The 72,089-nt window shown below is 34.2% G+C and overlaps 3 protein-coding genes and 2 non-coding genes across 7 annotated transcripts; 4 read left to right on the top strand and 1 right to left on the bottom strand.

Annotated features, from left to right (window-relative positions):
• Positions 1 to 17,929: 17,929 nt before the first annotated feature.
• Positions 17,930 to 20,099, top strand: LOC131659343 (uncharacterized). The gene is made up of 3 exons (XM_058928552.1): positions 17,930 to 18,037; positions 18,533 to 18,606; positions 19,568 to 20,099. Exons 1-3 carry the CDS (start codon positions 17,930 to 17,932, stop codon positions 20,097 to 20,099), a joined length of 714 nt encoding a protein of 237 aa, XP_058784535.1.
• A 2,121-nt stretch (positions 20,100 to 22,220) lies between these two features.
• LOC131659335 (secreted RxLR effector protein 161-like) lies at positions 22,221 to 39,966 on the top strand. The gene is made up of 2 exons (XM_058928546.1): positions 22,221 to 22,652; positions 39,919 to 39,966. Exons 1-2 carry the CDS (start codon positions 22,221 to 22,223, stop codon positions 39,964 to 39,966), a joined length of 480 nt encoding a protein of 159 aa, XP_058784529.1.
• Positions 39,967 to 52,685: 12,719 nt separating this feature from the next.
• LOC131645445 (small nucleolar RNA R71) lies at positions 52,686 to 52,790 on the bottom strand. The gene has a single exon (XR_009297066.1). It is a non-coding gene; the product is annotated as a small nucleolar RNA R71 (small nucleolar RNA).
• Positions 52,791 to 55,729: 2,939 nt separating this feature from the next.
• On the top strand, positions 55,730 to 61,517 carry LOC131644641 (phosphatidylinositol 4-phosphate 5-kinase 9-like). Of its 3 annotated transcripts, none has more exons than XM_058915197.1 (9): positions 55,730 to 56,055; positions 56,842 to 58,211; positions 58,495 to 58,662; positions 59,287 to 59,452; positions 59,745 to 59,855; positions 60,090 to 60,277; positions 60,538 to 60,695; positions 60,822 to 60,987; positions 61,119 to 61,517. In XM_058915197.1, the coding sequence occupies exons 2-9, from the start codon at positions 56,968 to 56,970 to the stop codon at positions 61,390 to 61,392; spliced, it is 2,475 nt and encodes an 824-aa protein (XP_058771180.1). In that variant the 5' UTR covers positions 55,730 to 56,055; positions 56,842 to 56,967; the 3' UTR covers positions 61,393 to 61,517. The 3 variants fall into 3 exon arrangements, with proteins under 3 accessions (XP_058771180.1, XP_058771179.1, XP_058771181.1); XM_058915196.1 differs by having other exon boundaries at positions 56,838 to 58,211; XM_058915198.1 differs by lacking the exon at positions 55,730 to 56,055 and adding an exon at positions 56,575 to 56,677 and having other exon boundaries at positions 56,838 to 58,211.
• Positions 61,518 to 64,371: 2,854 nt separating this feature from the next.
• On the top strand, positions 64,372 to 64,457 carry LOC131645474 (small nucleolar RNA Z161/Z228). Its single transcript, XR_009297093.1, has one exon. It is a non-coding gene; the product is annotated as a small nucleolar RNA Z161/Z228 (small nucleolar RNA).
• Positions 64,458 to 72,089: the final 7,632 nt, after the last annotated feature.

The following is a 72,089-nucleotide window of genomic DNA, read 5'->3' as shown; positions in this document are numbered from 1 at the left end:
CCGCCCCTTGGAGCCCCGTTTCTATTATTCGTATTCAATTGCACGTTTGGCTCTACGAGCGTGCACTCCGCACTACCCTAACTCGTTTCAAGCTTAACGCATAATTGCATCGGCCTACAATAAATCACATTACTACCAAAATACATTGATGATACTAAAATCACCAACAAACTCCCCCCATTTTAGTATAATCCTTGATTTACTTACAGGTATAACGATCAAACAAATGCATAGAAGAAAATGTCTTGCGATTGAATTTTCATCTTAGTACAAATACACATTCCAAATACTCGAAAATCGGGGTGTCACAATGATTGAACCCGTCAATCCAATTGAATATTTGAAGATATAGTACACATATGTTTCTTACAATACTCTACTATTCATACTTGACACTTTACAAGCCATGTGTCCTTATCCATTAATAAGAATATCGGAAGCCAAGTCCAAGCTTCTTGAAGCGGCAAAACTTCATGCTCACATAGGTGATCCTTTTAATCTTGCACCTGCATTTGCAATTTTTCAAAAGAACCATTAAGAAGATATACTTCAACCTAGCCATCACTTGCAGGTCTGAGCACATACCTTGGGAAGATAAACACAATTGCTCCAATCTTTAACTATGATCTTTCCACATTGAATTCTGCTTCTAACGTTGTATTAGAAGGGAATTGGGTATACCATAACTAATAGATTTAAATGGACTTTAATCCCATCCCAATTACCGACTTCTTCACTAAGTCTCTTGCTAACCCCTTCGTCAAGTGGTCAGCTAAGTTTTGTTGCGACCAAACAAACTCAATAGATATCACCCCATTCATGATTAATTCCCTAATCATACTATGTCTAATACCCAAATGTCTAGACTTTTCATTGTATATTTGACTATATGCTTTAGCCAGTGTGGCACTACTATCACAACGGATAGAAATTGGTGATATCGCTTTAGGCCATATCGGAATCTCATATGCCTTAGCCATTCTGCTTCTTTACCAGCAGCAGCTAATGCTACAAACTCAGATTCCATTGTGGAACTAGTTATACATGTTTGCTTCTTGGAAGCCCATGAGATGGCACCTCCCCCAAGCAAGAACACCCATCCACTTGTAGAGGATGAATCTTCAACATTATTTATCCAACTAGCATCCGAATAACCCTCTAACACCGAAGGAAATCCCATATATGACAATCCATAATTCATAGTACCCTTCAAGTACTTGAATACCCTAGTTATCGCATGCCAATGATGTCTACTAGGATTACTAGTAAATCTGTTCAACTTTCTAACCGCATAAGCAATATCCGGTCTAGTGCTAATCATAGCATACATCAAAGAGCCTATAGCTCTTGAGTATTCGAGTTGATCCACAGGTTTACCTGTATTTGGCATAAGCTTTTCTCCCGGATCCATGGGAGTACTTACTGGAGAACAATTTTCATAATTGAACTTCTTGAGTATTTTCTCAATGTAATGAGATTGCGTAATTACAATCCCCTTATTCTCCCGTTTAATCTTAATACCAAGAATAACGTCTTCTTCTCCCATATCCTTCATGGTGAACTTTGATGACAAGAAATTCTTTGTTTTATCAACTTGATTTTGGTCTGTGCCAAAGATCAACATGTCATCAACATATAGACAAATGAAAACTCCTTTACCGGATGCATCAAATTTGCTATATACACATTTGTCAGCTTGGTTTAGAATGAAACCATTAGACAAAATAACCTCGTCAAACTTTTGATGCCACTGCTTCGGTGCTTGTTTCAGCCCATACAACGACTTAACTAGCTTACACACTTTGTGCTCATTACCAGGCATTACAAATCCTTCAGGTTGCTTCATATACACTTCTTCTTCCAAATCACCATTCAGAAATGCTGTTTTGACATCCATTTGATGAATCACTAGATTATGAATAGCCGCCAAGGCAATCAACAATCTAATAGTAGTGATACGGGCAACTGGAGCATATGTATCGAAATAATCAATCCCTTCTTTTTGTCTGAAGCCTTGGATAACTAATCTAGCTTTAAACTTGTCAATTGTACCATCGACTTTCATCTTCTTTTTGAAGATCCATTTGCAACCCAATGGTTTGCAGCCTGGTGGTAAATCAGATAATACCCAAGTATTATTTTCCATGATAGAACCAATCTCTTCATCAATTGCTTCTTTCCAAAAGACAGAATCTCGAGATTTCACAGCTTCATCATACGTTCTTGGATCCTCCTCTATACTATAGCAATAATAGTATTGAGTCTCAATCTGATCCTTTGATCCCTCAACTAAATATAGTTGAAAATCAGATCCATAAGATCTAGATTTTCTAGATCTTTTGCTTCTACGGGGTTCAAGTGTCTCACTTGGTACATCATTTGAATGATCATCCCTTAGAGATTCATCTGAATTAGGTATAGATATCTTTGGTCTAGGTATAGAAGAGAAACAATTCTCATCAAATATGGCATCTCTTGATTCCATAATCGTGTTAATAGAGATCGAGTCATTAGGTTCTATAACATAAAACCTATAAGCCTTGGAGTGTTCAGCATATCCAACAAAGATGCAACCTACACCCTTTTCGCCCAAAGTTTTCCTTTTTGGGTCCGGGAGTCTAACTACGGCCCTACAACCCCAAACACGTAGAAATGTTAAGTTGGGTCTTTTCTTATACCAAAGTTCATATGGGGTAGTCTTGTTCCTTTTATTAGGAACCCTATTTAACAAATAACAAGCCGTTAACATAGCTTCTCCCCAAAACCCTTCACTCAAACCAGAGTAAGATAACATGGCATTTACCATTTCTTTAAGAACTCTATTTTTCCTTTCAGCCACACCATTTTGTTGAGGTGTATAAGGTGTCGTAGTCTCATGAATGATTCCTACGGATTGGAAAAATACAGGATCATAATATTTACCACCTCTATCGGTACGTAATGTTTTAATCAGCACATTCCGTTGCACTTCAACTTCAATTTTATAAATTTTGAATTTATCTAAGGCTTCGTCCTTAGCGTGCAACAAATAAACATAGCAGAATCTAGATGCATCATCTATGAAAGTGACAAAATATTTTTTATTCCCTAATGATGGAGTAGCATGCAAATCACATAAATCACTATGTATTAATTCAAGAATGACAGATTTCCTTGTTATACTTTTAAAAGGATGCCTAGTGATCTTTGTTAACATGCAAGTTTTACACTTTTCGTTATTTTCATCAAAAGCAGGAATTAAATCGTTTTTAGACATTTCATGCATTCTTTTATAATGTACATGTCCTAGACGAGCATGCCATAACGAAAAATTGATAACATTCGAGGAAGACATAAATATAGAACCAGAATCTTTAGGAACTCCATTCAAATTCATCATAAACATTCCATTATTATAATATCCAAATCCTACAAACACACCAGACTCGATAAAACATATTTATCGGATTCATACACTTGCTTGTATCCAAGCTTATTCAATACAGGACTAGAAATTAAATTCTTACGTAACTTAGGAACATACAATACATTAAACAAAGTAATAGTCTTTCCAGAGGTGAATTCTAGCACCACGTTTCCTTTGCCTTCGACGGGAGCGAAGTGATCATCTCCCATGTATAGAACAGAACCATCTTCTACTGGAACAAAAGTCTTGAACCAGAAACGATCCTTGCAAACATGTGTTGTGGCGCCAGAATCAATCCACCACGTGATAGCATCATCCTGCACATAAAATGCCTCAGAAGTTAGTGAAACCGAATGTTTAATCAAACTATTCAAATCACAAATTGATTTCTGACCTTGGTTTTCGGATTGGTCCTTAGACCCCTTTCTTGAACCACTTGCATTCGCGTTGTCGTGCTTTTTGCCGAAACGGCAATCCTTCTTGGAGTGGCCTGTTCTGCCACACTTCCAGCATTCTAGTTTCGGTTTCTTGTTAACACCGAAATTGCCCTTTTTGTTATTGAAAGCACGTTTCTTTCCTTTGTTTTTGTTGTTATCGTTCTTACCACCCTCTTCGATCATATTAACCGAGGGTCCAGCAATTTCTTTGCCTTTTGCTTTGTTATCCTCATGCGCTCGTAGAGATTCCTCTATGCGCAAGTGACTTTCAAGTTGGATCAAAGACAGTTCATCTTTTCCATGTTTCAGATTGTGTTTGAAATCCTTCCATGAAGGAGACAACTTGTCTATGATGCTTGAGATAGATATTGTTTCATCCATCTTCAATCCATGTTGTGTGAACTGTCCAAGGATTCGGAGGAGTTCATTGAATTGTTCCATGACAGACCTCGATTCAACCATTTTGTAATTGTTGAAATCGGTCACCAGGAACTTTTTACTGGATGAGTCCTCTGCCATGTACTTGGCTTCGAGACAATCCCACAATTCCTTTGCAGATTCCACGTTTTGGTGAATATCAAATAAGGGATCAGACATACCGTTAAGAATGTGCCCTTTGCATATGTAGTCGTCGTTCTCCCACTTTGATCGGCGTCTCAGATTTTCAACCGTGTCATCTTCCTCAAGTTCTGGAATTGGTGTAGACAGGACGTGCACCACCTTCAACGTTGTCAACATGAAATGCATCTTCTTCTGCCAACGCCTGAAGTCTTGTCCTTGAAACTTGTCCAATTTTCCGAAACTTTTAGTCATCTCCTTGACGGTGCTTCCTCCTCCAGCCATGATTATCAGAAAAAATTACTTTGTTCGTTTGTTAGAAATATGGTATGATAATCCTGGATATCTTCAAGAATCGTGTTCGTTCACTTTCCGAACAAAGTATTTCGACCCTATTCTTGTCTGGGTTCACGAAATCTTTGCGGGAATAATTCTCGAAGAACAATCTGTTTCTGACAATAGAGAACAGATCAGAATGTAGAGAGGAAGTATGTTTTTCGTATATGAAACCGAGGCCAAATGACTCCTTATATAGGAGATCAACAATAGAAACCGAAATGACACACCTGTTCGGTAAAAACAGTTATGTCGGTTGGGAAATGACACACCTGTTCGGTAAAACGGTTATGTCGGTTGGGAAATGGTGCAACTATTCAAACGAATTTTTCGAACGTGGCTCTACCCCGCACCCCGCCAGGGGCTCCGCCCCTTGGAACCCCGTTTCTATAATTCGTATTCAATTGCACGTTTGGCTCTACGAGCATGCACTCCGCACTACCCTAACTCGTTTCAAGCTTAACGCATAATTGCATTGGCCTATAGTAAATCACATTACTACCAAAATACATTGATGATACTAAAATCACCAACACTAAATGTGTAAGAAGCTGACTTACTTGTTTGGACTCGCAAATTTTTGTTTTGGATTTAGTTTGCTTTTTTAAACTTGAGATTATTTTGGAGCTTCACCAAGATTCTCATCTTTTGACATATCGCTCTCTCCCATTCATCATCATTAGTTGGAATATTTCCCTCATCTCTAAGTTGTTGATCATCAACATAATCATATGGCTCACCATTCTAATCATCATTATCAATAACATTTAGATTATGACTAGGTAACCAAACTGGATCAACATTAGACAATACAAACTGATATCTTTCTTGGTGTAGTCTTCTGTACCTTATCAATGTCTTCAATATTTTGATCTTCCATGAACACCACATCATAACTTCGAATAAGCTTCTTCCCTACATGATCATACAACCTGTAACCAAACTCCTCTTGCCCATAGCCAATGAATATACATTGTTTTGACTCCAATGCGAGGCACATATCTCTTAGCTCAGACATTGTTTTCAAATTCTGAATGGTTAAAAGTTAGATACACGAGTTGGAAAATGCCCTCATAATTTTAGCTCCGACGGTGAACGAATCAGGGATCGTCAATTATGTGAGAGTGGTGTGGAAAAGCGAGAATAGATTTCTCTCCTCTTTTCTCTCTTTTGAATCCTTATTTTCTCTCTATCTCTCTTAACCCTAAATTGACACTCTCCACTTAAATATGTAAGACAAATGAGTTATTCATATTTGGACATTTCTCCACATAGAATGAAGCCCAAATTGAAGACTCCTAACAATACTTCATTGAAATTTTAAACTTCTAAAATCTAAAATGAATAATTGAAGTGTTGGGAGTTCGAAGTTAATATCTTGTAATTGAATGACCTTTAACAACTATTAACTAAAATGTATTAACAGAATAATTATTTATATAAATTTTAATAAAATATTATATATTTTTCGTAATTTTATTTACTGTAAATTTACAATTAACCAAAATTATAAAGATCCACCATTAAATTATTTTTTAAAATTTCATATAAAACAAATTCTCATTCTCTACTATAATATAATTTTTTTAAAGTCTCTTAAAAACAAATTCTCCTTCTCCCTAAACTTTAAATAAGAAATAAAAAATATCTATACCGACAATTCTAGTCATTGACTTTATTTTTCCAACTCAAACCTGTCAATGACATAGTAATGTGCTATCATAATTTAAGGTGAAAGTGTGACTGAGCTTTCCAAGAAGCAGGGGCCCTAATTAATATACATGAATTCTATGATGGCATGTGTTAAATTGGCCACTTCCATTCCATATTTAACAAAACCACTGCATTAACAAAATTCAACGACCAACAAAACCACAGCATTAACAATTGTTCAATGTCCCATTAATTAACATATTACAATGTTCCATGTGCTTCAAAACACATTGGCTCCACAACAAACAGTTGAAAACAAAACCAGAGGAGAAAACGAAAGAAGCAAAAAAGAAGGGGTAAAGTGAAATTCATTGCGGGGTAAAGATGGGCCTACAATCATCATCTGCGAGACAAGGTTGTCATTTTTGCAAATCTTCAACATCAAAATGTGATCATTCATGTTTCATGATCCACCAACTACTCATAATATTTTCATGATTTAAATATATTGTATATTCTAAATATTAACAATTTATCTATTTGTTTGTGTTGTATCTTTATGCCGCTCCTAAGTGAAACAAATATCTTTAGAGAGACACGGTCTAAAAGCAATGTAATACATGAGACCAGAAACATTGTAGATAGTTGAGACTTCACTTATCAAAGTTGTAGATAGCTGAAAAGCTGCAAAAAGATCGATAAAGAATTGTGGAATCGCTCAGCGGTGGCAGACACGGCAGAGCCATTGCCGATGGTCCGTGGTGCGACGGGTGGTCCTCAAACATTAGGTTTGATTTAAGTAGTTTGCGGCTATCGAGTTTTATTGTTTTGGTTCGTAGATTTGTTCATTGATGAGTCATGTATTAGGTAGGCTCATTGTGGACTTGTTGAGTTTCTACAATTATAAATAAAAATATGTTTTTTGTTCATTCTTTTTAACACAATCGAAAATATTACGGAATAGAAAATCCTAAGTATAGAATGAAAGCACATGTTTGCAAGCGACAAACCTGTTAGATAAAACTCTAGAATCCACCGGATAGAGAAAAGTATTGAATATTATTATGATAAAAGATGATTTTGACGATTACACCCAAAGGTGTTAAAATACATAAAAAGAAACTCTAAGGAACTCTTAATACAAAACAGGAAAAAATAGAAAGAAAAAATATAAAAGATATATATTCATCAATTTTATTACTCAAATAATTTCCCGATTTGGTTTGTAATTTCTTGTTGTCCATGATTGTCGGAAACAAGAGAGTAGAAAGGAGAGGATTGTTTTCTTGTTCTACTTGTTTGGTTGTACCTTGCTGTCCAGGATTGTTGGATGCAAGAAAGTCATTAAGGGAGGATTGTTCTCTTAGTGTACTTAGTGAAAATCCAATAGGATTGTTCTTGGTGGTTTGGTTGTTAGAAGATTGTAGGAGGAGTCTTGGTATAGGCTTGTACAAAGATCTAACAATAGTGAAATCTCTTTCATGTTGAAAGGGGACTGGAGTACTCTCGGACTGTGAGGGGAACCAGGATACATCCTTGTGTTCTTTACTTTTCCATATTTCCCGCTTTCATCGCATGTCATAAACCAGAAAAGGAAACACATTTATAAACTCATGAACCAAACCATAAAAATAAGAACAAGTATTCTAAAACCAAATAAATTTTTAAAGTCCTAATTCACCCCTCTTAGGCGCACTCTTAAACTTACAATTGGCATTAGAGCAGGTTATAGGTAACTTGTTCCTAAAAGATCTCGATGGTTTCCGCAAATCAAAATCCAGTTTTTAGAGACGGTGGTAGCAACAAAAAACCTCCATTATTTTGTGGAGAATACTTCGACTTTTGGAAAATTCGGATGAAGGCTCACTTAGAAGCACAAGGAGAAGAAGTATGGGAGGTTGTTCAAGATGGTCCCTTTGCCCCTACAACCATCGTCGATGGTGTTGAATCGGCAAAACCTAAAATTTCATGGGATGACAATGATAAGAAAAAAAAATTGTTGACAAAAAGGCAATCAATCTTCTTCAAGGTGCACTTAGCATGGATGAATTTTTTTCGTGTTTCGACATGTACAACGGCAAAAGAAATATGGGATACATTAGTAGAAACTCATGAAGGAACCGTTGAAGTTAAGGGATCTCGATTAAATACATTGATTCAATAATACGATTTATTTAGAATGCAACACAGAGAATTCATTCTCAACTTAAAAAAATATTTGTTTACTTAATAAATCATTTAAGTGCACTTGGAAAGAAAGTCACTACCGAGGAACAAAATCTAAAAGTTCTTAGATCCTAAACCAGAGAATGGCAACCGAAAGTAACGGCGATATTCGAGAAGAAGAATCTATCTAAAATGACCTCCGCAACATTATTTTGAAAACTCCAGGAATTCGAGACGGAACTTGGAAGACTTGAAAACCACGACAGTTAAGAAAAGAAATCCAAACGCATCACTTCAAATGTAGATTCTAAAAATGATAATCCGCTGGAGGAAGATGAAAGTTTCATGGACCTCGTAAAAATAATTGGTAAGTTTTTTTGGTAACAAAGATAAATCTGCTTCTTATTCAAAAAGAAAGAAACATTTCAGGAAAAGGGAGGCTTCCACTTCAAATCAAGATGTCGCATGTTATGAATATGGTAAGCAAGGTCATATAAAACCGGATTGTCCTAAATGAAAGACCTATTGTAAATCGTAGTTTTGATCTCTATTCTAAGTAACTAAGCTGGTACTCTAACTGATAACATGAAATCGTATCACATTTTAGGCTTAATTTACATGAATTATTCCTCCGTTTTTATCGAATATATTGCTCCACATTGGTATTTTATTGTGTTTTCAGGTATTTATAATTATTCAATCCAAAATGAAGCTACATGATGAAATAAAGAGCAAACAACCAAAACAACACACTTATGCTATAAAGCAGAAGTGTCTGCTAAAGAAGCTGTGACAGACGGTGTTACGAGCGGCACAGAGGGTGTCACGTCCGGCATAGAAGAGAAAGGTGTGCCCCTCGGCACACCATTTTTACACATGGCACAAGCCTAAATGAGAATTAAACCAGAAAAGCCCATGTACCAGAAGCAAGCCCAGTTCTTCCTAGATTCTCTGGTGACCAAGTCTCAACCCAGTATGTTTTGCTTCCTACATTCTAGGGAGATTAGGTCGTGGCAAGTGACTATAAAAATCATTCAGATACCAAATTTGAAGCTCTCTCCCTTCCTTCATTTTTATTGTTTTCAGTTTTCTATGCAAGTTGAAGTTTAAAGTTATTTTTCAATTCTTCTGAACCTTTAATTTCCAACCCCTTTTAGTACTATCCATAAGCAATAGTTTATCACATTGAGAGACTATTGCACCATAGATTCAGGAGTTTTTAGTTTTGGATTTCAAGTGTAATCGAAGAAGAATTTCTTTCGTGTATTGAAGAATATTTTGATACTTGAAGATAATTCCAGTTTTTGCATTTAATCCCAGGTTTCTAATTTATATGCTTTCACTATTATATTGTTAAATTGCCATGCCTAAATTTATGTCTCTTTATTGTTTCTGTATGTTTGTATTCAAAAGCATGTCTAGCTAATTCCCCCGCACTGGTATGTAAGGCCACTGAATTGACAGATTCGATAATGATTTGACTTAAAAACTAATTAAACATATTTCTGGTTTTGATTTCTAGAATTAGTACTAAATTATTTTGTTACGAAAGTAAATTACAAACTAAGGTTTAAAATCAACACAACGAGAGTTTCAGGTCTTTTACTGGATAGTAGATATCAAGCATCAACTCTAAATACAGCGTGAGCGCTTTAGAGTTGATTATATTTTATTTGATTTTCAAAAAGTAATTCCAGTTATTAAATGATTTAGCGAGAGCAAACTTTAGGGCTGATTTTATAATCTAAATCAATAAACACGAGAGTGTGAGAAGAGGGTTTTTAATTCAAATAACATATTATGAAAAGTGTTTCTATACTTAATTTATGCCGATGATTTATTGAACCTGGACGTCCGACTATTACATACCTCCACTCTTAACATCTTATTATTAAATTCATATTTAGTCTCCGTTCCCAACAACCAAGAAATCAATTGCTTTAGCTAACATAGTAACATAAGATCGTACTATATTGATGCTCAGTCTCTGTGGGTTCGATATCTTTTAAAACAATAACGACTAGACTGTATTCTTGCAGTTAGTATCCCAATAGACTTATAAAGTCCCGATCACTAACCTTAAATGATTTTAAGAATTTATCTACGAAAATAGACACAATATCAGATATTAGTTGATATACTAAAAGATTAAGGATGATATTCGATAAGTAAATGATAGATGGTTAAGCCAACGCATGAAAATAATTTTAGTTTAATTGAGAAATTTCTATTTTTAGAAACAATTTTTCATAACCGATCTTGTCCTTGAATCAACCATGAAAATAGGTGATATGTGTAATGCCCCGGATGTCGGTCCAAGATATCACTTAAAAACTATATTTACCTTTAAAAAATGCTCCAATTTATATAAATTTATAATTACAATTTTGGAAAGATATGTAACTTAACATAAAACAAATGAGATTGATAAAAACCCAATTTTCTCCATGCGATCATGTGAAACATCACACCATTTTCACTTCACATCTTCCATCGTCCATATCAAATCAAACAAAACATACATCACGCTATTATAAAACATATCATACAAAACATAACAACTAAAGAGAAATCAGATCCACAAAAATCATTATCTTACAAATATCTTTACGTGTGAATATGCATGCTCCTAAATCTAAATGATCCAGTTATAAATTGCCACACAGGCAACCCTCCACAAAGGCAATTTGCCACAAAGGCAATCTGCCACAAAGGCAATTTGCCACAAATACTACCCACCACAAAGGCAATCCGCCACAAAGGCAAAAGATGCATATGATATGAAAGGCATATACTTTCCACAACTCTCATTAAATCACATCATTCAAAGTTTATTTCACATAATCATCCATCTTCAAATGTAATCAATTTTAATCTTTTTAATAGACTTTTAACTAGCTCAATTTATTTGATTCACATTGCAATACACATAATAATAACAAATCACAAACACAAAATTTCATCCACATCACATCAGCATAATTCACCTTATTCACATCGTGACCACACATAATAATAACAATCACAAACAAAACAAAATTTCGTCCACATCGCATAATCATACGCAAAAACTCAATATATCAAACTATTATTCATAATTTAAGAAAGGAGTAAAAATCGAGGGAATATGTTATTTTTATTTTTATAAAAAAATTAAACATGACGCGGCTTGGTATAATACCTCGGTTTTCTAGTCGAGATGAAAGCTTCGTCATAAAAAGTGTTATTTAAAGTAGTGATCACTCTATGAAGCATGAGAGCTATTAAAAATTGATAAGGATATTCCCTTATCATGGGGTTTATAAATGGTTAATTGTTCATATCTTCTATAACGATCTTCTATACACCATATGTATTATAGTTGACGCAACATCAAAAGGAACACTTATGAATAAAGATATAGAGGAAGCATGCTCAAATTGAGGACATGAAGAAAAATCTCAATCAATGAGGAAGTGGTAGAAACTCCACTAAACATCCAACTACCTCAAAAGAAGGCAAGTATGAAATTGATGTTGTAGATCACCTTGCTGCGGAAATTGATGCTCTGTTTCAAAATTTTCATAAAATGAATGCAAACATTGTCATTCTTGTTTCTCCCCCTTGTGAAATTGTGGAGTCATTGGTCATACTAGTAATGTGTAACATGATTTTCAATTGACATCCTATCTTACAAAATTACATTAACAACTCCCAAAGAGGAAATCCTTATTCTAACATATATAAGCTTGGAAAGAGAGACTACCCAAAATTTTCCTATAAAAAAACTATCCCCAACAAGGAATTGGACCTCCGTGCTTCCAAGAAAAAAAGGGTGTTAATGCTCCCATTACCTCCAATCTTGAAATCATGGTGGAAAATTTTGTGATCTCCCAAACTAAACAAAATGACGAATTCAAAATTTAGAACATACACACAAACAAAATTCTTAAGCAACTAGCAATTAAAGTAGATTCGATAGCCATCCACAAAAAAAAAAAATTGGATACTCAAATCTCCCAAGTGGCATAACAACAAGATTAGTCCTCAAAACCACCTGGAATATTTCCAGTGAAGCTTGAAAAAATCTATAAGGACAAATAAAAAATATAAAGAATTGGTAACCCAGATCGCTGCAACATCACATTCGTTTGGAGGATTGTAGTCTAAAGGAAAGGAAATTCACTAATTATACATATTCAATAGTATACTGCGGTTTCATCTGAATTCTCCTAGTTTAGTGCCATTTTCATAATACTTATGTGAATTTCAACTCAGAATCCCCTTAAACCTGAGATCCTTTCACTTTCACTCAAACACTCTCCCAAGTGTTTTGAAGAACCAATTATTTATGGTGTGACAAAAATCACAGTTATAGACCAAAAAATGGTATCTCTATTTTGAGTATGAAAGTCTAACAAGGATAGTTTTACACAAAATACAAACTACAAAAAAACTCAACTCAACAAAACTCTCAAACTAAGTAAATATTTTCTCTAAAAGTGTGTCTTCAGAGAAGGATAAAAAAACTCTTCATATAGAGATTAAGACCCAGGAAAAGCCCATTAGGATACAATCAAAATCCAGTTGAATCAAATATTCAGCAAATCAAATATTGCATTTAAAGCAAATCCAATTGAATATCTTCATGAAAGATTTGTTCAATTAAATATTTTCCTATCAAAAACTTTGCCAACCAACTTCAGGAGAATCGTTTACTAAACAAATATGAGATAAATCTTTCTTTCAAAGCATATCGAATTTAATATTTATTTTAAAGCATGCCCAATTAAATCTTTTAATCAATACAAATCCTATTAAACTTTTTCAATCTGATTTTGATAATTAATAATTTTCCAACCAAAATCTTTTCAAAAGAAATTTGTATAATCCTGAATAAATCACCATTACTGGATCATAGAGTTTGGAATCACCCGAAGAATCAAATGAGGAAAAATCAAATTTTTCAAAAATAGTGCACCAGAGAAGCACATAGCCAAGATTTGCTCAACAACTTTCATGATATTTTGCCTATAAAAATAAGTCAATACAAATGTAATAAACCCCTCCCCCTTGGCTATTTTTTAGGTAAATCGCGAATAAACACTTCTTCAAAAACCCACGAATATCAGAGCTCAGTAGAATGCACCACAGGTAGCACATAAGCAGAGATTTAAATATTATCCCATAATACAAGTATGCATTTTCTCCCGTTATTTGCCTCAAAAGAGCCAACCAAAAACAAGAATTCAAATTTAAGAGAAGCATAACTAACAAATGAAGACAGATCCAACCAACCAAAATAAACCACATAACAACAAAGAGAATCAAATTAACGAGTAGTGGATTTGATAAGAAGGATTCATCCATGTCATCACTAACATCATCATCTCCAAAGCTAAATTCATTCGAATTGATAATCCTTTAACATACATTCTTCCTTTCGGTAGATGTGGTTATAATCTCTTTAAGACCCTTTGTTTCATGAATTAATGCCTTGCGAATATGATCTCTTGAAGATCCTTTGTTTCAAATAAATCCTTGGTTTGTAGTTTAAATACATTTGTCTATGGCATAAAACATGCAAGTAGACAGTGGAATCAATAACTCACTTCTACTCTTCTTGACTTAGGCTATATTCATGAGTCCAAATCTAATTATTCTTTGTTCACAAAAACTAACAAAAAAATCATTTTATTATTGTGTTAGCTTATGCATATGATTTGATTATTGCATATAATAACATGGATGTTATAAAAAGTTTAAACTGATCTTGGATGCAAAATTCGTTAGTTTATTTTGATGATTTCATTATTGTATATAACAACATGGATGATATAACAAGTTTAAATTGATCTTGAATGAAAATTTTAGCATCAAAGATCTAGGAAACTTAGAATTTTTTTGGGGTTTGAAGTTGCACAATCTTCAAAGGGCATCTCCATATGCCAATGCAAATATAACCTAGACCTTCTCAAGGAACATGTCTTCTTGGAGCCAAACCGATTGCAACACCAATTGATCCTACTTAAAAACTTCAAATTGATTCCCATCATCATCTCTCTAACCCAACCTCCTTTAGAATTCTTATAGGTAAACTTTTATAATTAATCCATACAAGACCTGACATGAGTTTTTCTATTTGCAGGTTAAGTCAACATTTTTCTAATCAAATAGAAGATCATATACAAGTTGCCCTCTGTATTTTCCGCTAGATCAAAGTTTCCCATGCTCAAGGATTATTATTCAAATGATCATCTTCAAACAACACTCTAACAAGGTTCACTGACTAAGATTGGGGATCTTGTCAAGAAACAATACATTTAACAACCGACTTTTGCTTCTACCAAGGAAGCTCCATCATTTCATGGAAAAGCAAAAAAAAACAACACATCGTCTCCAAGTCATCTTCTAAAGCTGAATATTATGCCCTAGCCAATGCCACGTGTGAAGCCCAATGCTTACTATTCCTTCTTCGAGACTTAGAAGTTCTTCACACTAAACCTGTTACAGTATTATGTGATAACAGGTCTACTATTCATATTGCAAATAATCCAGTCTTTCACGAACAATCTAGACACATATAATGGATTGTCACATTTTTCGAGACAAAGTCCAAGCTAACATCTTTCATCTCATGCAAATCCACCAACAAAATAGGTCACATATATCTTCTTCACAAAGGCACTACATTTTGGCTCGTTTTGTACTTTTTCACAAATTTGAATTCTACAACATGCAGTTTAGTTTGAGGGGAGGGTGTCAAACTTACTTAAACATATTTACTATTGCGAATTTTTCTGCGGATTTAAAATTTGTTGGTTTTCTGCAGATTTTCTTGCAGATTTTTCTGCAGATTTTAACTTGAAGGACTAAAACTAAAAAAAATTACATTCAGAGACTATTTTTAGAAAAAAAATCAGATTAGGGACTAAAAACAAACTATGCCTTAGTTTAATATAATTTGCCTTCAAAATATTCCAACTCCAGTACAAAAATGCCTTTAAAACTGACTTTTGGAAATACAGACAAATAGTTCTCTTGTCTTTTAATAAATAAATTAACTTTTTAATCAAACCACGCGAGGATGGCATAGATGAATACAAACAAGTCACAACTTAGTCTGTTTCATTCATTTCTTTTATTTGCATCATTTGAATTGTGTCTCATTCCAATTAACTAAATTAAGGAAACTTAAGTGCATTTTTCTAGTTGCATATTATAAAAATTGAGATGATTATGAGTTTGAAAAAATTATAATACTTATGTTTAGAATCAGATAGAAAATACCTAATCATAACATAAAGTTTATATATATATATATATATATATATATATATATATATATATATATATATATATATATAAGGAAGGTTATTTACTCCAAGAGTAAGTTATTATAACTTACTCTACATCTTGACCATTTACTATTTTTCAATCTAATGGTTAAAAATAATAAGTAATTAAATGTGGAGAGAGAAAACTATTCCTTATTATTTTTAACCATTAGATTTAAAAAAATTAATGGTCAAGATGTGGAGTAAGTTAAAATAACTTACTCTTGGAGTAAATATAACCCTCTAGTTTATATATATATATATATATATATATATATATATATATATATATATATATATATATATATATATATATATATATATATATATATATATATATATATATATATATAAATACATATACAAATAAAATGAGTAATTTAGAGTAGATGAGTAGATCAACTAGAATGTGCTAATTGAATTAAATAGGCATAACTTGATGGTTCATAATTTAATCCTTAGCTGCAGCATTTATTTATATTTGTGTATAAATATAAATATAAATAAGTTGTGGATATTTATAAATTAATAATTTTTAAAATAAATAAATCTCCTACAACGCAAGTATATTTGAGGGGCCAATATTTTTTTGTTAAAATGATGATCGCAACTTTTATGTCAATGATAAAATCCAACTTTAGGTTGATGGATTAAAATTATTAAAATATAATTCTAAGAGGAAATCTCGTATCTCACCCCATATGTCTCTTACACAATATGCGCGTTGCTAAAAATATCCTCCTGCTTTTGTAGATGTATCTTCGGAAGTATCATTTTTTTTTCAAATTTTGGCTTTTTCCGGAGGTGCATCTACGGAAGCGTTAAAAACATAGTGAACCTTTGGAAAATTCAAATTAATTCAGTTCATGAAATCTTTCGTAGCTACATCTACAGAAGGTCTTGAAAATATAGTATTTCGTAAATGTACCTAAGGAACATTCTGTTATATTTTAAATCAACTAGATTTCACTCATAAACTCAATTTTTATAACAAAAATGGAACATCAAATTATAGTAAATCAAATTAGTGCAATTGAGGTTTTCCAATTACTTTAATTTACTATAATTTGATGTTTCATTTTTGTTTAAAAAATTGGAGTTTAGGAAATGGAATTTCGTTGGATGACCAAGATTTTCAAGGGGTGGATTGAGATATTCTCTTCTAAGAATGTAATTTATAGGAATATTATCATCAAAAAGATCATTCTTATTAATTTATTTGGCAAGTAAATAAAATTTTAAAGAATTTTTATTTAAATTTTGAAATTTTAAAAATTAAAAATAAATGTGTTAAACCGATATAAAAATATGTACTTATAGTTGATCATTTTTTTATTCTTTTGAAAATGTATAATTCTTGTTGAGATGTTATTGGGATTTGTTGAGATATTATTGAGATTGATATTATTAATGTAATATCAAATATAATCTAAACTAATAATATCAAATATAATCCAAGTTGTGTAAGCCCAAGCCCAAATCAGAGTTGTATATAAATAACCATAGTCTGTATCATTATTTGTACAATTCAATAATATAATCCTTATTTCCTTTGTTCTCTCTATTCTCTCCTCACTAAAAGTGTCTCACGCACTAACAAATTGGTATCCAGAGCTTCTGGTTATTGTTCTTGAGAACTTCACGTCAGAGATCGTGTTTCTAGGGAACGTGAATCAATCGCTACAAAGATGAACGGTACTAACGACATTCTGAATTCGCTTCCAATGCTTGAAGGCAAGAATTGGATTCGATGGAGAAAACAGATGCAATTTGTGTTTGACTTTCATGAAACCCTAGATGTGGTTACTAATGGAGTTCTTGTGCTGGCTGCAAATAAATCTGACGCATAGAAAATTGCCCATGCCGAAGCCAAGAAGAAGGATTGCAAGGCTGTATATTGCATTCAAACGGCAATTGATACTGCAAATTTTGACAGAATCTCTCTTGCTGAATCGGCGAAGGAGGCATGGGATATTCTTGTTAAATATTATGAATGAGGTGAGAAAGTCAAGGTTGTCAAGTTGCAAACCTTGCATCGACAATATTAACTGTTGCCGATGGGAGAAGACGAAAAGGTTGCAGAGTATGTGTCGAAGGTGCAGAAACTCGTCCATCTCATGAAGGGTTGTGGTGAAATCCTAACTGATAAGATGATAGTTGAGAAGGTAATGCATACGTTGACCTCTCACTTCGATCACATTATTGTAGCTATTTAAGAATCCAATCAACTTGAAACCCTAAAATTGGAAGATTTGGTTGATTCGTTGGAGGCGCATGAGATTAAGATTGTCGAAAGAAAATGAGTTCAAGATCCAATACAAGCTTTGCAGGCTCATTCATGGAAAAAGAATGACGGTTCCAACAAATTAAAAGCAAATTTGACAAAACTCGGGGCAAGAAGCCTTGGTCGAACTCTCACAAGCAGCAGGTCAAAAATAGAACTTCTGAATCCTCGAAAGGAGGAGGAGGAAACTATCGAAAGGAAAAAGAAGATAAGAAATGTAAAGGTGTGCAGTTCTATCACTGTGAGAAGTGGGGTCACTTATCTAAACATTGTTGGTACAAGAAAGACAATGGATCGGCAAAAGGCAGGGACGAAAGAGCGAACCTTGCACGCCAAGATTGAGATGATTCTGAAGGTATGGTGGTTATGGTTGCAGTTGCAGATAACCATGTCGAATCCAAGATCTAGTTCCTCGATTCAGGCTGCTCGAATCACATTATTAGTCAAAAGGTGCGGTTGGCAGATTTCGACGAATCGAAGAAGAGCAAGATAAAACTTGCTGATAATAGTTCGTTGCAAGCAAAAGGTACTGGCAACATAGTTTTTCACATGAGTAATGGAGGGAAAGATATGATCAAATATGTGCTATATGTACCTGGTATGAAGTGCAAACTACTAAGTGTTGAACAACTGGTCGAAAAAGGTTTCGCAGTTGTCATGAAAGATGGAGTTTTAAAATTGTTCGTCACCTAGAACAATTTGGTCTTGAAATATCCTATGTCAAAGAACAGGACGTTTAAGACCATGACCAATTCGACTAAAGTACAATGTCTAAAAACGGCTACCGACCAAAAGGATAGTTGGTTGTAGAATTTGAGGTTGGACATTTGAACTTTCGACCACTCAGTCAACTGATCACTCAAGATATGGTTACTGGTATTCCAAGTTTTAAGAGGCCTGACAAATTTTGTGTAGGTTGTTTAGTTGGAAAGTAATCCAAAAATTATTTTGCTTCGATTATGCCAATGACATCATCCTGCATACTCAAAGTGGTACACTCATATGTATGTGGTCCTTTCGAAGAAAATACCCTTGGTGGGAAAAGATATTTTATTTCGTTTGTCGATGAGTTTAGTCGAAAGTTGTGGCTCTATGTGATCAAGAGAAAGGACGAAGTATTTGACATCTTTAAGACATTCAAGATACTTGTCAAAAACCAGAGTGAGAAGAAAATCAAAGTTCTGCGAACAGATGGAGGTGACGAATACACATCCAAGATATTTGAATAATTATGTGTCGAACATGGTGTTGATCATGAGGTAACTACTCCTTATACTCCTCATCATAATGGAATTTCCGAAATAAGGAACAAAAATATATTAGATATAGCGAGATGCATGGTGAAGCAGAAGAATCTTCCAAAGTGCTTATGAGGTGAAGTTGTTTCGATTGCAGTTTATATCCTAAATAGGTTCCCTACCAAGAAGTTGAAGAAAAAGGTTCCTGAAAAAGTGTGGAGTGGAAAACGACCATCAGTGAGTCATCTGAAGATGTTTGGCTCTATGTGTTACAAGCATGTTCCTGATTTAAGAATAAGGGAGCTTGATGACAAGAGTGAACCTATGATTCTGGTAGGATATCATAAGACTAGTGCATACAGGCTACTGAATCTAGATAATGCAAAAATTATGTTGTGTCGCGATATTGTGGTTGTTGAAAATTCTGCTTGGGATTGGAATTTGAGTAATTCAATCAACAAGTCATTCATGAGCTCTGACTTTGAAGAAGCAACTGCTGAATTCGAAGTTAGTGCAATTTTTGATACTCCAGTCGAAGTCGAAGCAGTTTCCAACATTCTTGATACAGCCAAAGTCGAAGAAGGTGTGGCTGCTACAAGCCAACGACCTCAAAGAACTCGAATTCTTCCAGCAAGACTTCAAGACTATGAAGTAGATGGTGATGATGAAGTTACACCAGATGGAGAAATAGTTCATTTTGCTTAACTTACAAGTGCTAAACCAATCAACTATATAGAGGCTTTAAAGATTCAACAATGGAGACTGTTCGACTAGTGGTAGCATCAGAAATCGAGAGAAACAACATATGGGAGTTAGTCGAATTGCCAACGCATAAAAAAGCTATCGACGTAAAATGGGTGTTCAAACTGAAACACAATGTTAATGGTCGATAGCAGACATAAAGCAAGATTAGTAGCTCGAGGATTTCTTCAAAGAGCAGGGTGAAGGATAGAAAAACACTTAGAAAGGGGGTTTTGAATAAGTGTGACTTTAAAAACTCTTAAGATAAAAACAATGAACACAATATTTTTATCCTGGTTCGTTGTTAACGAAACTACTCCAGTCCACCCCCTTAGAGTGATTTACCTCAACTGAGGATTTAATCCACTAATCAATCTTGATTACAATGGTTATCAACTTAGAAACACTCTAGGTCTTCTAGAGTATACTGATCACACCTTGATCACTCTAGGAAATCAACACTTAGAAACTTCTAAGTCTTCTAGAGTCTACTGATCACAACATGATCACTCTAGGAACCTTTTACAAATCAATGTAAAATAAATGTTTACAAGAGTATTCAAATGCTTCTTAGAAAGCTATAATCACAACTGTGATATTTCTCTTAAGTTCTAAGCTTAAATCTCACTAAGATATTACAAGTGAAGTGAGGCAGAAGATGAAGTTTGAGAGCTTTTGAAATTGACAGCGTATCTGTATTTTTGCGCAAGAGTTGTGTGTTCAGCTTCTCATCAGAACTTCTATTTATAGGCGTTTGAGAAGATGACCTTTGGGAGCATTTAATGCGTTGCGTGTTCCGTACAGCTCTGCATTTAATGTTTCACTCTTTTGTTAACTACCTCGAGCCTTGCTATTACTGCTTCTACTGACTTTGCCTTTTGTAGCTTCTAACGTTCCTTTTGTCAGTCAGCGTAGCCTGTCATCTTGTACTTGCTTCTGATCTGATGTTTGTAGATACAACATTTGAATAATCAGAGTCAAACAGCTTGGTGCAGAGCATCTTCTTGTCTTCTGACTTTGAAGTGCTTTAGCGTGATACCATAAGAACTTCAGTGTTTCTGCTTCTGATCTCATGTTATTCTGATGCTTCATAGACCATGTTCTGATTCTGCTAGACCATCTTCTGATGTCTTGCGATAGCATGTTCTGATGTTGCATACTTGAACCTTCTGAGTCAGTGCTTCTGGCGCTGAATTGTGCGTACTCCTTATATAATTCCTAAATTGGAAAATGTAAGGGATTAGAGTACCACATTATCTTATACAAAATTCATATACATTGTTATCATCAAAACAAGAATATTGATCAGAACAAATCTTGTTCTAACACAGGGCTCGACTACTCTGAAGTATTTTCTCCAGTAGAAAGATTGGAGACTGTTCGACTAGTGGTAGGATTGGCATGCAACCAAGACTGGTCGAAATTTCATTTAGATGTGAATTCAGCATTTCTGAATGGTCCTTTAGAAGAAGAGGTCTATGTCACACACCCTCCTAGTTATGTGATTCAGAAGGAAGCGGGTAAAGTATATAAGTTACACAAAGCACTCTATAGTCTCAAGCAGACACCTAGGGCATGGAACAAGAAGATCGACTCATACTTAGTCGAATTAGGATTTGTCAAATACAAATCTGAGTATGGTGTCTATGTTCAGGTTGTGGCACAAAATATAACAATCATTTTCTTATATGTCGATGACTTGCTAGAAACTGGAAATAGCTTGGAGAACTTGTCCAAGTTCAAAGTGATGATAATAATGATGAAGGAATTTGAAATGTCGAATTTGGGAAAATTGTCTTATTTCCTAAGCATGGATTTTCAAATTTCGAAGCAAGGTATGATGTTGGATCAAAGGAAGTGTGTCAAAGAGATACTCAAGAGATTCAGAATGGATGCTTCGAACCGTGCATCCTCACCTTTCGAAACAAACTTGAAGTTGGAGAAGCATGGAGAGGAAGACAAAGTTGGTGTAACTTTTTTCAAGCAAATTATTGGATCTCTGAGATATGCGTGAAACAGTCGACCTGATATAGGTTTTGCAGTCGGATTAGTGAGCAGATACATGAGTGAACCAAAAGTGCATACATGAAGGCTGCAACAAGAATTCTAAGATACCTAAAAGGATCGATAGACTATGAAATTCTATTTCGACGAGACTCTGAAGGCGGAGAAGCAACAGTTAGTTGCATTTCAGATGTTGGTTGGTGTGGAGATAAGGGAGATCGAAGAAGCACAAATGGATATTTCTTTCAAGTTCTTGGTGCCTCAATTTCATGGTGTTCGAAGAAACAACCTGTGGTAGCATTATCATCGTGTGATGCTGAATATATAGCAGGATCCTATGATGCATGTCAAGCAATTTGGATCAGATCAGTACTTGAAGAAATGGAGGTGGAAGTGAAGAAACCTCTTGTGTTGCAAATCGACAACAAGTCAGCCATAAATCTGGCGAAGAATCCAGTTCTCCATGGAAGGAGTAAGCATATCGAAGCAAGATTTCACTTCCTGGGGGAAAAGGTAAATCGAGGTGAACTTGGAGTTAGGCATTGCTCGAGCGATACACATTTGGCCGACATTTTCACCAAAGGATTGAAGATCGACAAATTCCTAAATTTGAGAAAGAAATTAGGAATAGTTGAAATTGATTATTTTTAGAGTTTTTCGACAAATTGGATTATATGGGGTATGTTGAGATATTATTGGGGTTAATATTATTAATATAATATCAAATATAACTTAATCTATTAATATCAAATATAATTCAAGTTGTGTAAGTCCAAGCCCAATCAGAGTTGTATATAAATAGTGATAGTATGTATCATTATTTGTACAATTCAATTCAATAATATAATTCTTATTTCTCTCATTCTCTCTATTTTTTCCTCACTAAAAGTGTCTCACGGACTAACAATTCTCACTCTTTAACATGAGAATAAACCATTAAAATATCATAAATTAATTATATTCCTTAAAATAAAAAGTATTAAGCATAATTTTTTAAAACTTAAAACAAATATACCTCCTTAGTGATTTTAGAAAAATAAAATCACAGACCTACGGAATTAGTCTTTAACAAAAATTTAACCACTTGATTTTACAATTCAGAAAGAATATTAATTTGTTGAATTTTTTATATTTTAAAAAAACTAAATTAAGTTCCACATAACCAAAGAATAGTCGTATATAGCGAAGTGGCCGCCTTTGCTCAATTTGGCTCAGACCTTGATGCTGCGACTCAAGAATTTATCATATATTAAACTATTCAAGTGGAGATTTAATGTATTTTTTTCTATAGTTGGCCCTCTTCATCCAATTGTTCCTTCCCATTAGTCATACAAACTACAAAGCATGCAACCACTGACGAAAAGTATTGAGAACTAATTAATAAAAATGCATGGTTCATAGGTTGTTAACTAAAATACATTATCTTCATGGTAACCTCTCATTATCATTTGATTATAATTAGAGTTTATCTAAATTAATCATTTAATTAGTTATAATCACGCTAAGTTTGGTGGGACCAGGAAGCCATTAGAGAAAACCCGTAAAGGAAAAGAAAAGATACTCAAAAGGTGGAGAGGAAGAAGAGAATGAGATAATGGATGGCTTACATTACCCACTTTTGTTTTAGAAATAAGTTTGTCTATAAAGTGGATTCCATGTAGGCTTATATATAATCTCTCTTTTTAAAAATTAATACTAGTACCAATTTATCAACAAAAGGAAATGTTCTAAATTAATATTATTTTTTATTTTTTATTTTTCAAGATAATAGTTTTATAAGTGTATCATAATGCAAAGAGTTTATTCACAATCTTTTAGAGAAGTCTCTTTTTGAAACTTTAACCTTAACATCTTAGTTATCTATCTTTCTTCTATGCATACAATTGCTCAAACTTATCCCTCAATGATTTAGCCTCGTTCTTTCTACTAATGTGGTTTAAAAATTTGTCTTCAACCCACCGGAGAATGTATGCATACATCTATATGTGTAGTAAAGTCCTTTTAAAGACAATCCTTGAGAGAAATACAAGTTGGTGAAAAATCGTCACAAAATTTATCGTATTAGAGTCTCGTCTAACTCATCCTTATAAAATTTATTTGTAAGTTGAGGTGTGTCACTCTATATAAACTCTTTAAAGACTTTATGTAAAACTAATGTAAGATTCTCTCAATACACTCCCTCACGTCCAACATTTTTTATTGGGTTTTGTGTGTGGATAATAATGGTTGATGGCTCATGGTAGATTAATATATTCTGATATTATATTAGAGTTTGGCCTAACTGGTCATTCTTACAAAACCGGCTTGTAAAGTGAGGAGTGTCATATACACCCCTTATAAGTTCTATGTCTAACCAATGTGAGACTTGAGATATTCCCAATACACCATATGAGTCGTATTGATTTTCATTGTTCACCATAAATTAACTGCCACAAGAGAATCAAAGCTCAAATACCTAGATGCTTGTTGATATGTTAGAGGTGGAATAAAAGCCGATTATTACTGTAAGGAGACCAATTTATCATGTTGAAAGTCTTAATGACAATGGTGGTTATTCTTGATGTTGTAGTAATGAAGATTCTGAAGGGAAATTGCGACAATACGCAGTAGAAAATAAAAGTTTCGCTTAAGTTGATCCTCACGAATGATGCTTGATCAGTGATAGAAACATTACCTCTTGTGACGATTAACAACTTTGATGCAAAACCGGAGGAATTATCATGAACGCTGAATGAAGAACAACGTCTCTACTCAATCCACACGAATGGAGAGCTTTCAATTTCAGTGCTAGCTGTTACGAATGAAAACTTTGTGTGTGTGTGTGTGTGTGTGTGTGTGTGTGTGTGTGTGTGTGAGAGAGAGAGAGAGAGAGAGAGAGATAGAGAGATAGATAAATAGATAGAGAGAGAGAGAGAGATAAATTATGGCTAGGGTTTCACAAATCTAATTTCGTCAAATGTAAAGGCTTATACCCTAGGATTCTATTTATAGAACCACTTATATGGGAAATAAGCTGAAAAAATCCAACTTAAGTGCACCATATATACAATAATAATAATATTATACTATTATTATAATAAATACACTTTTATTATTATTATATTCAATAACTACAATAATAATAATAATAATAATAATAATAACTATTATTATTATATTATACGGTGTTTCATATTCCACTTAAGTATATTGTACCTTACGGTATTTCATAATTCTCTTAAGTGCACCGTATCTAGCAACACATCACTGCTATCCAAGTCAGAAAAATGTCATGTGATCTAACAAAACTTTTCCATGATTATGTTTGTTTGAACAATTACCATTTTCCCTCATGTCTATGTTAAACACAAGACATAAATCGTGTCACCCTTGTCCTATTGAATATTCAGTCCTTAGACATTTATCATGTTATACAGGATGAACGAATTCCATTTAGGTCCCTAAAGTCCCTCAATATTACTTGTGGAGTATCCATCAACTATCTTTATGGTCATTCAGTTACGGACAACGTTTGATCAACAATAAAATACTCGACTCCTACATCCATGATCTATAGTGGTTTCAGGTCAAAGGGTGATATACACCACTATCACCATGAGAATAACTTATGACACTTTGCATAACTTTTTATGTAGTATTTTCATCATGGGTCAGTCTAGAATAAATATTGAAGGATAGAAAAACACTTAGAAAGGGGGGTTTGAATAAGTGTAGCTTTAAAACTTGTAAGATAAAAACAATTTGCACAATGATTTTTATCCTGGTTCGTTGTTAACTAAACTACTCCAGTCCACCCCCTTGGAGTGATTTACCTCACCTGAGGATTTAATCCACTAATCACACGAGATTACAATGGTTTTCCACTTAGACAACTTCTAAGTCTTCTAGAGTATACTGATCACAACCCGATCACTCTAGGAACAATCTGCTTAGATACCCTCTAAGACTTTCTAGAGTATACTGATCAACGACCTGATCACTCTAGTTCTTACAACTTAATGTAAACAAATTCTTTTAAGAGTTACAATGCTTCTTATAAAGCTATTATCACAACTGTGATTTTCTCTTAAGTTTAAGCTTAATCTCACTAAAGTATTACAGCAGCAATGTAGTGAGGTTGATGATGAAGTTTGAGAGCTTTTGTTTTGAACAGCGTTTCAGCAAGTTGGTTCAGAGTTCGTAACGTAGATTCTCATCAGAACTTCATATTTATAGGCGTTTGAGAAGATGACCGTTGGGAGCATTTAATGCTTTGCGTATTCCGTATAGCATTGCATTTAATGTTTCACTCTTTTGTCAACCACCTCGAGCCTTGCTTTCACTGTGTCTACTGACATTGTCTTTCATAGCTTTCAACGTTCCTTTTGTCAATCAGCGTAGCCTGCCAGCTAGTACTTGCTTCTGATCTGATGTTTGTGTGAACAACGTTTGAATATCATCAGAGTCAAACAGCTTGGTGCAAAGCATCTTCTTGTCTTCTGACCTTGAAGTGCTTCTGAGCGAGATACCATGAGAACTTCAGTGCTTTTTCTTCTGATCTCAAGTCCTTCTGATGCTTCCATAGACCATGTTCTGATTCTGCTTGACCATCTTCTGATGTCTTGCCAGACCATGTTCTGATGTCGCATGCTGAACCTTCTGAGTCAGTGCTTCTTGCGCTGATTTTGTGCATACTCTTTATATAATTCCTGAAATGGAAATTGCATAGTATTAGAGTACCACATTATCTCATACAAAATTCATATACATTGTTATCATCAAAACTAAGAATATTGATCAGAACAAATCTTGTTCTAACAATCTCCCCCTTTTTGATGATGACAAAAACATATATAAATGATATGACTTTGCGATCAGAATATCAGACGGCTAAAGACAATTACACAGCTATAGCATAAGCATATAAACATAGTGTGTGAATATGTCTCCCCCTGAGATTAACAATCTCCCCTTGAGATAAATAATCTCCCCCTGAAATAAATACTGGAAGAAATTTATAAATAAAGGACTTCCCTGAGTATTTTCCATTTCAGTTGAGACGATCACATATGCTTAGATCTTCAGAACATTCACAGCTTCTGATTCTTGCTTCCATAGGACAGCTTCAGAGCTTGAACTTCTTTTTGAATCATTGCATGCTAGATTGTATCAGAACATTGTTGAATGTACCAGAGCATCATCAGAGCACCTCTACATCCTGAAATGTTACAGAACAAGCTAAACGACAACAGTCAGAACATGAATGAATCAGAACATAAAATATGTATCAGAATATATAATATGTATCAGAGCAAAAACAATAATGTTTCAGAGCATATTTAGAACTAAAACATGCATCAGAACATATAAGGAATAAGAATGAGTTAGAGCATATTCTATCATCAGAATATCAGAACATTCTTCCTTCTTGCTTCTGATCTTGAAGCTTTACAGCACTCAGCTTGCTTCAAATTCCATGAGCTTGATTCTATACAGAATTGCTTTTCCCCATGTCTTTGCTTCTTATGTTGAGCTTTTAAGAAGATCTTCACTTCCTGCAAAACACTCAAAGACACAGAACTTGCAAATTCTTGTTAGAAATGTGGAGACTTTCTCCCAGCAACTAATAATATAAATCAGATCATTTATCACATTTTCTCCCCCTTTTTGTCATAACATCAAAAAACATAAAAGATTCAGATGAAAAACAAACAATATGAGAGAAGGAAGGATAATTTTCATTGATTAGCAAAAGGAGAATTGTCAGAAGTACAAGGAGGATGCATAGAAAGCGGATGCAAAAACAAAGAGAAACTAATAAGACACAAAGACTAAGACGACCCTAGCTTAGACATAATCTTGGCCAGCATGTCATGAATCCCAGCATTGCTCTCAGTCTGCCTCTCCATGAAAGTGCGGAACTCAGCATTGGTGGTATCTTGCGCGTCCATGCGAGAAGATAGCTCAGCTTGGTTCTTCTGAATAACCTCTAGAGTCTTCACCAGAAGAGAGGGTTCACCAGAAGAAGCTTCACAACTTCTGTCCAGAGGGACAGCATTTTGAACTGCAGCTTCCATAATCAGATCATCACCTTGATTTTCCTCAACAGGAATAGACTCGGCAAGATGATCTTCAGCATCAGCTTCTTCCATAGAAGCATCTCCTTCATATTCTGCAGCAGGCAGATCAGAATCTCCATTCTCAAGAGCTTGAAGAATGGCAGCAAGATTCCTAGGGGCAGAAGGACCTTCAACTTCTGGCGGGTCAACAACTTCTGGAATGACCAAATTGGGGTCTTTCTCAGAAGGATTTTCCCTCAGAAAGTCGAACAAAGATTTGAAGTCTCCAGTCAGAACTGGATACTTAGGTCTCCATACGACAATATCCCTGCAAGGGTTAGCTTCCATTGCCGCAGCAATCCTTGCTTCCACAAGCTCATCAACAAATATCTTCTCCTCAAGAATATATCTCCCTCCGAGACGACTGAACCAGAATTCTTCATAACTCCTCAGAATTCCACAAGGGCGTGGAGCAAGTTCTACACAAATTTCCTGAAGCTCTTCAAAATAAGCATCTGCTCTTCTTCGGAAGATTCTCCAGAATTTTCGCATAGCAACATCATTTAAGCCAGCATGTTCAACTATTTTGAGAGTATCAAAGATTCTTCTGAGGTTCCTCTTTACCATTTCATAAATTACACCAATAGGGTATGCTCGGTGGGAGTTTATTTTGGTTATGGGGGAATCTGGGTTTGGGACAGAATAGGGTTGAGACTCTCTATCCAAACGAAAAGATGATTCTGCTTCATTCTCAGAATCTAACACTACCATCTCAGCTTCAGGACGAGGCTTGGGTGTGTAATTGCAGTCACGGAGCAATTGCTCATGTGATGCAGAATCTGGAATATCTGATACAGCAGAATTATTTTGAGAGATGGAAGGAATGGGTTCATAGTTTGCATGAGGTGGGGGTTGAGAAATGGATATATTTCTGTGAGGTGGAAAGAGAGTTTGAAGGGGTGGTATATCAAGGACAGGGTTTTCAATTTCCTCGTCAGAAGCAAGGTTGGGTGTAGGTGGAGATGAAGGAATGTGAACATTTGTGATGGGTGAATGAGGAGGAGTAAGGGTTTTGGTTACGGAGAAGAAGGAGGTGTGAGAACATGGATGTTTATGGGTGATTCTGATGGGGCTTTTTGTGGTTGATTTACTGGTTCAGGGGTTTGAGCAACAGCTATTGGTGCAACTTCTGAACATAAAGTAGGAACAGAATCAGGTTCAGAGAGATGTATACCTTTGGACACCTTCTGAATAGCCTCAACAACAGCCTCCAGTTTCCTCTGCTTCTTACTCTTCTGCACTTCTACAATCTTAGTCTTTCCAAGAGAAATTTCTCTTCTTCTGGCAGATTCCAGTCTCTCCTTCTCATTATCCGCAGCCTTCTGACCTTCAACTACTTGAATTGTTGGTCCTTGAGTAGTTCCTTCTGGCTGATTCACAGCTTCTTGATCTTCTTCTTCTGCATCCGAATTATTTAAGATTAATCTTCTTTTTCTTGTCTCCTTCTTTTCAACGGCCTTTTTACTTTCCACATTTTTATTTTTCATATTTATCTTCTTCTTCTTCTCGGCAGACTCTTTTTCAACAACAACTTTCTGAGCTTCTTCAGCAACAACTTCTTCTTGAGCAGCTTTCTCAACAACTTCAGTAGCAGCAGCTACACTTTGGACTACCTTCTCCTGGTTATCAGAAGAATGATCAAATTTTCTTAGTCCTTCTTTCCTTCTTCACAGCTGCTTCAGGAGAAACTTCTGAAACATCTTCTGATGCAATAGGCTTGGAGGTGGAAGCTTTCTTGCGACCTCCTTTAGCAGGAGCACCTTTTTCTTGTTCTTCTTTTTCTTCCTTGAGAGAATTTAGATATCTAGTTCTGACTTTTGGCATCTCACTTCTGAAGAAGGGTTCAAAGTCAGCAAGAATAGGATCTCTTCTGCTTCTTGCTCCAGGAAGAGGTTGAGGGGTTTTGATGATAGTCTCAATAATGCTCATCTTTCTCAAGGTGAGAGCATTCAAGCAACTTCCAGTTTTAACAACCAGATCTTTGATGGTACCTTCAGCTTCCAAGTTCTCAACAATCTTGGAATGAACCAGAAGGTTTGTAATGATTCTTCCAAAAGGAATAATAGTACACTTCTTTATTCTGAAGGCATTTCTGGAATCCCTCACAGCATTCCACATGTGGTTGAAGATTATGTAGATAACATCAACCTTCTTCTTAGTGGCAATGCAATACAGAATGTATTTCTGCTCATTGTTAACAAAATCTACAGCATGTGTTCCTTTCCTGTGATAGAAACACCACAGAAGAATCTTGGTCCAGATTTTGTAGAGGTCCCTCATGTCCTTGACACGCTTTGTCTCCTTTACGTCTGAATAAAGAGTAGTCAAGACCCCTTCCCAATCAGCCCTTTGATCAATTTCATGAGCACCCCCAGGGTTTCTTAGATCAAACATCATTCTCAGGATGTTTTCAGTAACAACCACAAACTTCCCATGGACAAAGGACATAATAGATTTAGGGGCAACAACAGCATGCACCCAAAATTCCTTTACTAGATCTGGGTAAACCGGTCCACAGAACTCAGCAAATAAAGAGGTTCATCCTTGAAAGATGATATCTTCTTTAAGATGATACCCATGTTCTTCAAGACTGTCAAAGTCTACCATAAGTTCACAGATAACTTCTAACTCCTTTTTGGAAATAGAGCAGGCGATAACTGGAACAATTTCCTGAACTCCTTCTTGAAGATGGAGAGGAGCAGATGAACCAGCGTTGAGAGATGATGAGGCAGCCATTGAAACAATACTGAGATTGCAAGAACAAATTCTGGGTTTGCGCTTAGGGTTAGAGAAAAGGGCAAAGAGGTTACAAAAATGCATGCACAAGGAGAGAGAGAATGGGAGCGAAAAAGATAAATGTTATGATTTGAAATGTATTTATAGAGACGGATTTGAAAAAGAATGCAATAAATTTATGAGAAAGAACAGTTACAGAATCAAATAAAATCAACTGCATTAAATGATGAGTGACGTTAGGTGAGAGAACGTGGTAATTGAAATGATTTACACAGTTACCAAAGGCGGCGTCCCATCAGATTCACTCACGCTTTTACCATTCGTGCAGACACGTGTTCACCATCAGAAACACTAGATGACAGCTGTGTTGTATTGCATTTGCTTCTGATGAGAGTAGAGCTTTTCATCTTCTGATTCTGGTCACTGATTCTGACTACCATTCTTTTGAAATGATCTAGTTCTGATAGGATCATCTTTCTTCCCAAGGATCACATCTTCTGAGTGAGCTGAGGTGAGTCTAGAAGATCTTCTGACTGTTGGCTCTTCAGAAATTCTGAGATTCTCTAAAGATGCAGCAACTTGATCTTCTGATTCTTTGCTTCTGAGATTTTTAGCTTCTGAAACTTTGCTTCTTGGTTCTACAGCTTCTGATATATCAATATCTATATCTGCAAAATTCTCAAACTGCTTTGGCTTTTCAAGACCAAGCTTATCATCAAATCTGATATAGATTGATTCTTCTACAACCAATGTTTCAGTATTGTATACTCTGTAGCCTTTAGAGCGTTCAGAATATCCAAGAAGGAAACATTTTTGTGCCTTAGAATCAAACTTACCAAGATGATCTTTAGTATTCAGAATAACAAACACATCCAAAAGGATGAATATATGAAATGTTGGGCTTTCTGTTCTTCCACAATTCATAAGGAGTCTTATTTAGAATAGGTCTTATAGAGATTCTATTCTGAATATAACATGCAGTGTTTATTGCTTCTGCCCAGAAATGCTTAGCCATATTGGTTTCGTTGATCATGGTTCTGGCCATTTCTTGTAGAGTCCTATTCTTTCGCTCTACAACTCCATTTTGCTGTGGAGTTCTAGGGCAAGAGAAATCATGGACAATACCATTTTCTTTGAAGAACTCCTCAAAGAATCTGTTCTCAAATTCACCACCATGATCACTTCTGACCTTTATGATCTTGCACTCCTTCTCAGATTGAATCTGAGTGCAGAATTCAAAGAACACTGAATGAGACTCATCCTTGTGTTTTAAGAACTTTACCCATGTCCAGTGGCTGTAATCATCTACGATGACTAATCCATATTTCTTCCCTCTGACAGATGCTGTTTTGACTGGTCCAAACAGATCAATGTGCAGAAGTTCTAACGGCCTTGAGGAAGAGATAACATTCTTAGATTTGAATGCAGGTCTGGAGAACTTGCCCTTCTGACATGCTTCACAAAGAGCATCTGATTTGTATTTCAGATTTGGGAGTCCTCTGACCAGATTTAGTTTGTTAATCTGAGAAATCTTTCTCAAACTAGCATGTCCTAATCTTCTGTGCCAGACCCATTGCTCTTCAGAAACAGACATAAGGCAAGTCACCTTCTGCTTCTCAAGATCTGAAAGATCAATCTTATAAATGTTGTTCTTTCTCTTGCCATTAAATAGGATTGAGCCATCCTTCTGACTTACAGCCTTGCAAGACTTTTGATTGAAGATTATGTCATAACCATTGTCACTTAATTGACTTATGAACAATAAATTATGCGCTAATCCTTCTACAAGAAGTACATTAGTTATGGAAGGAGAGTTACCAAAACTTATGGTTCCAGAGCCAATAATTTTGCCCTTCTGATCTCCTCCAAACTTGACTTCTCCATCAGACTTAAGCACCAGGTCTTGGAACATAGACCTTCTTCCCGTCATGTGTCGCGAGCACCCAGAGTCCAGGTACCATGACATTTTGTGCTTTGTCTTCTTTGCTGCTAAGGATATCTGCAACAGAAATTATCTTCTCCTTAGGTACCCACAATTTCTTGGGTCCTTTCTTGTTAGTTTTCCTCAAGTTTTGATTGAACTTGGGTTTAGCATTATAAGTAACAGGAGGAACAACATGATATTCTTTAGGTTTGGCAGCATGATATCTTTTAGGTTGTGTCACATGCTTCTTGGTGTGTGTAGTGTGAAAACTCTGTGCATGTGAAGTGAGCCTAATATCATGTGAGTTGCCATATTTGAACTGATCATACAATGGCTTGTATGTGATTTTCAAATCATCAACAGGTTCAAATTTATGTGAGGTATCACCCTCATAGCCAAAACCAAACCTTTTGTTTCCAGAAACACCATATATCATAGAAGCAAGATGACTTCTGCCAATACTTCTAGATAGGAACTTTCTGAAGCTCGAGTCATATTCTTTCAGAATATGATTGAGACTAGGAATGGATTTTTCTGATTCAGAAGGAAATCCACTATCTTTGGATAATTTTAAAACTTTTTTCTTCAGTTCAGAATTTTCCACTTACAGCTTCTTAGTTTCAAATTCAAATTGCTTTTTCAGCTTTTTGTATTTGATACTAAGATGAGCCTTGAGTTCCAGAAGTTCAGTTAAACTGGAAACTAACTCTTTTCTAGATAGTTCAGAAAATACCTCTTCAGAATCTGATTCTGATGTAGATTCTGATCCATCATCCACTATGGCCATCAGTGCAAGGTTTGCTTGCTCTCCTTCAGAGTCTGATTCTGATTCTGATTCAGAATCATCCCATGTTTCCATAAGACCTTTCTTCTTATGAAACTTCTTCTTGGGATTCTCCTTCTGAAGTTTTGGACATTCATTCTTGAAGTGTCCAGGCTCATTGCACTCATAGCAGATGACCTTCTTCTTGTCAGATCTTCTGCCTCCAGAAGATTCTCCTTTTTCAGGCTTCTTTGAACTTCTGAAGCTCTTGAACTTCCTTTGCTTGCTCTTCCAGAGATGGTTTACCCTTCTGGAGATCATGGACAGTTCATCTTCTTCTTCTGATTCTGATTCTTCAGAATCTACTTCTTCAGCCTAAAAAGCGTTAGTGGATTTTTTATAATTAGATTTTAATGCAATAGACTTACCTTTCTTCTGAGGCTCATTTGCATCCAGCTCTATCTCATGGCTTCTCAAGGCACTGATTAGCTCTTCCAAAGAAACCTCATTCAGATTCTTTGCAATCTTGAATGCAGTCACCATTGGACCCCGTCTTCTGGGCAACCTGATGATCTTCTTTACATGATCAGCCTTGGTGTAGCCTTTGTCCAGAACTCTTAATCCAGCAGTTAACGTTTGAAATCTTGAAAACATCTTCTCAATATTTTCATTGTCCTCCATCTTGAAGGCTTCATATTTCTGGATTAGAGCAAGAGCTTTGGTCTCCTTGACTTGAGCATTTCCTTCATGGGTCATTTTCAATGACTCATATATATCATAGGCAGTTTCCCTGTTAGTTATCTTCTCATACTCAGCATGAGAGATAGCATTCAGCAAAACAGTCCTACATTTATGATGATTTTTGAAAAGCTTCTTTTGATCATCATTCATTTCTTGTCTTGTAAGCCTTACGCCAGTAGCGTTCACTGGATGTTTGTAACCATCCATCAGAAGATCCCATAAGTCACCATCTAGACCAAGGAAGTAACTTTCAAGTTTATCTTTCCAGTATTCAAAGTTTTCACCATCAAATACTGGCGGTCTAGTATAACCATTGTTACCATTTCCATTGTATTGCTCAGCTGAGCCAGATGTAGATGTAGGTGGTGGAGTCTCAACCATATTGACTTAGTGTTTTTCTCTTCCTGAATCTTTTCTAAACACGGTTAAGTGCTTGCACCTTAGAACCGGCGCTCTGATATCAATTGAAGGATAGAAAAACACTTAGAAAGGGGGGGTTTGAATAAGTGTAGCTTTAAAACTTGTAAGATAAAAACAATTTGCACAATGATTTTTATCCTGGTTCGTTGTTAACTAAACTACTCTAGTCCACCCCCTTGGAGTGATTTACCTCACCTGAGGATTTAATCCACTAATCACACGAGATTACAATGGTTTTCCACTTAGACAACTTCTAAGTCTTCTAGAGTATACTGATCTCAACCCGATAACTCTAGGAACAATTTGCTTAGATACCCTCTAAGACTTTCTAGAGTATACTGATCAACGACCTGATCACTCTAGTTCTTACAACTTAATGTAAACAAATTCTTTTAAGAGTTACAATGCTTCTTATAAAGCTATTATCACCACTATGATTTTCTCTTAAGTTTAAGCTTAATCTCACTAAAGTATTACAGCAGCAATGTAGTGAGGTTGATGATGAAGTTTGAGAGCTTTTGTTTTGAACAGCGTTTCAGCAAGTTGGTTCAGAGTTCGTAACGTAGCTTCTCATCAGAAATTCATATTTATAGGCGTTTGAGAAGATGACTGTTGGGAGCATTTAATGCTTTGCGTATTCCGTACAGCATTGCATTTAATGTTTCACTCTTTTGTCAACTACCTCGAGCCTTGCTTTCACTGTGTCTACTGACATTGCCTTTCATAGCTTTCAACGTTCCTTTTGTCAGTAGCGTAGCCTGCCAGCTAGTACTTGCTTCTGATCTGATGTTTGTGTGAACAACGTTTGAATATCATCAGAGTCAAACAGCTTGGTGCATAGCATCTTCTTGTCTTCTGATCTTGAAGTGCTTCTGAGCGAGATACCATGAGAACTTCAGTGCTTCTACTTCTGATCTCAAGTCCTTCTGATGCTTCCATAGACCATGTTCAGATTCTGCTTGACCATCTTCTGATGTCTTGCCAGACCATGTTCTGATGTCGCATGCTGAACCTTATGAGTCAGTGCTTCTTGCGCTGATTTTGTGCATACTCTTTATATAATTCCTGAAATGGAAATTGCATAGTATTAGAGTACCACATTATCTCATACAAAATTCATATACATTGTTATCATCAAAACTAAGAATATTGATCAGAACAAATCTTGTTCTAACAAATATTACTCCTAATATCCATACCTATGTAAATATTTGATAACTCTTTATCCATGATCCATGAGATGTGATCATCAGTCTTGTTGTGAATTACGACAAGATTCAATATCAATTTGTGAGGCAAGGAATAGTAACAACCAAAATAAATGGTCTACAACAATAATAATCCATACACAAATAATATAACAGAATAAGGCAAGAAAAAGACGAAAGTTTGTTTACCCAATTCGATCAAGCGATCTACTCCGGTGGAGAGAGAAGCTCTTCAATTCACTATACTCAGAAAGTTGTTACAAGAGATTACAAATGAGTTACAAGAAAATAGTCTTCGCAGTTCCCACAGAAGAAACCCTATTTTCTACCAAAGTGCTTTTCAACCTCTCCAACTCTCACTATAAGAATCACTCAAACCTAAAGTGTTTAGAACTATTTCCCAATCCCCTTAGATAACTCCAAAGGTTTTCCAAAAACCTTTGTCTTTTTAAGTTTTTCCTTGAAATTTCATAAACCCTTATTTTCCCTTGTTGTTGTAAGCTATAAAATTGTCACACTATAATAATAGAAGAGATATATATTTATAATAGTCAAAATCTAAAAAATCCATAACAAATCCCAAAACATATCTCATTAATTGTTAGAATAAAAGATATTATTATAATCTTATAATATCTCACAAATATTATAAATATCTTATAATATCTCTTAGACTATTATAAATATATATCTTATAGAATATTATAAATATATATCTTATAATATCTTTTAGAATATTATAAATATTTTATAATATATTTTATATAAATTTATATGATCTCCAAATTAATATAAAATATTCTAACATTAATGAATAGATCAATGAAGCGAATCGACCGAATCCGATACTCGTAAATCGTTTAAATCAGATTACTTTTCAGCTTTTTGATTTTTGGCAATCTCGAAATATTTTTTCTTTCTCTTCATCAACTAAGGTTTTAAGACATACTTTAACAAGTCTATGTACATAAAAGTCTCAATACTTTAATGTTATCTCACTTCTCAATAAAGCTCTATTATGGATACTTTAAGAATAATGTCCTTATGTTGGGATCTCATGATTAAGTCAAACTTAACATTTGATTAAATAAACTAGTTATTCTAGGGACTTTATTAGTTTGGAAAAGCAAACATGATAAAGAAACATATTTTAATTATTAATAAATAATTCAATACAAGTACCAAGTTCTAATAAAACTATTGAACTCTAGGGCTTATTATGGGCCAGTTTGGTTCGGTTTCAGGATAATTCGATACTCAAACCAATAAAAAATGTATGGATTGGTTTGGATTGGGTTTCCATATTTTTCACTAAAGCCCAAACCAAACCGATCTGACAAACAACGAATTTGTTCGATTTGGGTTGATCGGGTATATTAAAAATAAACATGCAAAATATTTGTTAAAATTAAAAAATCCATTTGTTTACAAAAGTATATTGCATTTAATTTTTTTTTTACAGATATTGCATTTAATTAGTATCATTATATATAGTACAATTTAAAAACTCATATATATATATATATATATATATATATATATATATATATATATATATATATATATATATATATATATATATATATATATATATATATATATATATATATATATATATATATATGATTCATCTGCCATTTTTCGTTTGATTTTAATATAGATTCTTATATTAAATCAAAAAAGCAGCGAAGTTTGATTTCTCCATATTCATAATTGTTATGATGTGTGAATGTCGTCTTTTTCTTTATTAGAATTCCCTAAACTCTTCATTTCTTTCCTTTTTCTTGGTAATATTGAATTAATTCTATTAGTGAATATATAAATGTGACATATTAATATATTATTATTAGTTTGGTTCGGATTTTATAGGAAAAAATTGAAAATCTATTGTCCGAACCAATTAACACCGGTTCTTATTGGTTTGGTTTGATTTTTGCCCAAATTAAAAAAATACCCAATCCAAATACCTTGGTTTGGTTTGGATTCCGTTTTTGTTCGGATTTGTCCGAACCAATTAACACCTCTAGGGCTTACACCAACAGATTCAAGTGTATCCAAATACATAAATTTATGCTTTTGTGGAAGCATATATAGATAAATGGATAGATTCGTGCTTGAGGATGAGGCTATTGTGTGGTTAGTGTGAATTAGAAGTTTCATATTATGTAGAAAAATGAATGAAGTATAACTTGCAAGTCGAAAACTCGTGAACCTAATATTTTAAATTGTTTTTTATCCAATATAAATGATCCACTGAGCTCTCTCTAACCTATTAGTTTCTTGATTAAATAGATCGATCAATCCTACTTCAAAAAGTTAAAGCATGAGTTTGATCTATTATGTGTTTGTTTGGTTCGACTATGTGTGTGCTTGATTCTACGATGAAAATATTACTTTTTAATGAATTGATTCTATAAGATTTATTGTGGCTAAAAGTGAATGGAAAATAATGTGGTTTATGTTTAAATAAATTTATATAAAAATAAGTTGAACACTAAATTAAAAAGAATAATCAATTTTACTAAAAAACAATCAAATATATTAAATCCCGTCATAAAAATCAAATATATTAAAATTAATTTTATATATCTAAAATAAAATTATTTTTTAGAACATAAAACAAAATATACACCATGTCAAGAAATTTTTTTTGAATAACCAATTATTGAAAAAAAAATACACAAATAACCATGTTTCGGTGAAAATTACACAAATAACCCATGTTTCAGAAAATGTTATAAAGGAGACGCCAAATGAGACGGCGACACCTCTTAAATTTCTAAGAAGGCGTCAAATGAGATGACTCCTAGATATTTAAGAGTTGTTGCCATCTCATTTAGCGGCTCCTTAGAAATTTAAGAGGTGTTGTCATCTTATTTGGCACCTCAAAAATTTAAGAGGTGTCGCCATCTCATTTGACGCCTCCTTTATAACATTTTCTGAAACATGAAACGTAGTTATTTGTATTTTGTTTTTAATAGTTGGGTATTAAAAAAATTTCTCATGCCAAAAGTGTTATTTTATGTCAGATTTGACCTTTTAAAAATATAATATTTAACCTACTTCTAAAAAGACTAATTAAACAATCAATAACATACCTTTATGATAAGGTTTTGTTTTATTATATTGTTTTAAATTTATATACAAGTAAGCCTAAAAGACTTTATAGATTTAAAAATAAATATGACAAACTTAAATAAATAAATTTCTAAAATTTATGAATATAATTTTTTTTAATAAATTAATTAGACCAGTCTAAAATTTCATGTAAACCAAGTCATAGACTGTCGTAGGCCATGCCGACTTATTCCCAATTTAATTAAGGACATACTACTTTTTATTTTTTTAATTAAGGACTTTGTAAGGGCTATACGTGGAGAGATGCTTCTGACTTATTTATTCATGACGCAAACTGCACAACATACCCAGCATTAAAGTTTTGAACGAATGAAAAAGAGAGAGCATACCTTTGTACGTTTTTAGAATTAAAAACCGAAAGAAATGACATTTTAGAAAGTGGAAGTATCCTTATGATTTCCACTCAATCCTAAAATTCTTCATATCATATAAAGCCAAGTTGGGTGGTTTGCATTCAGATTTTCCTGCCTCAAAATTTATTCCTTTCTTTTAGAGGTTTGATTTTTGTTTTCGAGAATCTAGTTCACTAAAGTTTGATTCCTGGACTCTGCTTATTGTTGACCTACATGCATTATTTAAAGTGCCTTTACATTTGCCTTTTTTATTTCTTCTACTTAAGTCAAAGTTCTTATCGGTTAGATTACATAATTTATATTGGTTTTTGAAATTAATGTTTTTTTTTCCATAACTAATATAAATTTTTTTAAAAAATAGTTTTATCTAATAATTGATATATTTATTCTTTATATAGATTGTTTTCGGCGGTTCGGAAAGTTCACGATCAAAGCCTAATATATAATATAGTACAGAAAGGTGTGTAGAATAGATGAGTCACTCCAATCGAAGATACGAAATTCTAGCCACAACATATTTCTCGTCTTTAGATCTAAATAGACGACAACTCGCATGGGGTGTTGTATCTCGTGGAGACGAATTTAACTGCTCACGTTATATAAAGTCCCAACACACGCCAGTTTAGACATTCTCTCATTTACACACTCATACTACTTTCTCACTCATCCACTAATTGGACGTTGGAGTATTAACCTTCCAGATCTACCCCCGCTCCGTCGTACTAAAAGCTTAGCCCACCGCACCAGAACTCCATTACATTCGATCTCCACTTATTTATGGTTCATATTCAGAACAATGGCGTCGTCTGTGCAAATCAATTTCTAACTCTCGTGAGTTTCTACAAAGAACCATCATCTCTTCATCATAATTCTAGATCGTCGATCTTTTCTCTTTCAAATCGTCGAGTTTTCCTCTATCAAAGAGTTGATATATTTCTTATACAAATTGTCGAGCAAGTTCCTACTATCATGGTAGCACCAAAAGCCACTTGTCCAACCACCGTAAGCAACGCCAATACCACAACTACTCCTGCAAGCAACGCTCCCAATCCAATGAGGGAGGTTCCACTTCCTCCGTCTTTTAAAGATGTTGTGGTCTTAGTTACTCCTCCTACAGTTCCAACGCTACAAAATCAGCACCTTCAACAATTCGATATGGGACCTTCTAAGATCTTACAACCTGCTCTACAGTTGCTCTAAGGTTAAACATCGAAGCAGCCTTCATCGCAACATATAATTCTTCTACATGAAATGCTCAAATGTCTCCAACAATTGCAAGCTAGATTAGGCACGGAAGGGGCGAGTGATCTTCTAAACAATGTCTATAAATTAGTGTAACTACATAAATCGCACTTTCTCATTGAGAGAATATTTCAGACTGAAGAAAACATGTAGTTCCCTTTTCCCAAGGATAATTAAGTTCGTGAGACCATTTCACGCAACGAGAAAATAGTCAAACCTAGCCTATCCTCGTCGACACTATTTCACCGCACAAGGCAGACCCTTGGATTGTGAGGTCATAATATGTGTCAAAGACATTGAACTTTGCCTCATGATTCTGAAGGAATAGGCAGGAGCCACATGCTGCCAAATGATCATCGACATCATTGATAGTGATGATGGAACATGGGATCCAGAGAACATATTGAGCATATAGATACAAGGTTGGATTATTATCAGGCTTAGGCAGCCTTAAAATTCAAGTTGTTCACGTTAATCCTTAAGAGAGTTGTCATGACGTGGTTCAAGGCCCAACCACACAAAATTATAAGTTCTTGGAAAGAGTTATGTAACTCCTTCATCTCCCAATTCACAATGCGAAAGTGGAAACCCACCAACATAGTTATGCTCAACGGGATCAAGCAAAAAAAGAAGGAAAGACTGAAGGAATACATTGGGTGATTCATAAAGGTGGCAGTAAAAGTTGGAAGAATAGACGACAGTTTGAAATGATGAGTATTCAAGAAGGGGTTGAGGCCAGACTGCATGTTGCGTGAAAAATTGGGCCTAAAGTGTAACACCCGTATTTTTAAATTATTAGATAAATTAAATTTTGGTTAATTATTTAATTACAATTTAGTTTATGAATATTTTTTAAAATAATGGAGTAAATGAATAAGAAGAGAATAGTGGATTATTGAGAAATTGTGAAGAAATATTTGGGCTTGATGTGGTATTAGTAAAAGAGGGGTGCTATTTGGTTAGGCCTTTTACTAAGTTGTGTTCATTTTATTTTATTTTTCATAAAATAAGAAAAGAGTCATTTGGGAAGAAAAAGGAAGAACACGTGAAAAGGGCAAGAGAAGAGAAAGAAGCAAGAACGTGAAACGGAAGAAGAGCATTCAAGAAATTTATCGAGGTAAGGGGGGACTCTTCCTTTTAGTGCTTCTTATGTGATCTTGAGGGATAGGTAGATTGATGTATGGTTTGGTTCAATTAGATATTGGGATTGTTAGGTTAGGGTGTTATAATTTGGATTGAATTGATGAAAATTGTGTGAACTATTTGGTTAATAATGAGTTTAAATGATGTTTGGTGGTGTATGATTGATTGTATGATAATTATATGCCTGTATGTGCTATTTAAACTCGATTTTGGACTGAAAATAGGTGGAATCGCAGGGTCTGTCGCAGACCTGAGATTTAGTAAAATCGCAGGTCCGCTAAGCGGAGGGGGGTCTGCTGAGCGGAGGTCCCGACCTGGTTAGATTCTGTCTAACGTCGCTAGAGGTCCGCTGAGCGGATGTCTGAAGGAATTCGCTTCTGCCTCGCGTCGCTGAGCGAACCTTGCTGTGCGGGAATATTTTTCTAAACTTTAAAATATCGTATCTTTTGATCCGTGTATCCTTTCTTAATGCCGTTTCGGGGGTTGTGCAAGTAATTAAACATTTTATATGATGAATGATGAATATGGACAGTGGCCGATTTTATTTCTTTAAAACTCGATTTAATTACTTGTTGAGAATTAAACATTATGTGCATGTGAATAGGTGTGACAATGTATTTGATATGGTGATGAATTGGCTATGATTATTATTATGATTGTGATGAATGCGTGACTATTTAAATGATGTTGGGAACATGTACATACTTATTTGGTGATGTGGTGTTGAGATGAGTTATTCATCGTGATCGGTGATGTTTTTAAGTATGATATGTGTGTCCATTCATTCATGTGCATTCGGTGATGGTGGACATATTTCCCATTGTGCGGAAATTGTGTCGGTGGGCCGTATCTCGATGAGGCATAGATCGGTCAGGTGGATTGATTCAACGGTTTATTGGTACCACATGCATAGTGTCAGTTGTGTCATATGCATTATGTTATATCATGATTGGATGAATTTCTGTGTTATGTGGTGTAATCTATTATTGTACGTACTGATGAATAATAGTTGTGAATCTGAATATGTATGATTGGGTAAACGATATATCATGATGCTTGTTGCTTATGAATTGCATAATATTTACTAATTGAGAATGAGACTCACCCTTACATGTTGACATTTTCAGATTGAGGAGTAGCGGCATTAGTGCTCGGTGAGGATGACTCGTAGAGTTTATCCGTTTATGTTGGGTCGTGTCGGTCATGCTCTGATCTTGTAACACTCGGGAACGATAGTTTTAGAGTTTTATGAGATTACTCTATTTTATTTGTTGTTGGATTATAATTCCATTTGGTTGTATTGGCGATGTTTCTTATTCCGCTGTGATAAACATGATTATGTTTTGGTAAATCGTTTCCTAATGAAGCATGACTTTGACCTTAGTTGGATTATTTGTTTTAAATAATTGTGGCACCCTTGTGTTTATGTTTTTACTCTGATTATTTATTTAAATTGTCGCGGGGTTTATAAGGGTGTTACATAAAGGTAGCTCTTGGCCTAAATGACATGTTATATAAGGTTCAAACATATATTAACTATGATAAAGAACTTATAGCCGAATATGGAAAAGGGGGCCGAGGAGTAGGAAACTCTGGACTTAGTCGAACGACTTAGAAAAACTTCAATCATCGTAGGGATGACAGAGAAAAAGGGCCTCGAGCCAAGTTCTCATTATACACTTCCTTAAACATATCACGGGAGAAAATTTTGCAAGAATGTGAAAACACCTACTTTAAAGAAGTTAAGATTAAGAATTCTTATTTGACTAGGGAGTCGTCCATGACTGATAAATCAAAGTATTATTATTTCCATAAAAGTCACAGCCACAACATCGACTAATGCATCCACTTAAAGGACCCAATTAAGGAGTTGATCAAGAAATATAGACTTACTCGGTACACCCAGGAAAATAATTAGAAGGATGATTCGGACATAAAGAAAGACTATAAAGCGAGATGAATTTCCAGGAAAAATTGATCCCCATGTCGAAGGAAATCATCCCCAAAGAAAACTATAAAGGTCGTCACGCGGCTAAAAGAAAGAAAGACAACAGCTGCGATGAGGAGAAAGACCAAAAAGGAAAGCGTAAATACATTACATCCATAACTAGATGTCTTCCTTAACCAAGGAACCCCCTCCAAAGGCACGGTAAAAATAAGAATTTATCAACTAATGGTGGTTAGCAAGGAAAGGGAGCAAATTATGAAGGAAAACTAGAAAGACATATTCTCGGATTTCGGAATTGTGAAAAACTTACTGAAATCTCAAATGAAAAATTTATTTTGGTAATAACAGCGACCATATCCAACTTTGACGTGTCTAGAATCCTAATTTACTAAGGAAGCTCTTGCAACATTATGTATGTGGAGATTTATGAAAAACTTTGACTCAAAAAGGAGAAATTGTAGCCATATCAAGGGTCTGACCTACAAGCTTTCAATGGTACGATTACTCGCCCATAGGGGTACATTGAGCTAATGGTCATCCTGGGAGAAGGAAGAGATATCATGACGGTTGACCTGCAAAAGCGTCTACAATTTCATATTGGGCAAACCCTTCGTAGTAATGTTGGATATGGTAGCCTCTCCTGTTCACTTGAAAATGAAGTATCATAGAGTTCATGACGAGTCAGTGACGATGTGAACTAACATGCTTGTAACCCGAAGGATACATGAGGTCTTGCAACACGTCCAAAAAGGGAAGATATAGAGAATGTGATGGAAATCAATGAGGCCTTCCTCATTAAGCATATGAAAGAGATGAAAATCAAACCACCCAAAAAAATTGGCATCCCAAACAAGTATGATATGCATCATTCTAATTTGACAATTGTAGGGAACGAATTTGAATGAAGGGGGAAATTAGCCACGTACGTCACGCCAAGACACCCAAAGACCAATAAGTAATGACATAGTCGTTTGGTTAAGTTTCTTTTTTCCATATATATAAAGCACATTTTGCATCACAATGAAATGTCTTTTCAATGAGAACGAATAAATTTTAACAAATTTTCTTCTTTATGATCACAAAGGATATGCACGGCCTAAAGGTTTTGTCGCAAACACCACAAGCGTACAAATAAAACAATCATAACCCTAGAGACGTCAAATAAAACTTCTGAGCACGACCTTGAACACCAGCCAAGTCCTAGAGAAATGAATCGAGGAACTAAAGCAACAATTTGTTCCCTGAGTTCGTTGGGGATACCTCTCACCTTTTTGTTGTCTCGAAATCCTAGAATGTGTCTCTCATATTTTTATTTCCATTTTTCATCCTTCGTCCTCATCTCGTAGCATATCTCTTCATGGTTTTGTTGAGTGGTTCTTTTAGGCGAGATAATCCTTTAGTTATCCAAGAGACGAATGGAGGTGGAGAAGTGAAACAAGTTGAAGTTGGTGCTCTAATGAGTGGTTAACTAAGTTTCTTTAAGAGTTACCATTGCAGACGAATAAACATAATTCGTGCTGATTGGATTGGCTAACATGAACAGTTGCGACAACACAACAAAAGAGATCAAAAGAATTCGACGTGGAATTCCATAAAAATTAATAACTTTCTCACAAATTGTGCCACTATTTTGATGTGGAACATGAAATTGGGGATAAATGATGAAGTTCGTCGTAAAATCTCTCAAGTACGGCGATGATAGTCTCTAGTAGGCAAAGAAGGGGTGTACCTATAAGTTAACATTTCAACGCCAAAGTCATTGAGATTAGAGATGTGTAACTTGATATATGAATAATCACACCTTAGTGTGTCATGCAATCACGGTTATATATGTATGATGGTTAAAACCACTACTATTGTAAGTGATATGTAATGTGGGAAACTGTCATATTGACTCCAACAACTGAGATGATCATGGTTCACGACTTCAATGTGGGATTCCCTAATGATCTACTCCCTCCGTCTCATAATAAGTGTCTCATTTGCATTTTTTCCTTGTCTCAAATTAATTGTCCATTTACAATTCCAATGTATCAATTATTATTATTTTTCCACTATTATACCTCTTTTTATTAACTTTCACGTTATTCAACTACTATTAATAGGGGTATTCTAGTAAATGACATTAACTTTTTTACTAAAACCAACACATCCAATCATTTTCTTAAAAATCGCGCATTACTCAAATAAGACATTTATTATGAGACGGAGGGAGTACCTGTTTGTCATCCTTGAATTGACAAAAGTCTAGAACGGGCTTTGTAATTTTATTGGTCTGTTTGACTGACTCAACAAATTTCAAAATTCAATTTACCCTCTCTTTATTTAATTAAAAATACGCATTCCAAATTTAGTGTAAAAATCTTAGAACATCTATGTATTCTAATTTGATTTACCTAATTTAGTTAAGTGACTTGAATGCCCAATTCAAGCATCTTTAATATTCAATTGGCTGCCGTATCTAGTGGTGTGGTTCGGGGTCTTACCATTTTTACACAAATCATACCATTTCTTTTTGACTCAAAATCTTCCCATTTCTCACACTTTAATTAGTTGGTGATCATTTTTCATTTGTTAAAAAATATAAAAACCAAACAAAAACAAGTTTACATATACTAATATTTATTTATATGACCAACCATATTTTAATGATTTCATTAAAAAACCAGAGAAATTTTAAATAAACGTACAGTATGATATGATATCACGGGAAGGTAGACAAGTTCGTACTAGTAGTTGAAGGGACACCAAATCCAATCCATTAGTCATTTGTTTGTCTTAACATGTTTTGTTTGGGAATAATTGTACCATAATATTAATTATTGGATTTAACCGACAGATTATTAGCCACATATTAAAATCCACTTACCGTTGTCCTAACTCAACGCGGAGTCGCGAACACGAACAAGTTACAATACTCTTTTTCAATAGTCCACTCCATAGAATATGTCGCATATGGCAACATTTTAGTGTGGACCAATGTGATAGGTGGTTTATTGGTATTTAAAATTTGTTAGAAATTTCAAGAATGACGGTAGTTGTTTTTTTGTGTGTGTCAAAGAAATTGGTGGCTAAATATGTCAAAGAGTATATGGATGTCAAAACTTGCATTAATTTGGTTTTGGACAGAGAATTAGTGTCAAAACTCTAAACTCGCATTTATTTGGTTTTGGAAAGAGATTTAGTGTGCTTTTCATCTTTACAATTGAGACGTTGTTTGATTAGCACTGATTTAACAGGGAAATGAAAACAATGAGTTTCAAAATAATTTTTAATACAGTTAAAATTGTTGGTTTCAATTTCCGAAATACAGTTGCAGGGAATTAAACTGTGGTTCTCCCTATTAAATCTAGCGTCGATCACTACTAGACCAACTAACGATTAATTATTTTATTCTTAAATTATTGTTATGCATGTCATCCTAAACTATGTTATCCATTTTGTATTCATAATAATCAATATTTAATAAATATTGTAGAACTGAGGTGTATTAATCTAAAAATAAACAATTGAATTTGTTCGTGTTCATTCAAACTAAACACTTTCATCAGTTTTTACTCATCTCCATTCAAAACAAGTATTTCATTCCTCGCATTTAGTAAAAAAAAAAATTATGTTATTGATATTGCAATGTAATTTTTTAAATAATTCTAGTTAAACTCCATTAAGTTATATGTAATACAAATTAATTAAACTATATTAGCTTACATCCTTCATTTGAATTTTTTACATTTAGATTGTAGGGTGTGTGTTAGGGTTTCACTGATGTGGGAATATTCAGATTTCAAAATCTGTATTCACCCCTATAAAAATTTGGATTTCAAAATCCGAATCCTAATATGGTTAACAAAATTCATATTTTTATTCTTGTTATTTTTTTTGTCATTTTATTTGTTAATTCGATTTACTAATGATATGTCTTGTCTTGGGCGATTAAGAAAGAGAAAAGGGGTGATGCATTGACAGTGTAAAATAGTTTTACACTGTCAACCAATCACAACCATGTATCCAATTCCATCACATTTTTATTTTTAAAAAATTTTAGTGACATGACAAATTGCTTGTTTTCTATTGGATGGCACTGTAAAACTATTTTACACTGTCAGTGCATATCCATTAAACCCATTAAGAAATGTTGGATGATCCATGCTGAAAAATGGTTCAGATGAAATATCAGTATGGGTGTAGAACAAGTAGTATGAAATTAATAAATGGTTAGTTGTCTCAACATGCTTCAGTGTTGAGGGATCACTTTCATGTGGTTATGTATCTCTTGCTCATGGCAAAACACTCGCCGCTTCTATTCATTCTTTCGATGTTGTTGTATATGTGCAAGACCCACATCTTAGAGCCGAACCTGATGGTGGCACACAAGGTGGTTTTCTTGGAGATCTTGATGACATGTCACTACTTCCTCTTTATGCACACTATACTACTAGATATGTGTGGGAATGAGGGGTATCATAAATGTTTAATTACTCTTTTAACCATCACTTTTATACAAATTGTGATGTATAACATTTATGTACTTATTTTTGCAATATCGTGATACACAAAAGTGTAGAAACCATGCTAAGAATATATCAAAGTCGTCCCAGCCAGATGAACCTTGGTTTCATAAAGTATTAAAGCTATTTGGAATTAAGGACTTCTGTAGGACCAAATATAGTTATATTGACCATGGTCTTTTGTCTGCGTTTGTTAGAGATAGCACGTAGAGACATCGCCATTTCATCTTCCAATTTGTGAGATGAGTAATACCTTGATGATGTATCATGTTTCTTCCATCTTCTGATCACAAGAAGATTGTTGGATCACTTTATAATTCATAGATATGAGCCACTCGACCTAATGGTGACATAATTAGGAGTTGATGCAAGTGAGGACTAAAAAAAAGACACTAGAGGGTGTCATGTCAGATTTTCATTCCTAAGGGAAAATATATTGACTAGTTGAATGCAGTTGTAAATGATTCGGGTGATGATGCATAGGTTATTTATCATGGACAATGTACATTGAAAACATACTTCCTAATTTTGGTTGGCATGATCATTTTCGTGGACAAAAGTGTGACCCATGTCAATGTTGTATACCTTAAATTCTTCATGAACTTGGAGTGAATTTACGAGTACAAATGGAGGGCAACTTGTGTAGGTTTATTAATACTCTGAGTTAGCTGAAGGTAGTAAATGAAAGAAAAGGAAGAAGACTAGATGCAACTGTCTATTTCTGGTAATTGATTTACATGACATTTATTAATTTCATACTACTTGTTCTACACCCATACTGATATTTCATCTGAACCATTTTTAAGCATGGATCATCCAACATTTACCAAGTATTGTTGATAACATGGAAACACATATTATATTTTAACTCTATTCACATGCATTTTGATATCATTTTTTTGTCTTTTTGTAGTATAAAGATGTTGACATGTGTTTATTTCAGGTACTTAAAGGTAGGAGGCTCATGCGTGACAAAACAGCGAAAAACAGCAAAAACATGAAGAAATTGCAAGGTTTCTCCTATCATGACGCTCTCACCCACTCAAGAAGCCAACCTATCACCAAAAGTCAACAAAATAAGGAAGAAGCACGTGAGCTACATGACGGACGGACTACTAACAAGAATATGGTCGTCACCAAGATGACGGACGAATCGTTTGCATTGTGACGCCCGTCATGATACTCCAATTCAGAATTTTCACCCACATTCAGGAACTAGTTTCTCTACTTTCTTAATTTTTCTCCACTACTGATGTACAATTTTAGACCGTTTCTGAGCCAACTTTGCACTATAAATAAGACTTTTAGGATCCAAATTTGGCATCCTAACTTTGAACTAGCCAGAGAATCACTTTGTAAAAGCAATTATTTTCTCACATTGAGTAACATTGCAGTTTTAGATGTTAAATTTTGGAATAAATCTGTCTTGTAATTGGTTGCTGCCACATTAATCCTGCCGACATTATTTTCCTTCATTTTATTTCCAACAATTTGTACTAGATTAAAGTCTTCCTTTGGAGCAAGTTATTATTATATTCAAGCTTTATTAGTTTTAGGTTCCATATTCTCTTATTTTCACTTTATTGTATCGTTGTATGTAGGGTGGGAATAGGCCAGAATCCAGACCGACTAACAGGGGCCTACGGCCTAACCTACACAGGCTCAGGTCAGGCCAGACTTTTTTTAAATCGAAAAGGCCTAAGATTTTTTATTAGTCTATTTAATTAAAAAGGCTATTCAAAAAGTCTTTTAAGCCTATTAGACTGACCTATTTAAATAAATAAGAATAAATTTATTATTATTATATTTTATTTTATTTGTACTTTAAATTAAAATAAAATAAATAAATCTTAGTTATCTTGAAGAACTTATGAAGATAAATTGAAAAAAATCTTATGAACAATGTCATTAGTTGTTTTCACAAGATCTCTTAAATAAATAGTATCACAAAACCTATGTTAATAGATAAACTTGAATAAGTAAATGCAAAAAGTATTTAGTCGCATTGATATTTTAATTTGTTAGTCTATTTAAATATTAGTTGAATTTCTTATATATAAATGTTCAGATAAAATAGGCTTTTATGTAGGCTAATAGGTCAAACAACTTCGAAAAAGCCAGACTCATACCTAAAATAAGCCTATGATAGGCCACATGCCAGACTTAGGTTTTGTAATTTTTGGCAGGCCAGACTCAGGCTTGGCAAAGCCTAACTCAACCCAGCCTATTCCCACCCCTAGTTGCATGCTTATTATGATGTTTATTATTTTCAATATGGGCATAAACAATACATGTTTTATTTTTACCTTTTTTAACAAGTCAGCTTGCGAGGACCGTCGTACCGACGATACTCTGTTAAGTGGTATAATTAATAAATGTAATAGAAATTATTTTTAAGTCTATTTTTTTCAGATTTTAATAATAAAAATTTACAGGAAAAGTTGAAATAACGTGATGTCGATTTTCCTTCGAAAAAGGAAAAGTTGTATCTATCTGTAGAAAATTCAGGAATTGATTTTAAAATACAGCAAAGCGCTTTTTCAATTAATTTATGAATTATCAGTTTCTGAAAGGTTATTTTAACTTATAGTCGGACATGCGAAAGCGGACGTTTGTGAGTTAAAATATAGTTTCGGTCACGCGAAAACGAACGGAGCCTTTAAATTAAATTTATGCTAAAAATAAATTTTCAAGAAAAAAAATAGTTAATTTTAAAAGGGATTTTGAAGTTGTAATGCATACACACGAAAGCAATTGAATAAATTACAGATTCAAAATTTGGTGTCGTACACGCGAAAGCGGGCGACGCCTTTAATTTAATTATTCTGCGCAAGAAAATACTTTCCTCTTATAATTATAAAATGCAACTTAGCTTGACGAGAACTACATTCCAGTCTCTCGTTATTATAATTCATTCAAAACCAGTCTATTTTCCCATTCACGTGATTTGATGAGTTATCATGAGGGGGAAGCATTCACATTGGGTCAAACATTCACCTAAAAGTCAAAGACTCACTAAAAAATGAGAGAGACAACACATATTCACCTAAAAACGTAAGGTGATAGGTGTATGGATTCTCTCATTTATAAAGTGCTTAACCTTCACTTTTCTAAGCAATGTGGGACTTAGAACTCACACTTATTTCTCAACACAACTCACACTTTTTTCTCAATAATCTCCCCCTCAAGTGTGAGTCCATCTACTATGCTCCCCCTCAAGAGGAAGCTCTTTCATCCACATGCTTGTACCTCCATTGAGAGACACCCTTATCTCGACATGGGCACTTCAACGGGACACACCACCTGACCACCATGTCAGGAAGACTTTCGACACAAGGAGCCGGTCCCTTACTCGAACTAGACTCTAATACCACTAATGGGTTATAATGAGGGGGAAGCATTCACATTGGATCAAACATTCACCTAAAAGTCAAAGACTCACCCAAACAAGTGAGGGAGACACCAAATATACACCCAAAATCTTAAGGTGATAGGAGTATGGGTTCTCTCACTTATAAAGTGCTCAAACTTCACTTTTCTAAGAAATGTGGGACTTAAAACTCATACTTGTTTCTCAACACAACTCACACTTGTTTCTCAACACATTTTTCACCGCCTTAGATGATCATCGTAATAGTAAAAGAATTGTACTTATTAATATTGGTCTTTGTGGGATTTGATACTTTTTATACTAAAATGATAAAGTCGTGCACTTGCGGGCCTATCAAGTTTTTGGCGTCGTTGCTGAGGATCAATATCGTCAATATTATACTTTATTGTTACACCGTCTAGACTAAGGAATTTAGTTTTAGTTTTGATTAATTTCTCCCTCGTGTCGTTTGTATGCGAAGAACCCGTGGTATCGGGATCTTAGTCAATCCGATCAACAAAATTGAGCACTACCTATGTGCTAGGCGCCAACTTTAGCAACTTTGACTAGAAATGGATGAAAATGGAAATCTTTTTCTTATGGACTTTGTTGTCCCATCTCAGGACGAGCCCCACTCAAGCATTATTAATCTTGCAATCCAGGCTAACAATTTTGAGTTGAAACCCTCTCTGCTGCAAATCGTGCAGCAGAACTAGTTCTCCGGTAACCCTGCGGAGGACCCAAACTTGCACCTCTCCGTGTTTGTGAAGAACGCTGACATGTTAAAAAGGAATGGCGTCGACCCCTAAACCATTCAATTGTGCCTATTTTCCTTTCTCTTTGAGGGATAGAGCCTGAGCTCTGCTATAGTCACTACTGTCAAATTCCATAATGGCATGGAATGAGGTAAAGAAAGCATTTTTAGCAAGGTATTTCCCGTCGAGAAAAACAATGATGTTGAGAAACTAGATGACCTGTTTTAGGCAGACCGTCGATGAATCTCTTTTTGAAACGTGAGAGAGATACAAGAACATGATGAAACCGCCCATATCATGGTTTAGAAAAGTGGCTAATAATCCACACTTTCTACAACACTTTTCTCTATAATACGAGAATGATTATTGATAATACAACAGGAGGAACCTTGATGGATAATCCCTTCAATGAAGCCTAACAACTCATTGAAAACATGACCTAAAACCACTATCAATGTGTAAGCGAATGTGCTCCCGTTGAAAAGACACAAGCCAAAGGTGATATGTATGAAGTGAGAAGTTTCAGTTACATGAATGGAAAACCCTTATTATTATAATAAAGTAATAATGATTAAAATTTTAAATAAAATTTTATTTTCCATCAAAGTGAGATTAAAATTTTAGTATAATTAAGTATTAAATAAATAACATTTATATATTTTATATTAACTGAATGAGATTAAAGACGAGAGTAAGACAAATATAAACATTTTCACCCTCGCCCACATCTCCAACTTTAAATTTTAGAGAAAACTAAAATTTGCACCCGATCAAAGTGGACTTTCCCATCATAATCAGGGTTATTTTGAATGAGTACAAGTCATTTTGATTTTTATCAGCACACCTTTCAACATTCACTCAATGTACTTTATTTAAGGTCATAATTTTTATGCAAATTATAAATACCTCAAAGATATTTATAATTGATTTTCTTCTATACTATTCAAAATTTTCATTAAAAACCTCATAATTATTATTATAAAATGTATCTACGTAACAGAACCAAGTTAGGTATAGTGGGGGCGGAAGTGTGATTTTAGTATTGATTAAGATTAGTAATTTGAGTGTCTCACACTTGTGGAGAAGTTTGTTGGAATTCAAGTGTGAGTCGTTAAGTATCACTATTACACATAAAAATTCTGATGTGTTAGGAAGGGAACACATGGTGAAAGGCCTATTAAGCTTATTGTATTAATGAACCGTTGAAGGTAAATGTTGGTAAAAAGGGAAGACCAAGTGTTGCATATATACACTTGGTTTGTGTATAACTAATAAACTATAGTCTAACAATAACAAACTAGTCATACTAATAGGAAAAGCACTTAAGCTAATAACAGGCTGCTAAGGCAGATAATCAAGTTTCTAATACTCCCATAAGCTTGAGGGTATATAGAATGTACTCAAAGATTAATGAGGTTATTGTGGAAGAGCTTCATGTCGAAGGGCTTGCTGAAAACTTTTGTCACCTGTTATGATGAAGAAACTGGTAGCAGGTGGAAAATGTCAAGTTGAAGCTTTTCTCAGACAAGGTGGCATTTCATGTTTATATGCTAAGTTCTTACATGAAATGAGGAATTGCTGGAAATATGTCAAAAAGATGCATTGTCATAGTAGAGAAGTGATGGTTGACTGAATGGTATGTGTAATTCTTTGAGAATGTTTGTAAGCCACTGTATTTCACACATAGTTGAAGTCATTGCCCGATACTTTACTTCAGTGGATCTACGAGAAATGGTAGGTTATTTCTTTAACTTCCATGAAACCAGTGAGCTACCTAGATAAATGTAGAAACCACTGATGGATTTTCGGGTATATGGGCAATAGCTTAATTAGAGTAAAAAAAGTCTCCAACTGTAATGAAGAAGGGGGGGAAGAAAAGTCTTTGAGTTAGAGATTATTTGAGGTACCACAAGACTCAAATTATAGTTGTATGGTGAACATTGGCGGGGTTTCTCATATGTTGACTATGCTATTGAATAGTAAAAGCAATATTTGGTTGTGTATTGAATAGGTAAATGAGTTGGCTAACCAATCTTCTATAGGTGTTGAATTTGAGAGAGGAGTTCCTTCATTGATCTTTAAACGAGTTTTTCTAGACATTGGGGTGTTGGCATACTTGCATCCTAGTAGACCACCATTGGAGAGAATGTCCAACACATATTCTATTTGCTGATGTTGATGCCTTTGTTTGACCTTGCTACTTCCAGCCCTATGAAGTATTTCAGAGTTCCAAGATCCTTGATGTTGAAGTGATGTTGTAGTGTTGTCTTAATATTTTGGATAATATCTAAATTGTTGCCTGCAATAACAAGATTATCAACATAAATAAGTAAAACAATAAAAAGAGTGTGACATTGATGGATAAATAGTGAATGGTCTGCAGAACATTGTTTGAAGTTGATTGCTTAAGTCCATAAATGAATTTTAAAAGATTACATACTTGATTTGAGTGGAAAAGGTTAATTTCTTGGGGTAAGGATATGTAGACCTCCTCATTTAAATCACCATGAAGAAACATCCTAAATGTTTAACGCATCGATAATTTGGAACTTTCGGAAATTCCAAAAAGTTAAGTGCAAATTTAATGAGATACTCTTGGGCACACTTACTCATCACTAATTATTTCTCCATCTCAATATTTTTTTTATTATGGTACTTCTTGCACAAACCTATTATAATTCTTATTAGTAGTGGGTTAGAGAAGATAATTTCATGATTAAATTGTTATTTCTATGTTTGGATTGATGGTGTATGATGAAATGTAATAAAATAAAATAATAAATAACAAGATTTTATTATTTAAATTTGTAAATAATTGATGGAGCAAAACAGAACATAATCAAATTTATTTCATCATATTTCATCAAATCATTTAATTTTCATTTCATCCGATTTGAAGTGGCTATAATACAATAAATCAACTTGTCCTATTTATACACAAACAATACAATAAAATATATATTTCATTCTACTCTATCCACTTTATTTCATGATGTTCCATTTTGCTCCGTTTCTATTCATCAATATTTTAGTAATTTATAGTTTCAATATATAGGTTTTTTAATAATTTAAAAATTACGTAATTGTGAGAGATAGTGTAGGTAGGACGAAATTTACTTTTCATTTATTAATCTATCATGTACGATCTATTTTCCCGGCCCACTCCACAGTAACCCGCGTATCAATTCATAGTGCATTTTTCGTATATTTTTTTTCGGGGGCAAATATTAATAACAATATCTTGTTTTCCAAAACACAATAATTTATTCATAGAAAAAAAAAACACTCTTGCTTGAAATCAAAATAAAGATCATCTCACAATCATCATCTTCAATGGTTGGGCAAAATAAAAGACAAAGAACAAGTTTCAGAATTCAGAGTTTAAGAGTTTAAGATCCCATCACCACAGTCTTATTACAGTCCAAAACAAAACAAAACGAATCTCATCGAAATTTTGAAAAAGTGGAAAATAAGCTACAGCCAGCAAAGCACAGAGAGTTCAGAGTTTGATTTATTTATCAACTATGCACTTGACTTGACTCTACTATCTCGTTTCTTTCACTTTCAAGGTACTCTTCTCTCTCTTTCTCTCTTTCTCTCTCCTCTTTCTCTTTCATCGCTGTAAACTGTTCGTATTCATATTTTCATCTTGAATGTTTATCATCATGATAATTGAGATTTTGTTATATCTAATTTGTTCTCCCAGTGTTTGATTTTTGGTTGCAAATTTGTAGTTTGTAATCCTAACGGAATCATCTGCACGAAATAAAATAATAGTTTAATGGTTTATGTGAGAAGAATTTATGTGGCTTCTTAATTTTTTTAAGTTTGTGTGATTTGAAAATTGAAATGTAATGTGTAAGCAATTTTTGGAAAACTGATGAGTTGAAATAGGAAAAGCAAATAGGAATAGCAATTATTGTTGCACTGTGTGCAATAATGTGGAAGTTTTGTTTGTTTCAATCGTGACGGAAACAGTTTAATTTCGCAATTATTTTTGCATTGGTTGATAATTTCTGTATTTTTTAAAGATTTATCAACCGACTAATATGTTTTTTTGTATACTGTTTGTGATTTTTTTATTAAGGAAAGTGATTTTTCTTATATTGAAATAATTTTTGCAAGCTGTTCAATATAAAGACTTTTTCTGCTGTATGGAAGTCTAGTCAAGCTTCTGTTCTTCAATTTTGTGTATGATTGATTGTTTATATTGTTTTTCTCCTTTTGGTTCTTATTTTTTCATCACTTTTGATAAAATAAAATTTGAAACTTTGTGTATGATTGTGGATGTGTTAAGGCTTGTGCAGTGACAGGTTTCTGATTTGTTTCATTTTTTGACTTTTTGTTTTAGCCAGAAGGACAGAGTTTTGAAGGTCAATCTCTTGGTAAGATTTTCTATCTGCTACCGTTATTGTGTTGTAACGGTTGAGAATTCGGGGTAGTTATAATTCTATAAGGAAATTTCCTTTTGATCATTATGCATGTCTGTCTCTGTGGCTACAGCTGATAGTTTGGATCGAACACACTCTCTTGATATTTTTTCTAACATAGACCATATATCTATATTGACAAACCGTGAAGCTGTTCATTCTACTGAAGTCGCTGGTTTTAGAGTTGGGGATATCTCTCTGCTTAATGGTGAGTCGTATTCTGGCTCCCTTCTTGGTAACGTTCCGGAGGGTCAGGGTAAGTATGTGTGGTCGGATGGCTGTGCATATGACGGTGAGTGGAGATTGGGGATGAGAAATGGATTTGGGAAAATACAATGGCCTTCTGGTGTATTGTATGAAGGTGAATTCTCTGGTGGGTATATTCATGGTACAGGAACGTATATTGGTCCGGAAAATCTGACCTACAAAGGTCGATGGCGATTCAATCTTAAACATGGTTTGGGTTATCAAGTTTATCCGAATGGAGATATATTTGAAGGCTCTTGGATCCAAGGAACTCCTGAGGGGCCAGGCAAGTATACCTGGGCTAATGGGAATGTATATTTGGGAAATATGAAAGGTGGGACAATGTCGGGAAAAGGAACTCTTACCTGGGTAAGTGGAGACTCATTTGAAGGAAGCTGGTTAAACGGAATGATGCATGGTCTTGGCGCATATACTTGGAGTGATGGGGGCTGCTACGTCGGGACCTGGACACGGGGTTTAAAAGACGGCAAAGGAACCTTTTATCCGAAAGGAAGCTGTCTTCCATCTGCACAAGAAATATATCTCAATGCATTAAGGAAAAGAGGGTTATTACCCGATTTGAGAAAACAGAACCAGGTGCATATTCATCATACTGCATCAGTTAATATGGGGGATGGCAAAGCCGGTGAGAGCCAGAGATCAAGTGGTGTTTCATCCGATAAGCATGCCACAAGAAACCTATTAAATCTGGACCAATCTCGCAGCAAAAATGTTTCTCTCGAAAGACGGTGGAGTCTAGAGGTAGCTATTGAGAAAGTTATTGGCCATGATTCACAATTAGCTTCAACAGATTCAGTCTTCCAAAATGGAAATAAAGAGGTTAATGAAAAGATACCAATTTTGGAACGTGAGTATATGCAAGGGGTGTTAATAAGTGAGGTAGTTTTAAATAATAGTTTTTCATCGCTAACTAGAAGAGCAAAGCAGCTTAAGAAAAAAATTGCCAAAGAGATCAAAAGACCCGGGGAACAAATTATTAAAGGCCACAGGAGTTATGATCTGATGCTTAGTTTGCAGCTTGGGATAAGGTAAAAGTCATTACCTTGACATTTTGTACAGTCAAGCTGCTTTAGTTGTTTTCATTTATAAGTGTTACAGATACATGATTTTGCTTAGTACAAATTATTTTTTCAATTTATTTTAATGAAATAAAATTTTCAAGATGAAACCATGTTGGAAAGAGGTCATAAAGTCATACTTTTTTTTAATGAAAATAGGGTCGAGCACATCTTTTCACTGATCACATTATTGGTCATCTTCTTTTGCATGGTTTTTCTGTAAGTAACTTAAAAACGGGCTTCGAATGGCTAGGTATACTGTGGGAAAGATTACCCCAATACAAAGACGAGAAGTTCGGGCATCCGATTTTGGTGCCAAAGCAAGCTTTTGGATGAATTTTCCTAAAGAAGGTTCTCAATTGACACCTCCTCATCAGTCGGATGATTTTAAATGGAAAGATTACTGCCCTATGGTGTTCAGGTTAGTTGAAACTTTTTTAGGCATATTATTTTTTTATGTGACCGCTGCTTCATTCATCGACTCAGTTGACATGCATTTAAACCAAACCTTGCTACTCTTATGGATTGGTTGAAAGCATCGGGCTATATGACTAGTTCTATTTTCATCCGAATATAGTTTTTTCTTCTTAAAGTAACTGTACTGAGTTTTAATCCACCATATTGTTTCTATAATTTTCCTAAGTTTTCTGATATTAGTAAAAGGAAAAACAAATTTGCACACTAAATTTGCACATCTGATTTTGAATGTTCATTTCAAACTACAATGCCTACTGACAAGTTAAGGTGAATACAAGCATGGAATAATTATTCAAAACTTACTCGTAATTGTGTAATTGTTTATTAAGCCACATTGATTTCATGTTGAATCCTTGCTTCAACTACTCAAAAACTTCTAGGTATGATGTTGATACGTGAACTTCATAACATTGCAAAAACAATTCATTTTTTTACAATTGTGCTAATGTGTTTGTATACATGGTAAGGAAACACTACTGCGGCCTCTGTTTTGCTCTTTCTTTCTTTCATTCTTTCATTCTTTCACCTTTCATATGCTTGTTATATATGACCTTGTGACCTGTTGCAGAAATTTGAGAGAATTGTTCAAGATTGATGCTGCAGACTATATGATGTCTATTTGTGGAAATGATGCTTTGAGAGAACTATCTTCTCCAGGGAAAAGTGGTAGTGTCTTTTTCTTGTCTCAGGATGATCGTTTCATGATCAAGACACTGAGAAGATCAGAAGTAAAGGTGTGTTAATTTCATGTGGATCTTGTTTATCAACTCTTGTTGCAGATATAGATACATAAACTTCCTTGGAGAATTGTTTTCAACTGGTTTTCTTTCATATTTCACTATACCTGGGTGTTTTTCAATCCAAAAGCTAATATAGAAAATTGAGCTTTTAGCTCAGATTTGTTGAATCAACTTGTGGTGTTGGTGCATATGTTTAGGAATGATATTTTAGTGTTCACATGTTTTTGTCTACTTTTCATTTTTCGATGTAAAATTGAAAATGTAATGACTGTAATCTGTAATGTAGGTTCTTCTAAGAATGCTTCCAGATTATCATCATCATGTGAAGTCACATGAGAATACACTCATTACCAAATTTTTTGGTCTCCACAGGATTATACCTTCAAGTGGTCAAAAGGTAAGCTCGTTTATCTCCAACTGGATCTTTTTCTTGAGCATTTATCAATCGCTAATGTGAATTGCTCCTTAACTCTTGCAAATCTGAAAGATCTAAAAAATGAAAAATTTATAAAGAAAATGTACTACATCGAATATTTGAACCTATCATCTCTTGCATCTTTCGTACCAAACTAAAACTTTATTTTTTTTTAATTTGGAGGCGGACATTTATATATGATTTTCTATCTTGCAGTTTCGCTTTGTTGTAATGGGAAATATGTTCTGCACAGAACTGAGGATCCATAGGAGATTCGATTTAAAAGGTTCGTCTCTTGGACGTTCTTCCGACAAGATAGAAATTGATGAGAATACCACTCTTAAAGATTTGGATTTGAACTACTGCTTTTATTTGGAACCGTCTTGGCGAGAATCTTTATTAAAGTAAGTGGCATTTATAAAATATTTTCTTTAGTCTTGTGTTCCAATTTTTGTTTTTGATGTTATAAGAAAAGATTTACTCCTAGGATCATAGAGAAGAGGAAGACAAAGTACCCTCCTTCAACATTACTAATGGTCCATTAGTGTTTGTTTGAACATCAAACGTTTTTCTAACGGATCTTTAGAAAGTTTCAAGATGTAATAGTCCTACAATGCTCAACTTCAAAGCATGAATGTTACCTCTTACTCGTTCTCTTTTGCAGGCAGATTGAGACGGACAGCTTGTTCTTAGAGGAACAACACATAATGGATTATAGCCTTCTTCTAGGTGTTCATTATCGAGCTCCCCAGCAGCTCCGTCCTCCTGCGTCCTACAACCATAGTATAAGTTCAGACGGTTTGGCAAGGCTGGCAGAGGAAGGTAGGTATCAGATCCAATCTAGACAGTTAATGCTTTGTATTGGCCCTTTACTTATAGTCTTGCATTTTCTTCTAGCACTATTTCATGGAATTGATTAATTTTGAAAACTTTGGTAATCAACTACAGACCCTCTAGAGGATGAAGTATATAACTATCCACAAGGTCTTGTTCTGGTCCCTCGGGGAGCAGACGATGGTAGTGTTGTTGTCGGGTCACACATTAGGGGTAGCCGATTGCGAGCATCAGCTGCTGGTGATGAGGAGGTGGATCTACTTCTACCCGGTACTGCAAGGTAAGAATTTTAACCATTTCACTCGGGACGATCATATTGTTTAAGACAAAACTGTTCTTAAGTGCACCATTTGATAGTTGCTATAACATTATAGACTGAGCGTTTTTCTTTCTTCACAAATCGTTATACAGACTTCAAATCCAGCTAGGTGTGAACATGCCAGCAAGGGCAGAACAGATTCCAGGAAAAGAGGATTCGCAAATGTTCCATGAAGCTTACGATGTTGTACTTTACCTCGGTATCATCGATATATTGCAAGATTACAACATGACAAAGAAGATTGAACATGCTTATAAATCTATTCAGTTTGATTCATTATCTATCTCCGCCGTGGATCCTACATTCTACTCGCGTCGCTTCCTGGATTTTATCCAGAAAGTGTTTCCATCAAATGTGGCAGGATGAAGTTTGAGTAACTTCATCCAGATACTTTATTCACCATGTATTGTTCCTTTTGTGCATGCTTTGTAATTGTTAAAATGTGTATTTTTTATGTTAATAAATATGTTAAATTTTGATTGTCTTTTTTATACTATTTGAAGTTTATATTTATATTAGAGCATAAAAGAAGAAAAAAAAAACAGTTAGTAACGTTATTTTTAAAGTGGCAATGTGTGAAACAGATTTACTAATTTCGTGTTTGTTTCTAAGGCAGTAAGGCTCTTAATATGCGTACAAATAACCTTCTCTAATGCATGCCCATCCAAATATGTTGATTGTAGAGAATGGTAAGATATTTCATACGGCTTAACTAAAAGATTTTGAGTTGGAATTCAGTTTTGAATATATAACAATGTTAAATTTTTTTGAAAAAAAGTTGTCATAATTGTAGTTGTCTGCCCGAAAAATTAATCTTGTTGCGCCTAGAAAATATTCTACTTTTTTTAAAGAAATGTTGGTTTTATATATATATATATATATATATATATATATATATATATATATATATATATATATATATATATATATATATATATATATATATATATATATATATATATATATATATATATATATATATATATATATATATATATATATATATATATATATATATATATATATATATATATATATATATATATATATATTCACTAGCATATCTAAATTAATCCTATTTTTTTTGTTTTAATTTAAATTTAGGGAATTTTTTAGTCTATTCAATGAGATGGAAAAGAATTTTATGAAAAATCAAAAAATGTTTCTCACTTTTTGAAAATACATTTTCAAACATACCGTTTGTATTACACAACACGCAGCCAAAAAATTTTATTCCGGAGATACATCTTCGTCATATAATATGCAATGAATTCTTTTCAACTTCCAGTGAGTTATCCGAAGATGTATCTCCGAACAATTGAAGTGGGAATTTGATAATCTGTCACCTTTGCATGTCAGATTATTTCGAAGATGCATATCCGAAAAAATCAAATGTGTAATTGCTAAAAACAGCCACATGCATGATCAAACTCCATATTCATTCTTTTTCAAAAATCCTTTCATTCTCAATCAAGATTTTCACTCAAAAACTTCATTCTTGTGTTTCATCAAATCAAAAGGAATAAAAGAAGTTGGAATTCAATGTATAGTTCATTCATTTCAAGTCTCATTGATCACATTAATCTTATTTTTAAGTTGAAAAAAAGTTTTGTATCCGAAAATGTATTTCCGAATGTTTTATGAACTCATCCAGAGATGCATTTTCGGATGCTTTTTGTTCTCATTTTCCAGCAATTTGTTTTCAATTTTAGATGTTTCTGAGTATTTTAAGTTTTTGTCTTCATTAGATATGGTGCATCCCGATGTTTTCTTCAAATCTATTGTATCTCTGCATCGGAGGATAAATGGATGAGCTTTCTTGAAATGAGTCATCTTATAGCAAGTGCGTATGATAAAGAGTGTATTGATCTTAAAATATACGGTTTTTCGGAAACTTTTTTTCCACTGCGTACTGCACCACCTCTAAATCAAAAATATCGTATTATCTACGTTTGGTGGATTTTAATTCCGCGGTATTTTGTTCAAGTTTATTTGAAATCGGGGTGCCCTATACCATTCACATCACCGGAGTGGATAACTCATTCAACAATCAAAGTCGAGACTTGACCGAACCATCTTTTTGAAAGAATGCAAAAGTTCACCAAATTGAGCGAGATTGAAAGAGAAACAAATAAACAAAAGTCAAAGGGGGTGTCACCATTAGTTATAGATTTTGCCGGCGACAAGTGTTTTGGTTCATTAGCATTTATTTATTAATTTATTGTAAGTAACATTGTACTAATGTGTTATGATGTCTAATATATACATTTTGAAGTTTTTCAAAAGAATTCTGGATTGATTACATGTTTTGTTTCTGTTCTGTTATGCTATGGGAGGTTCTATAAATACATATATGAAATAATAAGGTGGTACTGAAGATGAATTTCTGAGGTCCATATAAGTCTACAACTACTAAAAATATACGGGACTTATCTTAATATTCCATACCAACACACATTACATCATACTGAACATCATTTGACAGGTCGAAAATTTTACTTTAACTGTGTGAAACCCTCAAGAAAATTTAAGATCATTGAGTACACTCTTCTTGAAGATATTAAATACACACGACATGAGCTCCTACCATACAACGACAATCGTAAAATTGTGAAGATCGAGTATCGCTCGCCATCTGTTGACAAAGAAGGGAAGATTGGGTTCAGCAACTATGAGCTGAAGACAGACTTTAATTTAAGGGCTATATGGAATACCTTTTTTCTGTTTCGAATCAAAACTTCCGATCAATCTGGATGCGACTGTTTCGAGATCAGTCGATGATATTATCAAGATGTTACAACATCCACTTGGATATTGAAATGTAATATTTGATCCATATTAAAATCCCGTATATATTGTTAATTTTATGATATCAATGTTTATTTTATTTTGTCAACATATTGCTTTTAGCTTTTGTTTTTCTGCTTCTGCTTCAGTATGCTCCAGAAATACGTCTTCGTAAATTTTACAAATATACCTCTCTAGAATAAAATAATAAAATTTAGCACAAATTTAAAATTTGGCTCAAAAACAGACTAATTAGTATGCATTTGATGTGTCCGAAGATGCATCTCAAAAATTTAGAGACCCTATTGTATTTTCAGACGGTGCGTTAAATGTATCTATGGTGTATTAAGAAATTCCCTTAAAAAAAGTTTGACCCAATATCTGGTTGGCTTATTACATCATAGACCGGCCCAATTTAAAACAAAAATGCATAATTCAAAACCCTAATCCCTTTCCTTTAAATAGTTCCTTTATCTCAAACCTTCTCCATCATTCCACCTTAAAATCTACTCTTCTTTTACTTCTTCGTTTTCTTCTTGCTTTTAATATGAAAAATTTAAACCATATGATGAATTTGGATTTACAATCTCACGACGGTCGTCTGAGTTTAATCTTGATGTATTGATCCAATATTTCTGATGGCCTGAGATTAATCTTGATGTGTTGGTCCAATATTTGATGTATTGATCCAATATTTAGTATTTATGTATCTGTTTGGTTTTTGGCTTTACATGGTAAATCACCTTTGATAATTTACTTGTTGATCAAAAATTGCAGAACCCAGATTTTTTGGTTTGTTTGTGGCAATTTAATTTTTATTTAATTTCAAAGCTTCAGTCAGATTTTCTGGTTTGTTTTTGGCAAGTTAATTTTGATTCAATTTTAATTTAAAGAAGCATCAATGTGGCTTCTCCTGAGTTTTTTATGCATATCTTTTTGATGTCAACACATTTGATTAACTGATATTAGAGCATCAGCTTTATTTTTGAATCTATTATAAAATCAATTTCTGTTTTATGTTATACTAATGTTGAGTGCCACGCAGAAAAAGACATCCAATTTTGAAACACACATTGTAGTCAATCATTATTCACTATGAGATTGTGTACATAATTTATACATGAATTTGTGGTTGAAGTCATAGTTAGTTGGAAGCTTTTCAGGCTTATTCACTTGTGAATTATTATTCGAACTGCAGGTCTAGCTTTTATACACACACAAAAGGCAGTATGTTGGAGCAAGTAATGTAACTTGGCATATTAAAGCTTAATAAGAAACTTGAAATTAAAAAACCTTACGAGGCATTTTGGAAATTAAATCCACCCCTGCAGTTGGTGTGTTTTCTGAGTATTTTGTAGGGTCCAGCAGTTCACAGTGACGGTAGGGAATAGGGAATCAGTGACGGTAAGGAATCCATATCCGGCTTGATTTTTGAAAATTTTAATGTGGGATATTTTTAAAAACTTTGAAAAACAATATTATATATTAGCATATGAAATCATATTGTTTTTTAAATAAAATTATCAAACACATTTTAAAATATAGATGCAACTTTTTAAAGTCTTTTTTCTAAAACCTTCCAAAAACCAACTCTCACATGGTTCTTTAACCAATCCAAAACAAAATATGTTTTTTAGGAGAATATGACAAGTGTATAATTTCTTCTTATTAATGTATTTTTCTCTTATTTTCAAGTCTTAAATGATATTAAAGTATATTTGTCATATTTTCAATGACAAATAGTATAAATCACATCTAAGGAATTGTATGTAAGTTTTGTCTTTCTTTTTTTATGTGAAAGAGTGATGATTAATTTCTATGCAAAGGTAAATGTAATTTAGAGAGAATAAATTCAATAACATGTATGTACAATTAAGGTTCTTTCTAACATTATTTAGTGTCATACATCAACATACTCAATATTTAAAATGAATCTTAAAATACAACAAGAAACAAAGAGATATAATAAAAAAACTCCATAGGAAATTAAATTTGACAGACAAGCCTAGAAAACTCAAAATACTCTTCTTTGTTGCTCACACAAAGAATGAAAATTGCCATAAATCTCTTTGTTCGATAATAACAAAGGCTTATACGCACATGGGTTACTAATCCACATTCATTTGGACCATTCGAAAGAGGAGGGATATGCCAACAAACTCACTCGACCTACTAGTTAGAGGGTAACAACAATTTGACTACTGTGCGACAAAACTCAAACTTTCCCTGAGGTAACACCTTCGTTAACATATTTGAACTATTATCATCGGTGTGAATCTTCTTAAGCTCCATCAACTTGGAATCTAATGCATCATGAATACAATGATAACGAACATCAATATGTTTTGACCTTAAGTGAAAGAAGGAATTCTTCGATAAGTGAATGACACTTTAACTTTTGATACCATTGACGAGGTACTTATTTCAAACCATAAAGACTTTTTACCGATTTGCAGATATAGTCTTCTTTGCCTTTTTTTTAGAATCCATCTGGTTACTCCATGTAAATTTCTTCATATAGATCACCATGAAGGAAAGTCGTTTTCACGTCCATTTGCTCTACTTCCAAATCAAGACTAACAGATAGCCCAAGAAACACTCGAATAGATTGCATCTTCACAACCAGAGAAAAAATCTCGCCAAAGTCAACACCTTCCCGTTGTTTAAAACCTTTTACCACCAAGCGAGTCTTGTATCTTCTTTTAGAAGTACACTTATCTTGCTTAATCTAATAAATCCATCTATTCTTCAATGCTCTCTTACCCTTTGGTAACTTCACTAACTCAAAGGTATTATTCTCACAAAGTGATTGCATTTCATCCTCCATGGCATTCATCCACACCTTTTTGTTCTCATCCTCCAAAAGTTCTTTAAAACTTTTGGGTTCTCCATTATCGGTACGAAAAACATACTCATTCGAGGGGTATCAAACAAAAGGCCTTTTATCACGAGTAGACCGCCTCAACTATTTAGAAGCAACCAGTTGCTCAACACTTTCAACCTCTTGATCAACCTCATTTTCAACAATGTCTTCCATAACACCTATATCAACAATATCGTTAGGATTTAAAACATTATCAAAATCCAAATTTATACCTTGATTTTCAATTGGAACATCTTCGAAAGTGATAGAGGTAGGAGCAATAGTAGTTGAGTCTGTATTAACCATTTCTTCGTCTTCAAAAATTGGATCTTTATTCTCTACTATGTCGATATCCTCAATGGTATAATCCTCCATGAATACGAAATCATGACTACGAATAAGCTTCTGTTGAACCAGATCAAATAATTGATACCCAAACTCATCAAGTCCATACCCAATAAACACATATTTCTTCGACTTCTCATCCAATTTCGATCAAATAATTTAGAGCCTCCTTGTGATTTACCATGTGATATCCCACGATTACTTGAACCTCTACTTTGATGTCTCCCCATCGATTCGATAACCAACACCTCAAAATGTGAAGAAGAACATATTGACTTATGCCTCAACTCCTCATTCAACACACTGCTTTTAGCCAAGTCCATCGAGATGATACCATTCAAAGCGAAGTTCGACAATGATTTACTAAAAGTCTCCCAAGAATTAGGCAAAGTACCAAAAAGCCACAATCCTTGAATTTTAGCATCAAAAGTAAGATTTATCGTCGACAATTGATTTAGAATCCATTGGAAAGTGTTCAAGTGATCAGTCAGTGGTGAACTATCACTTTACCTCAATGACATTAATTTCCGAAACAAGAACAACTTATTGTTCCCCGTCTCTCTTGCATACAACTCCTCAAAATTTGGTTCAAAGAGACCGAGCACGAGTCACCGAGCTTACATAATTCAAAGCCTTATCATCCACCCAATGACGAATGTAACCACAAACTTTTCTATACAACAAAGCCAATTCTTCATCACACTTTCCATCATGTTTTAGGGCCTATTTGTTTCAGTTTTAAAAAAATGGTTTTTTTCTTTGTATTTTTTAAAATAGATTTTCCAAAACTGTTTTTCAAAATATTACAAGTTTTTTTATATTCGTTTTTTTCTAAAATGAAACACTAATTTTGACATCCTAGAACATAAACATAGATTATTGAAGACCAAAGCTTAGTCAAAATCACAATTTTTTCAAAAAGTTGTATTTCAAAAATGATTTTTATGAAAATCTATTTGAAATAGCTTCAAAATTAAGTAATTTTTTGAAATTTTGATCTCCAATTTTTTTCCTCATAAATAGATGAAATACCTAAAATCACATTTTAAGAATAACTATTCAAACAAAATTTTCATTTGAAGTTTTTATTAAAAAATTCTTTGTAAAATTTTTTTTCACAAAAATTTGTAACACTATAAAAATCATTTTTAAAAAAAGCCAAAACAAACGGGCCCTTATACTAAAGAAAATCAGCAAGTGAAAGCCTTTAACATAAAGCAATTCTTTTATCATCCCTTTTGTAATACGGTGAACTGACTTTTTATTTTTAAGCAAGCAATGTTGCGGTGAGCAAGAGTCGCCACCGACTTTTATTTTATCCAATTAGGAAAGGCATAAAAGAACAAGAAAGACCTTCTTTGAAAAGAGATTGAGTTCGGGGGTAGGTTATGCAAAGGGAAGGTGTAAGCACCCTTTGCATCCATGGTTATCCATGGGCTCTTAGTTGCTTAGCTCACTTTTGTTTAAAATGTGTGATTTGTTTGAAAGAGTAGTGTGTGTTTAGAAAAACACTTTTGTTTTGAGAATGTCTAAAAAGACAGCGTTAGAAAACGGGGTGTGAAAAAGCATTTGATTTGAATTGTTGTGAGCAAGCACTTAAGAGTAACCTACCCTAAGTTCATAAGGTCTTTCCTATTCTAAGACTTTCCTTGAGCGATAGTACTATCCATACCATATGAGGGTAGGTAGTCCTATACATTGGATGTGCGGGTCATCAAAGGGTCATCGAATCGTCATAGAGATTATCCATACCATAAAGAGGGTAGGAAGTCCCATGAGATGTGAATAGTCATAAAGGCAACATGTAAGGATACCTTAGCAATCCTGAAGGGACTATCATCATTAATCGTAGGCAACATCAAGGGACGAGATCATTTCATCGTAGGCAACTCGAAGGGACTATGAACTTTATTCCGAAGGGATTATGATGATTTAGAATCGTGGGCAACAGGCTAAGGTATCCCTACGCTCAAGGGACTTGACTATTATTTTCCGAAAGGCAACCAAGAGGGGAAACCCTAAAGGTGAGTGTGTGAACAGTAAAATGAGTGTGTTAGATTCAAATATATATTATTTATCTTTGAATTAAAGTTAGCTAGCGATCGATTTTAATCTTTAGCATACAATCCTAGAACATACATCTAAACGGTTATATCAGCAATTAATATGTGCGGAAAGTAAAATGTGGAAAATAAATCTACGCTATTATAGGGCTTCGGGATTTGGGGGTACATAACAAAAAATGGGGGACGCGGAAAGTAAAAAACGAGAAAGTAAAGCCCTAATTACTATTACATTTTCTAGAATTTAAATAAATATATAAATGAATAATAATAAAAAAACAGAACTTAAACAATCATGCGCCATTCACTAAATACAAGATGAGAAAGAGAATCGCGGGAAAGAAATCACGTTTTGAAAATTAAGTAAAAACCTAAATCTAAGTTATTTATTAAATTACTAGGTTAATAATCTAATTCTAAAATAACTAAATTAATTATTAAATACCAGTTAGCCTAAGTAATTAACCTAATGTCTAATTAAAACCTTAATATTATAAACTAACCCTAATTTAGTTAATTAAAATTAAATTACAAACCCTAAAAAACTATGTTATTTTCAATGATTAAATGATTAAATAAAATTGATTAAATCCTATGGTCAAATTAAAACCTAATTCTATTTATTTAATTAAAATGGTTAATCTTTGGTTAGTGATTATAAAAAAAGGGTTTATGGTTAGATAAATAAAAACTAAAAAAGAAATTGAAAGAAATAAGGAAGAAACCAAAAACAACCGCTGGGATCCAGTGTGGGACAAGCTGGATAGTCCATGGTGGAGTTGTAGGTCCTAGGCGTCAGATCAAGAGTGATGTATATCCAAAGGCTCAAATCTGAAGGCATACGTTAGGACTCTTATGTGAGCGCTGCGTAGGATCCGTTAAAGAAAATCCTGAAAAATAAACTACATGGGGTGGGGATCGAACACGCTTCCTCGTGGTCACTAAGCACCTGTCATGGCCATCTACGCTGCATTCATTAATTGTTATTGAAATACACCAAAATAATTAAATATTAAACAAACAAGAAATTGAAACAAGTCAAAAGTTGGTCAGACTGGGTCCCATGAGGCTTTGAATGGAAAATCAAGAGAGGAGAGAGACTCAGTGGCCGTTGACTGGCCAATTGGGGCAAGACGCGCGTGGTCCCAGGAGACGCGCTACTATTCATCTTCTTCCTCAGATTTCCTGCGGATTTTGCCGCGGAATCTGTTGCGTTTTTTGCTGCGAATAAATCTTCGAAACTTAACACCTGCAAAAATCAATCAAACAAAAAATGGAAAGAACCCAGATCCACTAAAAGACACGCCACGAATTCAATGGAGTCATCCCCCTGGCCTGAAACGCACCGTAGCTAGGATTTCTAACATTTTACGACTTTGAATCTCAACAATGGCATGTCATGGTTTTCGTCCTTAAACTCACATGTGGTACGTTAAACCTGTGCTAAAAACTTTCAGGAACACATTAAAACCATTATATCTCATTAAAATGCAACAGAAATAAACATATGAGAATTCAATATAAGTGATGAAGATTAATATGGCATGCTACGTTCCAGGCCCTGCAGCTCGTATCCCTTGGTCAAAACTCACCCTTTGAGGTCTTAGGAAGAGATTCGGATGGTTGTGAAGGGCTGAATCTTGCTATAGAAAAAGTTCTCTTGTGCCCTAGTTTGTGTGGATTTCTTGAAGAATTGGTTAGGGTTTTCAGGATGCTCTCCCGTCCCCTTGCATCTGATTACGGGGTATATATATATAAGGGGAGATTTAGGTCAAGATTTTATGGCATGAGATCGTGTTTTGATTGAAAAAATTTTGATTTGCAAATTGTACCAAAACTTTCCATTATTGGTTCAAGTTTATTTTTGGCACTTTTTCTATTGATTCCTAACCCTTGGATTGATTTCGGAATGATCATGGCTTGACACGTCAATTATGTGATCTTTTAATATTTAATCACGATTTTATTTGATTTATTTCAAATTTAAATGAATAAATTAAAAATAAATGAAATAAAAATCATAAAATAAATAATAATTGACTTATGGGCCTCTTATAAGCTTGTATCCACGTGGGTAACTAAAAATTATAGGCCTAATACTCAAAAGTTCAAAATTCACCAATTAGGGTTTTACTCTTTTCTTAAAAATTGACCAAATTTTGAGCCTCATATCTCCCTCAATTTTTATCATATGAAGGTGTTCTAGAACTTTTTGGAAATCCCAAGATGTCCTTTACAAGCCACTTTGGAACATATTTTGAATTTGGAGATTTTATCTTGACGATATGGCTCCTGACAAAAAACATCTTTTTGCGAGCTTCTAGAAGGACCTGTAATGTTTTGGCTCATATCTCTTATTTGGAAGCATTTCTTGACCTTGGGACCAACATCAAAGTTGTATATAATTGAGTTTCCTTAGGAATGAGCTTTGGTTGTACAATTTCTGATAAAGTATGAGAGAGTTATGCCCAGTCAAAGTTGAGTTGACTTTTCTCCTAGAAACCCTAATTTAGCAACTTTGAGTTTTGCTGATTTATGATCTTTCCTTGATGAATCATGATCAACCCTTGATCAAATGATGAATAATACTTCAATAGGTTGATGTTGACAAAAGATCAGGAGTTTTGACTGTGGTTTGACCCTAGTTGATTTTTAGGTCAAATTGGTCGATTGTTGATCATTTGAGCAATTGAATGAGCAATCTTGTGATTCAAAGCTTGAATTTTGGTATGAGGATACCCTGGGTCCTATAGGATACCATGAAGTCCATTTGAGGCCTTATAAGTTCAGTTTCCTTGAAAGGAATCACAACCCTAATTTTGGCCATGTCATTTAGGAGAAGCTTTTATCTGGTGAAAACCTTGAATACTCTTGGGCAATTGAGAATACTTGAGTATGAGGAGACAAATTGTCTTGAACTATAGTGGGCAAATTTTGGGGTATGACACCTTTCCAAACATTATAGTTCGATCCACACAAACTCACCATCCAAGATGAGTTTGTCT

Source organism: Vicia villosa, linkage group LG1, assembly GCF_029867415.1.
Source record: "Vicia villosa cultivar HV-30 ecotype Madison, WI linkage group LG1, Vvil1.0, whole genome shotgun sequence".
Lineage (NCBI taxonomy): Eukaryota > Viridiplantae > Streptophyta > Magnoliopsida > Fabales > Fabaceae > Vicia > Vicia villosa.
Note: the sequence above shows the minus strand (reverse complement) of the source record. Positions and strands in the feature narration are given on the sequence as shown.

Excerpts from the sequence above, each read along its gene's own strand:
- LOC131659335 (XM_058928546.1), top strand. The coding sequence starts at position 22,221 with ATGAAGGCTGCAACAAGAATTCTAAGATACCTAAAAGGATCGATAGAC. Across the intron at positions 22,653-39,918 it reads TTCACTTCCTGGGGGAAAAG|ATTGTTTTCGGCGGTTCGGA; the intron begins GTAAATCGAGGT and ends TTCTTTATATAG.
- LOC131644641 (XM_058915197.1), top strand. The coding sequence starts at position 56,968 with ATGTCTGTCTCTGTGGCTACAGCTGATAGTTTGGATCGAACACACTCT. Across the intron at positions 59,453-59,744 it reads TGAGAAGATCAGAAGTAAAG|GTTCTTCTAAGAATGCTTCC; the intron begins GTGTGTTAATTT and ends TCTGTAATGTAG. Across the intron at positions 60,988-61,118 it reads CTTCTACCCGGTACTGCAAG|ACTTCAAATCCAGCTAGGTG; the intron begins GTAAGAATTTTA and ends ATCGTTATACAG.
- LOC131659343 (XM_058928552.1), top strand. The coding sequence starts at position 17,930 with ATGGGAGAAGACGAAAAGGTTGCAGAGTATGTGTCGAAGGTGCAGAAA. Across the intron at positions 18,038-18,532 it reads ATAAGATGATAGTTGAGAAG|TTGCAGATAACCATGTCGAA; the intron begins GTAATGCATACG and ends TTATGGTTGCAG. Across the intron at positions 18,607-19,567 it reads ATCACATTATTAGTCAAAAG|GTTCCCTACCAAGAAGTTGA; the intron begins GTGCGGTTGGCA and ends TATCCTAAATAG.